Here is a 64,149-nt window from a genome sequence, read left to right as displayed (position 1 = left end):
ACAGTTCAGTGTTAAGCTGTGCCAAGAGTTTGATTGGTGCTGGTTTGGGGTTGGATGCACAGCAACTGGCAGAGATGGTTGCCCATATGACTTGGTTGACTGGCTCATGGAGACACGATTGGTTTTTATTGATGGGTGACTCGATGGTTGCTTATGACTCTTTCTCTCTAAGATATTTTTTATTCTCTTATTTTGCCCATGCTTGATCATTACGAATGTTTCTATTCTCTCTCTTCTTCTTCATTTTATTTTCCTGCTACTTAAGCTTTAGAGCATCCAAGATTTCTCCAACAGCGAGCACTGTGTGTTTGGGGTTGTTGTTAGCATTAATCTGCTTCAGTTTCTCTAAGACAATATGTTGTATCTATCAGATTTATCTTTCTCACTATAGATCATTTTTTTCTTTTTATAGTTCCTTTATTACGGCAGCTATTTTGGTAATTAAATAAAGTTAATGTATTAAGTAAGCTAAAATGGACTAGTTTTTCAAGTTAGGTAGAAAGAGGCATACATACTACTCATGCAGCTGTATTGAGCATTGGGATGTCAATGATGCTCACACAAGTTTATTTTTTATTCATCTAGGGCTACACAGTGTCATAATAGTCAACATGAGATTATAATTTTAGATCGAAATATCATGTGATGCAGATTTCTTGCTTCCATGTTGCTTGTTGCTTTGCTATATAATTTTTCGATAGCGGTTATGACATCCTATTGCTTGTTTATAACTTCCTGTGTCATCATTATTGTTTTCTATTGCAATGATAAGTCAAACAAAGTTCAGAATGCCATAAAAATATAATAAGATATCATAACAGCCAGCAGGAGATTATAAATGTTGATAAGAATGTCATAGGATGCAGAGGAAGATTTCTGTGTTGCTTTCTGCTGGTCTATATGACTTTCCGATAGTGGTTATGACATACTATTACCTATTTTTGACTTTCTATATCTTCGTTATTACTTTGTATTGCAATGATAAGACAAACAAAGTTCAGGATGTCATAAAACTATAATAGGATGTCATAATAGTATATAAGAGGTCAAAAATGTTGATCAGGATGACCTAGGATGCAAATGAAGGCATCTCAATTACTTATTGCAGTCCTATATGATTTTTCGATAGCGGTTATGATATCCTGTTATCCGTTTATGATTTTGTATGTTGTCATTATTACTTTCCATTACACAAACCAAAGGAAACAACTCCATTTCGACGTACTATCCTAAGGTATGTCTTATGATTAGTAAGAATAGGTCATAGCTACTATTTATGCAATTGTACTGAGCATCAGGACTCAATTCATCCCAAGTGACATATGCCTCTAAAGATGTCATGCAATGGAACAGGATGTCATAGAAGGCTACACGATATCATAACAAGGAACAAGAGGTCATAAATGTTGATCAAGATGTTATAGGATGTAGAGGAAGGATTCAGTGTTACTTGTTGCTGGCCTATATTGCTTTTCAATAGCAGTTATGACTTCTGGATAGCAGTTATGACCTCCTGTATCATCGTTATTAATTTTAATTACATTAATTTGAAAAAAATAGTCCATTTTAGTCTACCTAATGCATTAACTTCGTTTAACTATCAAAGTAATTGCTATAATAAAAAAATTATAAAAAAAAAATCTACAGACGACATATTGTCTTAGAAAAATTGAAGTAGGTTAATGCTAGCAAAATAATCTCGAATGTACAATGCTCGCTGCTAGAAAAATCTTGAATGCCTCGAAGCTCAGGTAGTAGGAGAACAAAATGAGAAAGAAGAGAGAGAATAGAAGCATTTGTAATGGCTAAGCATGAGCAAAATAGGAAAAACGAGGGCATCTTGGAGGGAAAGGATATTTTTATTAATTTAAAGTTTCAAAAAATTGATATGATATACATTACCTCTTTACGATGTTCACCCTCAATATATCTTATCTTATTAAATATGACGTTAGATGATCGATTTGATGGCTAAGGGGCACATTATCTTCGTGCTACGTGGATCAATCGGCTTTCACGGTGTGCTCCACATCATTTTTTTTTGGTAAGCAAGAGGAGCTAAGAGTTGAAATTAAAATATAACTATGATAGTTACATACTATAAAATTAACACCCTAATGATCAGGAGGGTATTGTCCAAAGGCTCATAGTACTGTCCTGACAACTCAAAAACATACAATCCTTTCTATTTACAACAACCAGCAAACATATAGCTAGATAACATAAAACAACTTCCAATATAGAGGATGGGGAGGCACTATAAGTTATAACAACAGTAGCATTAGCCTGTCCCTTCTACCAAAAGGTAACCACACGAACCAGAATCTTAACACATCCTTGCAGCAAATTAAAATAATGTGAATATTACAGCAAGCTTCTTGGGAGGTTAAATTGTTCATTACCTCCTCTTTTAAAAAGAACACACTGCTGTGCCATTCAACCTCATAGCAAAGTTGCTTAGTTATAAAATTAAAGCCAATCATAATGGCTTGTTTGGCAATAGCATCATCATAGTTCAACCATAAATCTCAAAAGACAGCAGATCCAACAAATATAAGCATAATAGTTACAAACTATAAAACCAACTCCCCAATATTCAGGAAGATGTTGTCTCAGACCTCATAGTACCTCACTGACAACTCAAAAACATATGGCCCTTCTCTATTTATGCCAACCAGCAGAAATATACTTAAAAAGAATAAAACATCTTCCAACATAAAGGATAGGAAGGCACTACAAATTACACTCTGAGCTAATAAAATGATTAACACTGCCCTGCCACTTCGATCAAAAGGCAATCACAGAAATCAGAGCATATAGGCAACCCCACGGTAGATTAAATTAGCATGACTATTGCTACGAACTGCTTAGGAGATAAGATTATTTATAGCATTCTCTATATCAATGAACTCAGTATTGTAACATTCAACCTTATAGCAAAATTGGACAGTCACGAAAATAAGGCCAATCATAATAGCTAATTTAGCAACAACATCATTCTAGTTCAAGTACAAATTCCAAGATATGGCAAATCCAATGAGGTACTCTGTAGACACAACAAGGCAGCATAATAATAACATGTTAACCTCTATTTTGCCCCCCATTTAGCAGGTGCACAGCAACTTCCTTATCGAAAGAATGTCCCAACAGATATACATATATAAGAAAGAACAATAATAGTAACATCAAGAAGAAAAGTCATGAGCCCATAGGTTACTGTAATCTTAGAGCTTCCATAATAGTATAAGGCAACCAAGATCATGACATCTCATAGCAGGTTTGACATATCAATACCCATTGCAAGATAGAAATCAAGCCATAGTTGATAGGCATCAAACTTTGTAAACAAGAATCCGCATATTAGGATGAGCATCATCATCATTCAATAATAACCCTATAAGTATCAGCCATCAGTAAAACATTAAGCTCAGGGCTGACTAAGTCATGAGATATAATAACAAAGTCCTCCTGTTGAGCAGTATTAGCCCACTAGTTGGCAACTCGATTCGCTTCCCTATAAGCATGACAAATTCTAAGAATTTTATTATTCTACTTCCATACCATTAAGTCCCTTAATAGAGGGTGCACTGATTGAATGTTGGAATAGTCCTTGGATAACCATTGGATTATAGTCATAGAATCTCCTTCTACTATAAGTTGCTGAATATTCATCTCATATAATGCTACTTTAACTCCAAACCATGTTGCAGTCGTTTCAGCAAGTACAATAGAACAAGATGGCAATTTCTTTCCTACGGTCCTTAAGCTGATGCCCCAAATGGTCTTGATAATATAAGCCACCGCCACCCCTTCCGAGGACACCGATGCATCAAAATTTAATTTGAGAACTCCCGTGGGAGGAGAAAACCATCTCACTTGCTCAAGCCTTGGCTAATAGTATATAATGGGAGTACTAGTTTTCTAGTGCTATGACTGTCTCTCAAACTAATATTTCAGCATAGCATAGCTATAGAAAGGCATCATATGAATGGCATTCCTAATTAATTGATGGGGTGTAATAGAGAGATTTTGGAATAACCTTTCATTATGAGCCCTCCAACGATACCACGGCAATAGAATAATAATAAATTTGAGCACCTTCTCTACCTTGGCTTTAAATATAAAATTCTCCACAGCTGGCAAAGAAGCAAATTGAAATTGAATACCAAACATCTCCTCCAATTTCCTCCAATAGGAGTCTGCAAAAGCACCCAAGAATTACATGATGACAGTCCTCAATCATATCTATACATATATCACAAAGAGAGAGTTCAGTTTGGATAATATTTCTTCGATATAGCAAATCCTTACATGATAATCTTTGCCACACCAACCTCCACCAAAAAATTTTGATACTCAACGGTATGTCTAATTTTTAAATCCAATGAAACTCTCAGTCCTCTTGCAATAAATTAGCTGTTCTAAACAACGGATAGATGTCTCTCAAGGTTATGTCATTAATCCCACCCTTACTCCATCGAATCTGGTCTTGTCATAAATCTTGAGATACAGGAATCTGACAAATTGATCCACCATCTCCATTGAAAATAGAGTCAACAGCCTATCTCTGTCCCAAGTTCTATTTTGTGAAATTACCTCCTGCATATTCATATTTGTGAGATTTTCTTCCATATTTAGATAAGTTGGCCACTTTACAAAGGATAATGGAGATAAGCATGGATTATAAATCAGCTTTATAGATTCATCATTGCCCACCAACCACTGAAACTGGAACTAAATTTTTGCACCATAGTCTACTATCTTTGCCCGACACATTGAGCACTTACTAAGCTTCTTGTAATCATGTTAAGACCTCGAAAATTTATATTTACAACAAACTATCTGAGCCCAAGTGATTGAGGCTTAAGAATTAGCTGAGCAGTCATCTTGCCAATTAAAGCTTGTCTTTTCTGATATAGAGAAATAATCCCCAGGCCCCTATCTTTCTTTGGAGCACAAATCTAATCCCATAAGATCAAATTGAAGGCTTCTATGTTCAACTGGATGTCTCCAAAGAAATGCTCTATATTTCTTCTTAGTTTTTGCCGCTATAGTTAATGGGACATGAGCAGAGAACATACAATATATTGGAATTATTGTTAGAATAGATTGTAACAAAGTAATCCTACCTACAAATGACAATGCCTTCCCTTTCTAATTATCTATTCTAGCTGTAACTGCCTCAACCAAATATGAAAAATCAGAAACACGTAATCTCCTTCCAGAAATTGGCACACCCAAATACTTCCAGCTAGACGTACATAACTCCATACTGAAACTAGCATAGATGCCATGCTTTTTGTCTCTAGGCAAGGCATGTTTAAAAGTAATATATGATTTATTGATATTAATTGTCTGTCCCAAAATGCTACAATAGTCTGTAAGATTGTTTTGAGACAGACTGTATTAGATAATGTAGCCCTAGCAACTTGTATCATATCATGAGCAAATAATATATGAAACAGCCATGGACCCTTCCTCCTCAGACTATACATTCTTAGGATCCGAGATTGAACAATAGTTTTTAAGAGTAAAGATAAAAGTTTAGAGCATAAGATAAATACATAGGGTGACAAAGGATATCTTTGTCGTAGCCCCCTTGAAGACTAGAACCATTCAATACAAGTTATTAATCAATATGTCAAGTTGATAGCCAGTAGCACACATTCTAAGTAGAGATAGTTCTTACCCCCCCCTCTCTCCCCTAAAAAAAAAATTAGGGATCCTGACCTCATATAATGAATTTCTCTTAGGAGCTGTTTGGTTGAGGATAATCTCGTGTATGAAAATGATTCCTATGTCAGATTATTATAGTTGGTATAAAAAAGAGAAAAAAATGATAAAAAAGTTGGTGGGCCCATGCTTATTTTTTGGAGAGAGAAGGTAAAACAAATACCATGAGGGGTTGGTATTTGATAAATTTCTGAGTAACAGTAATCCATACTTGACAAAAATATCTCCAATAAAGTTATGTATATAATTATTAAATTTATTTTGATATTTTTTTTAAAATCCATTCAATAAAAAAATTTTGTAAAAAAATTAAGACAGAGATGGTATTATGTAAAGGACTATGTAATTATAGTCGTTACATAAAAACTAATTAAAGATAACAATGCTCTCCTAGTATTAAAAAATTATTTTATATTCAAAGATATATTTACAAATTTGGCCATAATCTTACCTAGTTTTACCTCCAATCAAACGTAATAATTTTTTTTTAATATTATTTATAGGAGTAATTTTTTCACCAACCAAACAAAATAAAAATTATTCTCCTCCGTAATTATTTTTTTAGATAATAATTTTTAAAAATTATCAGATTATCCTGTAATCTAATATATCCCAATCAAATAGATCTCAACTCCTTACTGGCTACTACAGCTAAGGCTGTTCATTCGGTTTTAACTGATCCGATCTAATTCGAATCGATCTGATTTAAAAACTAAATAACAAAAAAATAAAAATTAAAAATTATTTCGAATAAGAAAGGAACCAAACCAAAATTGAACCAAGAATTTTGATCCGATCCGATTTAGTTAATTGATTTTTTCTTTTATAATTTTTTTCATTTGCAGTTATCTATTTTTGATACAATATATTTAAGTAATTATTATCGATTCATTGTAAATTTGTTACATTGCATTTAATTAAAAGTTTTCGGTTCGATTTGGTTAATCGATTTTTTTTTTATAATTTTTTTCATTTGTAATTATCTATTTTTGATATAATATATTCAAATAATTATGATCAATTTATTGTTACTTTGTTACATTGCATTTAATTAAACTCAAGACCTGTTGAATTTATTGTTTGATAATTTTTTATATTTAAAATTAAAAATTAATAAATAAATATATTAATAATTGATAAATAATAAATCGATAATAAATAAAATGTAACGTATCAAAATTATATTATCTACAATACAAACAAGTAACCAAGCATCATAGAAAATTATAATAATAGATAAAATTTAATATCCAATCATCTGTCTATATAATCAATAAGTTTTTAAAATAATAAATAATATAAATATAAATTATAATTTTAATTTTTAATTCAATTTTTAAATTTTTAATTAAATTAAATTTTTTAAAAATAAAAATAAAAAAATGAACCGAACTATCGATTCGATTTTGATTTGATTTTTCGATTCAGTACCTATCGACTTCGGTCTGAAATTCAATTGCGAACAGTCTTGACTACAGCAATCAACGTTCTTCTCACGTTTATCGCACGTGACCAAACTAGTTTCCGTCGGTTGAAGTCGCCACCGGCCGTGCCTTTCACCACTCCGCGTCGCTTCCGTCGCCTCTCCACCTCCGATTCCCAGATCCAAATCCAAGCCCTAACCCTAACCCGAGAATCCTCTCTCGTGGCTAAAGATTTCCTAAAACCCTAACCCTAGAAGGAAAGAAATTCTAGGGAACTCGCGCATCCATGGCGCTTAATCTCCGGCAGAAGCAAATGAGTAAGTCGCCTCCTCCCCCCGATCTCGATCTGTTCCCCCGCTGCTCAATCTCCCAATTCTGATCCATTTTCCCCTCAGGCCTCATTGTCCGGATGCTGAATCTGAACCAGCCTTCGAACCGTGGCGGCGGAATCTCCTCCGACACCGCCGTTGCCGCCGAGGAGGTCTACAAGATCCTGATAATGGACGCCTTCTGCCTCGGAATCCTCTCCCCCCTAATCCATGTTAATGACCTCCGCAAGCACGGCATCACCCTCTTCTTCCCCATCGACAAGAGCCGCCAGACCGTCCCTGACGTCCCCGCCATCTACTTCGTCCGCCCCACGCCAGAAAACGTCGATCGGATCGCCGCCGACGCTGACCGCGGCCTCTACGAGTCCTTCCACCTCAATTTCTCCGCTTCCCTCCCCCGCCCCCTCCTCGAGACCCTCGCCTTCAAGACCCTCGAGAAGGACGCTGTGCACCGGATCTCCAAGATCCACGATCAGTATCTCGAGTTCGTCACCCTAGAGGACACCCTCTTCTCACTGGCCCAGCCCAAGGCCTACGTCCAGATCAACGACCCCTCGGCCGGGGACCGCGAGATCGAGGAGATCGTGGAGAAGATCGTTAGTGGCTTGTTTTGTGTCCTATCTACCCTCGGGGTTGTGCCGGTAATCCGGTGTGCGCGCGGCGGCCCGGCGGAGATGGTGGCGTCGGCTCTGGATTCGCGCATCCGTGACCATTTGGTGATAAAAAACAATCTTTTCTCAGAAAGTGGTGTTCTTGCGAGCTCCTTCCAGCGCCCGCTCCTCTGCATATTTGATCGGAATTTTGAGCTCGCAGTTGGGATCCAGCATGACTGGAGCTACCGGCCACTGGTCCATGACGTGCTCGGAATGAAGCTGAACAGAGTGACCATGCCTGCAGAGAAGGCTGCCGCCAAATCTTATGAATTGGACGTCTCCGACTCGTTCTGGGATTCGAATAGTTGGTCTCCCTTTCAGAAGGTTGCAGAAGAAATCGAGACCCAGCTGAGCAAGTACAAGCAGGATGTCGATGAGGTTAACAAGCGGACTGGCGGCAAGGACGGAGTTGAATTTGATGGTACTGATCTGATTGGGAACACGAAGCATCTGATGAATGCTGTGAACTCGCTCCCAGAGCTCACTGAACGTAAGAAGATGATCGACAAGCATACCAACATCGCCACCGTGCTCTTGGGTGAGATCAAGGAGAGATCTTTGGATGGTTACTGCACTCTCGAGAATGACTTGTTGACAAAAGGAAGTGTAGATAAGAGTCAATTGCTTAGTCTGCTCAAAGGGAAGGGCACAAAGGTGGATAAGATTCGGCTTGCGATAACATATCTTCTTTCTCTTGAGACGACACCGCAATCTGAAGTCGAGCCGATAGAAGCAGCATTGAGGGAGTCTGATGTGGATACTTGTGCCTTTCAGTATGTGAAGAAGATAAAGTCTTTGAATGCATCATTGGCAGCTTCTGCAAGCTCGGCAAGCAGAAGCAACATTGTGGATTGGGCTGAGAAGCTTTATGGGCAGTCTATCAGTGCTGTGACTGCAGGTATGAAAAATCTTTTATCGGGTGGGAGACAACTGGCACTAACGAGGACGGTTGAAGCATTGATGGAAGGGAAGCCGAACCCGGAGGTGGATTCTTACCTTGTGTTTGATCCACGAGCCCCTAGGTCAGGATCTGGGGCTCAATTGAGGGGACCATTCAAAGAAGCAATTGTCTTCATGATAGGTGGTGGGAACTATGTTGAGTATCGGAGTTTGATGGAGCTGGCACAACGTTCACAGCCCGTCAAGCATGTCATATATGGTACCACGGAGGTTCTTAATGGGGCAGAGTTTATTGAGCAGCTCACAGAGTTGGGGCAGAAGATGGGTCTAGGAAGCAGTGGAATGGGTCCATCCCAGTAAGGAGTTTTCCACCATGTGCTGTTTCTGGTTGAGAGTTGTGGCAGATGACTGTTACTCAGACTTAAGGAGTTCATAGAGAGTTGTCTTGGCAATCTTAGATGAAAAAAGAAATGTACGAACATTCTTTCTGACAGGAGATCTGCCATCTGTATTCAAGTGAGTCATATGTCTGCGACATTGCACCTTTTCTGTTTTATTTTCATTTTTTGGATTGAAAAAAAAAAGGCATTCAGCCTAGTTTTGATGCTGTTCATATGTTAAATTCTGAATCTGTTGACAAAAGAAATGAGTTGAAACCTAGTCTATTATCAAGGCAAGGATGAACCATGCTTTGTGATTATGTGCTTTTAAGTTTTGGTGACTAAGAGCTTGCATATGCATATAAGAAGGGTGAAATTACTCTGCCTAAAGAGAACATCTTTTTAATATGCATGCATGTACATCTATATTTTTCTGGTTGTGTGAATGTGCCATGTATGGATGCACATATGCTTGTGTTTGATACTTCATCTTTGTTTTGCAATTGATGGCGTGATGATATGCTTCTAATACTACTGCTTTTTATCAAATATTTTTGATACATAATAAAGTTTTAAACAATTTTATGATCCTCTCTATTATCCATTTGAGAAGTGAAGCAAGCACATGGGCATCATATGGTCATGAAGGAGATGGCAACATGGTTATGTCAACATGAATGCTTAATAAAACTATGGAGGCAGTCAGTTCTTGTGAAATGCTGAGAGATGTGTTTTGAAAGGACCAGCTGATGAAAATCTTGTTTTTGATGGTCTGACCATGTTTCCCTTAGATCATACAATTTATGCAAGGGTTCCTATTTTAAATTTGGATAACGAAAAGAAAAGAAGCCAAGGAAGATTTGAACATAGTTTGGAAGAAGGGGTTTTTGGTGACAGTTTACATTTTCATGGGCTAGAAATTGAAGTAAATGCAGTGTCTAAAGTGGATGAAAAGTGGTATGTTCGTTGTGCTGGCATTTTAACATGTTACATCTTTATGATGGAATTCCTTTCATAGCTTATTTGGTTGGAACTTATGTTCAGCAAATACATTGAAATGGTATTTTTGTGTCCATTCAAACAGATAGCCTGAAGTCTTTAAAGGTTGATACTCTGGTTAGCTCAATGTGTGACATATGCCTAGATGAACCAAGTTATAGGTTTATCTTGGTTTGAGATGGAAAGCCATAAAAGTTGTGACAAAGAAAAATATGCTATTCTTTGGCCAATATATAATGATGGATGTATTGACTGATTATATTGAAAAACAAGATAAACTACAATCTTTTAGACATGGATTTTAATTTTTTATATTGAAAAGATTCATTGAAGATGGTAAAATAAAGATCAGAACATTGATAGTGGATCAGCTGATATATTGGAATATACTGGTTTAGATTGCCTGAAGTAACGAGGTTATGTGAGGCCATGGTTGGTCTTTATGAGTTTCAGAACTAAACTAGATTTAAATTGACTGGTAATCCTGAAATCAAGTTTTTGGGGGTCAATTTTGGCTTGATTCTAGTTATGGATCAGTTTCAAAAGAAGCTTCAAAAATCATGCTTGATCAAGGTTTCAGCTGAGATGAAAACCATGCAAATAGCTAGTGTGGAATTGCCTTTCTTCTCAGCTTTCCATATATCTTCTTTTACTTATGTGGGCAATAAAAAACGTGCAATGATGTTTGGTTTTTACGGAACAAGTTACACTGGAGATCTTTTTGATGCTCCATACCCTAAATGATTCAAAATGCAATACATTAATAATTCTGCTTTACTTATGGTATACGTAGAACCTGAAAATTTGAGCAGAAAACCAAGAGGCAAAGGTAGCATGCCAGGTGATTCTTCAATGTGATGTTTGTGTTCAGTATTTGTTGATGTTTGTGTACAGTATGCGTTGATGAGAACACTGAAAGGCTGAATGAAGAATAAACTTGGAATGACTTGGTTCCTTAGGTTTGGTTGTACCTTCAAAAACATAAAAACCTAAATAAAGGTTATCATAGAAAGAGGAGTTGGTAGCTTCAAACAACTTCTTTTTTTTGGGTAACTTCAAACAAATTATGTATTAACTGCATGATAAGTGGCCAACTTTTTTGTTTCAACCGTCGAGCTATGATTATAAGAAATCATGAGCATTGGGAAATATCAATGTAATCCATGAATAGAGGCTATGAAGGTTTGATGCTAGTGACAGTGTTCATCAGTCATTAGTTGTCAAGCTAAGATGAAACTGGAAGGGGCTACTGGGGCATGATTATTAACCATATACATTGCTTTGATGCCAGGAATCGTTGCAAAGTGACCAACCTCTGCATAAAGTCTCAGATGAAAATGTTGATGGGTGAGTGAACAATTGAAACAGTGATATGCGGACAAAAGTGGGAATAAGGGGAGAAACAAGATGTAGACCTGTCGAAGTTTTTGTCAGTGTCTGGCAATAAAGTAGGATATTTGGCATATGCCAGCATACGAGCAGACTCATGGGTGCGATGCTATGTGTAAAAGTGAAGCCATGCAGTGATGCAGTGGCGGAGCCTGACATTAAATTGGGGAGGTCACTATATATATAAATAAGATTTTTGCATGTATATTCTTCGAAACATCCAAATTTGTATGGATATCCTTTCAAAATTGATATTTATATATATATTTTTATAAATATTTGATTTACATTTATATCTTTTTTTTTCTTTATTTTTTGTATATATACCCACGTCATCTAACGTCGTTAAAAAATTAATGGTTTAAAATTTAAATAACTGATTACCCTTATGGGTATATATGCAAAAAAAAAATAAAATTATAAAGGTATATATGTAATTAGTAATTTATGAGAATATATAAATAAATATTAATTTTGAAATGGTATTTATGCAAATTTTGACGTTTAAGAGGGTATACAGGTAAAAATTTTTAATTTAATTTTTTTCTATTGTATGTTATTTTAACGAGATGGAAAGAATTTAAACATATTAATTAATGTCATAGCAAGGGTGATTCAAGTACATTAATTTTTATCTATTGCTTCTTTGTTGGATATAATTTTTATTTTTATATCATATTAATTTTTATTTCGTATATGATTTATCATGAATAGTTGCTTATTCCATGTCCAGACTTATTAAAATGAAGCAACCGCTTTTCAAGTTGAAGATGAAATTTGGAAGTTATTTTAAGAAGATTAAGAATTCTACAAAAATAAAATATTATTTTAGGAGATAAAAAAATTAGTTAGTTGATGTTGACCGCTATTCTTACATAGATCCATATGATGATATAGTGCATATATTCAATTTGAAGCTTAAAGAGACCATAAAGCTTTGGTCTGTCGTTAGATATTTATCACTTAAGTCTTATATGATTCTAGATACAGATTATAAATTAATGAGTTTGTTTGAAGAATATAAAGATTTGATGGAGTGCTTCTTATTTGTCACAAAAGAGGCTAATAATATACAGTTTTCTCAATCAACACTAGGTAGCCAAGACCAAAGTAAAGGTGAAGTAGCTGCAATAGGGGAGGTTCGAGTAGATGATCAAAAAGAGAATCAAAGATAGAATGAAATTGAGCGTCTAGCTGCATTAGGGACTGATATCTCAGCTATTGCTATTAAGAATAATGACAATAGATGAACAAAATCTTTAAACAAGTGAACCATCCTACTATAAACACCAACAAATAAACAATAGATAAAAATTAATGTACTTGAATCACCCTTACTATGACATTAATTAATATGTTTAAATTCTTTCCATCTCGTTAAAATAACATATAATAGAAAAAAATTAAATTAAAAATTTTTGCCTGTATATCCTCTTAAATATCAAAATTTACATGAATATTCTTTCAAAATTAATATTTATTTATATACCCTCATAAATTGCTAATTGCATATATACCATTATAATTTTTTTTTGCATATATACCCGTAAGGGTATTTCAGTCATTTAAATTTTAAACCGTTAATTTTTTAATAGCGTTAGATGACGTGGGTATATATACAAAAAATAAAAAAAAGAAGGGTATACATGTAAATTAAGTATTTTATAAAGATATACATGCAAATATCAATTTTGAAAGGGTATCCACATGAATTTGGATGTTTAGAAGGGTATACATGCAAAAAATTTTATATAAATATATGGGTAATAAGTATTTAATATTTTTTTAGTGGGGGGTAATGGCCCCCTCTGGTCCCTCTTGCGCTCTGCCACTGCAGTGATGATTATAGGATTCTCAAAGAGGCTACATGGATTGGCGATTAGTCATTAATATTTGTCATATATTGTTGAAATTACAACCGAGATGGCAAGAATATCAAGACCATGAAGTATGAAGATATCTAAGACTCGTTTGGTTGACGGGAAGTGGAGGGAGGAAGAGGCACTTCCTGAGAAGTGAAAAAAGTACCTCTTGTTTGGTTGGAGTTTTAAGAAGAGAGAGAGTGAAAAAAGTATTTTTTATGGAAAGTCACTTCCCACATTTCATGAAAAGTGAAAATTCATGAAGAAGGTGGGTTTTGGCACTTTTTGTGATATGGGAAGTAGTAGTATTTTTTTCTTTTCTAAAATGCCCTTTTAAGATCCATAATTTAGATGATTATAATGAAATACTGAATAGTAATATAATCTTATATTAATATTATCTTAATATTTATATAAATATAATATTAATATTAATTATATTTTAATATTATTTTAATATTTATATTAATATAATATTTTTTTATTAATATTCATATAATATTTATACTAATATAATATCATATTTATATCTATATTAATAAATTTATTATATTAAAATATTCATATTATGTTAATATAATATTAATATATTAGTATTATATTAATACAATAAATTATTATGGTCAATATCATATTATAATATTATAATATTATATTTATATTAATATAAATATAATATTAATATTTATATAAAGTTTATGAGTAAAAATGTATGATTTTATATCTACTAAGGGTATAATAGGTATTTTACATAGTTTTCTCAAAAAAATAGGTGTTCATCCAAACATAAGCTACTTTATAATAAGTCATCTTCTCATGATCAACCAAATATATCAAAATCCTATTCCCAAGAAAATTATTTTCTGAGAAGAAAAGTTCTTCTCGTGAACCAAATGAGTCTCTAAGGTGCTAGAAGATTATCGAGAGGAAGCGGCCAGTTTGTAAGTTCTATGAATCTCAAAGCAACACTGAAGAAGGTTCTTGGTTTCATCACCTAGTTTTTATGGGTTTAATGAATGGATAAATGAGTAGGGGTGCTTGAGTTCTACTCTATGTTGGGGATATGTGTGCCAAGTCAATATAAGCTTCTGAAGTATCCGATCACCAAAAGCAACATAGAGGCAGTAATCGATATTTTAAGCAAGAGATCTCTACTTAAATGCCTCATCAAGATGAACAGTAACAAATAAAATAAATGGCTGAATTCAAAATTGTAGAGGCAATGGGAGGATAAATTTTGTGGAGTAGTAGGTCGCTACAGTCATGGGGGAAGGGACAACCAAGAGGCCTGCAGACTGCGGTTTGTCTTTTTGATGAGATGCAGTTCAACAGCAAAATTAAAAAACAAGAGGTGAGGTCAAGAAGCCTACAACAGACTTAACAAACTAATAGGACTTTTACCCGCTAATTAAGTTGGAGTGCACAAAGATAATACAGGACTTGATTAAGAATATAAAAATATTTCTATACTAATCTTAATTTGATTTCTCTAATATATATATATATATATATTTATTTATTTATTTTATAATCCCTAATCAGACCATTGAAGACATAAACTATTTCTGTAGTAACTCTAATTAGATTTTTCTTTTTGGAAGGATTGAAACATTGTAGACTTTTATAGAAGGGATTCTAATATTGCTGTCCTTTGCAAATAAGTAGGGGTAGTATTGATCCACTCATGCCGATGAAGAAGCATGGTGCCGGAGCATAGCTTCTTCCAATTAATGGCTTCTTGTTTGGTTGCAATACTGCCAGAAAGTTTTATGATAGAGTGGAAGGAGGGAGCATTGTCCTAAGGGCATCCAAATCCTTTAGCTTATGTAAGTACTGGGTGATCATCAAAGGTTTAGGGATTGATATACTTATCTTCGCCACTGGATTCAAGGGTGATCAGAAACTCAGGGACATCTTTAGGTCACCTTTCAAAAATTGTAGCCAGTTCATCAACTACAACGGTTCCTTTCTTTAGGCCTTTATATTTCCTTTCAAACTTGTGTAGATGTGGATTAAAATCGAGTGTTACTAAATTGAACGTATGCTGGAACTAGTTTGAGCTGGTGGACTTGTTCGAATGTCTCCCAGAAGACATGAAATAGCATGTTGTATTTAACTCTTTCAATCTTAAATCAAGTTATGGTTATGCTCTATAAGCAAACCCCATTTGGGATGGAGCATCCCAATTGGTTGAGTTGGTGAAATCACTTGATATTAGATTCTAGCAAGCTGGGTTTCAATGGATCCCTTCCCTGATTTTAGCCTGTTAAAATGAAAAAGAGGGAAAAAATTGGACTTGTGGAAGACTTGAACTAGGATGGTAACATTGACCTTGTTTGATGTACTCAAGTGCATGTAAGTTTCTTTTTTTTTGGTATGTGCATGTAAGTTTGATGAAAGTTATTTTAACTTTGACAGGGAGTGCATCCACCCTCGGATTCCACAAGTGGCCTTCCCTGGCTACCCAGGGAGTTTTACAAACCTATATACATCAAAGTTGAGATCGAATCAGCTGTTTCATTTCCTTGATGCCAGTTTCCAATTGCCTGGAATAAGAGCAATAGAAAAGAATCTGGTCAAATGGAAAAAAGTTTATAAAGCAATATTTTCTACGGTGTTATAGGAGATCATGCATCAAAATTCTCCGCATTTGATATAATGATCAGTTGTGCTGATACATGGTATATGTTGGGGTAAATCCTCGACCCTTATCTGACTAACCTTCTTCCTCGCCTCCTGACCGATCAAGTGCGCTGCATTGATCAAGTTGCTGTAGTCTAGCCCGACTTGGATCAATGTGTTTTACCCCAATCGGTGGAACCACCGATTGAGATCGACGATACTTGATCGACTAAGGGCAACACACTTAACCAAATCAGTACTAAGCCGATCCGATTCGACGTGCCACCTGCAATGAGATGCAATATTCCGCATACGGTTGACTACTTGGCGCCTTACCGACTATCGGAATCGATGATTGGGTGGCACCATTCGACGAGCGCCAGCCGAGCAATTGAACGTTAGGTGTGACCGCCATGCTACCCTATTGGATCACGTCAAGTCATGTCACCCAGAAGCCATATCCTGGGCGGCTGGCTGCACGCCATGATGGGAAGCCATGAGGTCATTAATTGCATTACACTCATGGTAAGGCCCGTCGCCACGGCCACCTGCGCGCCAAACAAAAGGCACGCCTACCATCAGGGCCATTTAAAGATGTCCCATGCAGCTCCGTATGATGGGACACGATCGGAATGACCTTCCGTCCTTGACCTTGCTCCTTTATAAATAGAGGTAAGAAGGGACCTCCGATAGATACACATAAAAATACAGAGCCAAAACTCTGCCTCTCTTGCTCCTTTATTTGTTGAGCTAGAAACTGATTTGAGTGTCGAAGAATCCTCGCTGGAGCAATCTTCGGCGAGGGCTTACCTTACAGATCCTGCTGCCGCTTCTGGACGCCATCGATCGATCTTTTCGTCCGATCCCTATTGATCCGACCTCCGTCCAGTTTTTAGTTCAACAGATCGCGAGCCCTTGCTCTCATCTTCGGCCTTTTTGACTGTGCTCTTTCACCGGCAAGCAAGCATCCTCTCTCGACTTCCCATCACTCGGTGTTCAAACATGACGATTCCATTCTTGACCGACTATTCCACTGGAGATAGGTTGCAATTGCAACCCGAAGAGGTCCTCGGTCATCTTATTCCTTGTGAATTTACAGTAGTCATAGATTTCACTGCACAAAATAAATGTTTTCTGTCATGATATGCCTTCATGAAAGATTTCAATCAATATTTTGCAAACTCGTCCATTGTGTAGAGCTTATATCGACAAAAAAATACCTCTCTTCTTCTCCATAACAAAAAATATGCCTAACAATAAGCGTCTCATTTAAAGGAAATGGTATAGCTTATTATTGGGAAAATTGTGGAATCGGTCCTACTGTTATAATGTTTTTGGTCCATTTAACAATCTAGATATTCTGGTTAGGCTTTGGACACCGTCTAATTTCTAATTCTAGAACATCATCAATGAACAATAATGAACGTTAGAGGTATATGTGCATGTAATATCTATGTAACATCATAATGTTCAATTATTTGAGACTCTCTTTGTACATGAGATCTTTTTAAGAGGTAAGAGTAAACATACTTGACAACTGAATGCATATTTTCTAATTAATTTCCTAAGCAAGCATTTCATCACCTGAATCGTCGATAAAGTTGTTGAAATATTTTTTTGAGAAGGAAAAGGACTATTCCCGGCCCTCTATCTCATACCTATTCTATCCTCATCTAAAGTTCAGATTTTTGGAGAGCTCGAGTCATTGCTCAATGCTCGGAGTAGTAATTATACATATCAACATTGAAAAGAGAATTGACATTGTCTAGGATCGGATCATGTTTTCTTGCTGAGGGTGTAATCTATCCACATTAAGTTGAGCGTTTGAGCTCAAAATAATTAAAATAAAATATAACATAATATTTATATTTTTTAAATATTAAATTAATAATATTTATTATTATTTTAATATAATATTAATATATATATGATTAGATTAACGAGCCTTTAAGGCGAGTATTTTGTTACTCAAATTTGTGAGTTGTTTCTGGTTCATTTGCATCTAAGGCTAGTAAAATATGATCCGATCTAATAGTCGAACATGTATTTGATTCGGTATAAATAGATTTGGATTTATACTAAAATGAGTTCGGATCATAAATATATCGATCCATTTAATTTGTTTAATATTTAGGTCAGATTTAGATTTTAGATATCTGATCTGTTTAATATTCAGATCAGATTAAGTCAGATAATTCGTTTAACTTATTTAACCCATTTAATTCGTTTAAGACCTATTTAATCAGTTTAAAATCTATTTAATCTATTTTTGATCCGTTTAATCTGATATATTTAACCTGTTTAACTTAGTTAATCTGTTAAAAACTCATTTAACCTGTTAAAGATCCATCTAATCTGTTTAATCTATCTAATCTAATTTGATCTATTTAAAAAATAAATTAAATAGATTGGATCGAATTATTTATTTAATAAATATATTAAATTTAAATTTAAATTTTTAATATATTTAATAAATAAATTAAATTTAGATTGATAATTTTTAATTTAATTTATTTCGATCCAATCCGACTCAATTGTTACTCTTATAATCGCATCCTTACTCGGGCTCACGAGGCTGTGAGTCAAGTCGAGATCAGGTGGTCCGTGAGTGCTCGGTTCATTTGCACCATGATTCCCTCTCAGCTCCAATGAAAAAAAAAAAAAAATTATGGACTTCTAATTTCCTGTGGTTCGTTGATGATCTACCCGGCTCTGTTCACCCAAAAAAAAAAAACTGAAAGAAAGCCAAGTTGGATAAGTGCATGATCCTTTCCGGATCGACGTGGCAGAATTGAGATCGACTGCTTCGCTTCCCCCCAATTCCATCTCCACCTCCTATCCCACTCCCTCCCTCCCTCCCTCCCTCTTCTAATTTCTACTCGAAATTTCAGCCGGATGCCGGACAGCAAAGCAACCAGCCTCCATCCATTTCCATTTCGCGCAGCAATTCAAAAGAAAACATAACCCCAAAACCCAAAAAAAAAAAAAAAAAAAAAGAGAGTTGCCGCTTCCAAATGGCTTCGAGGCTCGGCTCTCTCCCTCCCCAACTCACCTCCCCTCGCCTCCTCCTCCTCCACCGCCGCCGTCCCAACCTCCCCTCCTTCTCCTGGAGGCGCACGTTAGCACCAGCCCACGCCGACCGCCTCCCCACATCCTCCTCTCCAGGCGAGTACCCCTTTCCCATAAAAAGTTCTGCTCCCTCGCATGGAATTTTTTTCCCCCCTCTTAATTTGGTTTCATTGAAATTCTGACCATGAAAGTCTGTTTATTTGAATCGTCGATGAATTCGCCTTGCATTTTATTGGGCACAAACCATCTGTTTTCAAGCGAATCATGTCAATTTTGGATCCTTTTTAGGTCACCAAATGGAGGATCTTTTGAGAGGGCATGTATGCGTTAATCCTGCTTATGCAAGTATTTCTGGTGTTTATGGGCCTGAAACATAGTAAACATCCACGTAATGTGTTCATAAGATTGCAATGCCCAACGGCACAATGAGGACATGACTTTAATTGTGAAACATGGTAAACGTGGTCGATTAGCCAAGTGTTAGGCCTTTCAAATCTTGATTTGCTATTCTGTCTTGTTAGGGGTAATATGATCCTTTTGGCAGCCTCTGTAAATATGCACTTGTCAATAAAAGTTGGGTGGCATTCGCCTCCCTGTTCATCAAAAAAATGCTTCTTTTGGCACTTTTTTTTGATAAATCTTACTAAGTTTACCTATACATGTACTTTTACTGGGGTTGTCTTTGTTCTTTTTTTTACAAGACCATATTGTCCAGACTGGTTAACTATTACTTGATTTTTTTTTTTTTTGGCAACTTCTATCTTGTTTTCAATTGGTCATGTTCTTTTACCAAAACCTCTGGCTAAAGGTTGTGGCTTATGATTGTGGTACTTGTTCTGCCTCTGTCTTTTCATATATAAAGAGACAGACGAGAGTGGATATACGAATGATGAGATGTCTTTAAGAAAAAAATAAATAAAGGAATTTTTGTTTCTCTTCATTTGGTTTCTTTGTGCTTTGTGCATGATGACACTTTGTCTTGTGCAGAGAATGCTAGCTTCATGATACTTAAAGATTCCTCCTTTCGTGTCTCCATCATGAAATTTCACTTTTTGGGATCTCCTTCATTTGTATGCGCAGAATTTTTCATCTGCGGAGTTTTTCTTTTAACTTTGAGATCCATTCAAACATTAACTGCACTTGACTCTTTTGTGCCACATTGCTTTTCAGGCAATCACTATATGCCATTACAGGTTTCATGTAATGCACAAACAGTAGTTGCAACAAGCATGTCACAAGGCACTCCTGTTAGGCCAACAAGTGTACTTGTCGTTGGTGCTACTGGAACTCTGGGTAGGCAGGTTGTTAGGAGGGCACTAGATGAAGGCTATGATGTTCGATGTCTAGTGAGGCCTCGGCCAGCTCCTGCTGACTTCCTTCGGGACTGGGGTGCTACAGTTGTCAATGTAGGTTTCAAATTTCAGATGTTTTCTGCTGCAACTCAGAATGATTTCTTATCTTTGTTTTAGACAATGATAGTAGAGTAATACCGTCTCAACATTCTGGAAGCTTGTTATGACATTGTCTATAAGGGGAAATGTACCTGTAATGCATATTTATATTTATAAAAAAATTAACAACATTTGCAACTTTAATATGTGTTATGCTTGTTGTGTGAACTTAAGTATCCAGAAGTATGTTTTGCTTTTTACCGACAAAATACAGAATAGGCAAATGAATAACCTATCATGGTTCAACTTTTGCTCGATTTTATGTATGGTCAATCTCAGGTGCACTATTACAGCAATGTTGCTTATTTGTTTATACATATATTAGTCAAATTAATAGTCTCAGTGAGAAAAGAATCATTTAAATCACAGTTCAAAAGGTAAAGATTACCTAAAAACTTAGCTGGTTATATATACCAGTGTGCATTATATATATATATATATATATATATATATATATATATATATATATATGAAGAGTAAATTAGTTCTTAGTTGCTAGTTTGTCAGCTGTGCTGTTAACTATTTAACATTTTCCACTTAAATTTGTTACCAAAAAAATGTTCTCCTTAAATTCATGCAGAGTTCTGCAATTAGTTTTTTATCCCTTAAACTAATGCTGAAGTGAGTGGCTTCATACTATTTGAACAGGGCGATCTCAGCAAACCAGAGACCATACCTGCAACTCTTGTTGGTGTTCATACAGTAATTGATTGTGCAACAGGACGGCCAGAAGAGCCTATCCGCACGGTACTTTGTCTGTTAGGTTTATATCTATTTTTTTGATTCTTCCTAGAAGCATTTGAAAAGAACTTGCTTATAAAGATATTATTATATCTGAATGCATGTGCAATATCACTTATATAAATAATGTCTTTTAAGTACCTTGATAGTCCCTTTAATTTCCTGGTCAGCTGTGATGGAGGTCCTTTCTGTTGATGAGTACATGGCTGTGTAAGCTAGTTCTTTGATATCGCCATCTTATCGATGGGAAAAAAGAGCGTCTTAATTGATGAATTTAAAAGAAAATATAGTTTAAAAAATTTTATTAGGATGTGATAATGAGCCAGAGCCTTTAGTTCTGATAAAAAAGCAGAGAATATGCAAAGTTTGAACTTTGGAATATAAGCCTCTTGATGTGTTCTATTTCTCTCTCTACCTTGTTTTATTTACTTATCTGGTTGTTTACCCACAAAGAAGATGCTACTGTTTCTCATTGGTCAATAAAATATGTCTTGTACTTCTCAGACCTTATGTCACAGGAAATTATACAAGTGAATCAGAACATTTGTTCTTTCAAGCTTTTCAACCCAAACTATGCTCACAGCCTTGTAATTAGACTGGTCAAACCTAAGCTGCTAAGACATTATTTGGACCAAATTTGTACAGCAAATGCATCCAATTTCTGTTAATTTGAAAAAAGATCTAGGCAGGTTTTGAATGTTTAGAGATACAGTAATTTTAGTTTCTAAGCTGCCAATATTTTATATTTCATTAACTTATGGGGCCTTGAAATATGGCTAGCATATGGAGGCTTGTGTGTGCTCTAATGTTTATTCATATTCTTACTCAAACTAATCTACTTATAGAAGTGATGGATAAGTGCAAATTTTGTCATGAATCAAAGTCACTGCATATCTTTTTCAGGGTATGCATAGAAATAAATTTAGGGATTGGTCATGTAAGAGTTGGGTTTGACTTCTGCTCCTGCTTTATTTCTAGATATGGTTTTCCACAAATTCCGAGAATAATACTTTAAGAAAATTATATCACTAATATGATTTACAATTTAAAAGATCAAAGTTTACTGAGAATATGGGCGAAGCATCATTTGCACACTTCCTTTGAGAAGTTTGTGTAAGAGAAACTACCCAATACTCCTGAGGCACTAATTCAATAATCATACTTTCTTATTCTGACTCCCTTTGGCTAACCAGCTAACTAGTATTAAGCCATTTATTAATTGACCAATTTCTACTGTAATTCTTTTCAATCTTTCAATTGCTGTCTCCTTTTGAGTGCTTTATTATGACATACTGGATTTGCTTTCATGCTTGGATTCACCCAAGGTTTTAAATCTTATGGGACAAAGCTGTCCCAGTATCTTCATGGAACAAGATGCCCCCTATTCCATCCCATCCCGATAGTCGTCCTGGTCATGCATCCTTGTAGATATCTTCCATCTCTCTCCCCTTCTTCTTTCGTTGCTTGCTTTTTTTTTTTCTTTCTTTTTTTCCTTCCTTCCTTCCTTTCTTTTTCTTCCTTCTTTTCTTCCTTTCTTTTTCTTCTCCTCTCCTTTCTTTCTTTCTGTTTTTCTTCTTTTCTTTCACTTTTTCCCTTTATTCATCTTCCTTTCTTTATTTCCTTTTTCTTCTTCTTTCCTTGCATGCTGTTCCGATCTCGTTTTCTTATAAGAATGGGATGGGACGGTTAGGATGCCTCCTATCCTGCTAGGATGTAAAACCTTGGAATCACCTATAAGCACTTATTCCATGTCTACATCGGGGTATTCTACGTACTAGCAATACAGGTATCTTTGTTTTTACTTTTATTAGTTATCTTTTATTGACTTCACTAAGAATTGAATAGCACTTGTTTGGGCATGCCCTATTTTGATCAAATTTTATATTTAGGTAGATTGGGAAGGAAAAGTCGCTCTCATACAGTGCGCAAAAGCCATGGGCATCCAGAAGTATCTATTCTATTCGATCCACAATTGTGATCAGCATCCTGAAGTTCCTTTGATGGAAATCAAGCGCTGCACTGAGAAATTTCTTCAAGACTCTGGTCTTAACCACATCATTATTCGACTATGTGGTTTCATGCAGGTATTTGACATCCCACATATATATTTGAACATGGTCTTGAGTGAGGTTTACATGACTGTATAAGTTGAAAATAATCTATCAGTAGACAATTGAATCTTGTCAATTTAATCTTGTGTTAATTCACTAAAATCCATAAAGTATGGAAGGATAATTATAGAAAAATTAGTGGATACATAAGAATCTAAACTAAAGCTTGGTCACAAGGATAATTATAAGAATCTTGATATGATGTCATATCTGTTGTAGCATCAGTAGATGGTTAGGTGAAAACATAAGAATATACAAAAATTTGCTTCACTTAAATGAACTATTTCTTAAATTTTTTGTGACCATGCAATTCTTGATGGATGTCCTGCCTGATTTGTGGCATATGGACTGCAACAAGACTTGGCACTTGGTTTTTATCTTTGCTGATATTTTGGCTGACAAGCTGGCAAGTATCAGCAGCGGACACCTACCAATACATTAAAAAGTTAGAAAATTCAGCACTTTTCCCCTTGGTCCGTGTAAACTATAAATTGATATATCGAAGATATTGGTTGATATAGTATTGGCTGAGGAAATGTAATATCTCTTTACTATCCTTTTCTAGTCACTAAGTATTAGCATTAGTGCTTACCAAACTAGAATTACTGCTTAAACTCATGGTTAATGGATTTATGTGTCTTTTGTATCAATATTCTATCTAAATTTGTCATTTTGTTTATTTTTTATCACTTCAACAAAATGCAATAGGGCTTGATCGGGCAATATGCTGTGCCGATACTGGAAGAGAAGTCTGTGTGGGGAACTGATGCCCCAACTCGAATAGCTTACATGGATACCCAGGTTTTATTTACTTATTTGTTAATTGAATTCTTGTTGCATTGTTTGTAGGAATAAATGGGCTGTTATTCTGAAGATTTTTTTTCCTATGTGGTAGTTAATAATTCTGTTTATTTATTCCAGGATATAGCTCGACTGACATTTATAGCTATGCGTAATGAGAAAATTGACAAGAAGCTTCTAACGTTTGCTGGACCTCGTGCATGGACAACTCAGGAGGTAATGAAGGATTTGTTACATTTTCCAGGGCCTTAGTCATTGAAAATATGATGGTAATATATACCAATTGGTCTATGATATGCTTTGGTACTCTCCTCTTTTTTATAGTTAAGTTGTCTACCTTCATCAAACCAATATAGAAGCAGGACTCAAAAAAGTTCTAGATTCGAGAAATAGGTATATAATAAGTATATCACTAAATCATAGGGGTGTTAGGGGTCCAGGCTGTCCAGATGATAACTTTTATGCTCAGGCTGAAGAATTATGTTGGAGGACTAGGGAGGAGGAGAGCATTAAATAAAATGGAATGGGGTGTTTGGGAGTTGAGTTTGGTTCAGGGCTGGTGGTTCTAATCCTGTTTGGACCTGGCCTAACAATACCAACAACACTAATAATCTAGGATTACATAAACAGAGAACATGCGCCTATAGCCAGACAAAAAGAAAATGGAAAAAAATGTTCTTTCAGTGATCATTTAGCCTTGGTGCTGAATTCAGTACATATGTGTCTCAGTGTGTATTGCAGACACATATCAAGAGAATGACTGAAATTTCCATGAAATCTTGCACAGAAAAGTATTTGTGAACAATAATACAATTTAATATGTTATATGCAGAATAATTGATGTGATGTTACAGCAATCACAATATTTCATGTATTAGCACCAACATCATAATGCAAACTTAGTCAATAAATTTCATATTTCATCAAGTTGAATTTGGATCTGATCCTTCTTTCATGTTGGCTATTGAGCCTCATCCAACAAATGTCAACATTTATTTCTTGCTACACCCATAAAGCTTATGTGCATCATTGTTGATTAATTGAGGGGAGATATGCATTCTTTTATAAGTTTGATGGGTGTCCATGGAGCATGAAGGTTCTCAAATTTTTTCTTTGAGTGATAGTGAGCAGAGAACTGAATCTGTGTAGAAGTTTGAACTGAAAGATATATTTCATCTTTGAATTGTCTAAAGAATGTTCTTGTGTTTTCAGGTGATTACTTTGTGTGAAAGACTAGCAGGGCAAGATGCAAATGTAACCACTGTCCCTGTTTCAATCTTGAAATTTACTCGCCAGCTAACTCGGTTTTTTCAGTGGACAAATGATGTTGCTGATCGTTTAGCATTTTCAGAGGTAAATCTCCATACGTCTTTCATTTATTGGTAACATTGACGGCAACAGCACCTGCAATCGCAAGTAACTAATATAGAATCCTGTGAACAAGACGAACATAGTTCTTGAGAATAAGCTGATCTTATCTTTCATTTTGAGGTGATGGAATTTTCTTCTTTCTGCACCACTGAAGAGGGCTTAGTTGCGACTATTTCCTTTCAATTAATATATGTGTGGCTTATCACTAAGCTTAATGCCTTGAATCTCTCAATTGATGGGATTTCAGGTCCTCTCAAGCGACACTGTTTTCTCAACTCCCATGACAGAAACATATACTCTGCTTGGGGTGGATCAGAAAGACATTGTGACCTTAGAAAAGTATTTGCAGGACTACTACACCAATATCTTGAAGAAACTGAAAGATATAAAAGCACAATCAAAGCAAACAGATATTTTTCTATGAGAGATTCAAGTTCACACTACAACAATGGGGTCAAAGAGCAAGCATCTCAAAGTTGCATGCACTGCACTTCCAAACCATTTAAAAAGACATGATGATGCAAGTGATTTGTTCTTTCTTCCTGCATTTTGCATGCAAATTAAAATTGTAAAAAAAAAAAATTAAGGTCTTCTGACATGAAGCTTAACTTGTTTATAAGTATCAACTGTGTTTTAAATTAGTTTGTATTGGAAGGATTGAACTTAATTGGAAAACTATCCAATTAAAGGTCCAGGGATTTATTCCTTAGCATATTCTTGATTATTCTCTGGCATATTCTTGTTATTTCCTATCTATATTTGGGTCTCTGGCATATTCTTGTTATTCCCTATCTATATTTGGGTCTACATATTTGTATTTATAGATCCTTGTACGCACTCTTGATTGTAAGAAGAAAAAATAAAAAACAAATAGCTCCTTCTCTTTTTCATCATAGTATCAGAGCACTCAGGTTCTGATCCATTTTTTTCTTTCCCTTCTTAAAATCCTTCTCTTCCATTTTTTTTCCTTCTTAAAACTTTTCTCTTCCCTCCACAGTTGATACCGCCTCTACCGTCGCCACCGCTCCTTCTTCCTCCTGATTCATAGCGAATCGCTGCCACCGCAGCCACCGCAGCCATCGCAGCTCCCTTCTTCCCTGGCCGCCTTCGCCGAGCCCATCATCCCCACCATCGACCCATCGATCTCATCCGCGCCGTCTCCCACGACTGGGGTTTCTTCCAGATCACCAACCACGGCATCTCGCTCCTGGTGCTCTACCGGACCATCACCGCCATCTGATCCTTCCACGAGCTGCCCTCCGTCGAGTCATCCGCAACCCCCTTCTTCCCAGTCACCGCAGCCCCCTTTCTTCCCGACCGAAATTCCTTCGAAGCCTCCGCTTCCGTCGAGTCCATCCGCAGCTCGCCACTGCAGCCCCGAAATTCCTCCAACGCCTCCACCAAAACCTCTTCACGGCCGAATTCCCGACACCAGCCATCGTCTTCCTTACCGACGGCGTCACCGGCGACGGCATTACCCTCGACAATCCCGTGCTTCACGGGATACATAGTTGGTAACAAATAAAACCACAGTTCTTTCTTTTAACCTTTTATTTATTTCAAAAAAAAAATAAAAAAATAAAAAAAAATAAAAAAGAAAAAAGAGAAACTTTTATGGCTAGATACTTAAGAAGCCTGCAGTTATAGTGTGTCTGGTGATTCGTGTGTTTGGTGATTCATTGATAATGTGTCTCCAGTGATTCGTGTGTGTTGTGATTCATTGATAGTGTGCCAGTGAGATTATCATTCGTATTTTGTCTGTATGGCCAATCCAATTACTATGCAAGATCTTGAAGGTCTACTGGATCGGCTTATTACAGTTGCCACTCGATCAGGGGGTTCTTCAAGAGATAGTGGATCGCTGAATGCTCTTCAAGTGGCTGTAAAACTTGATGGCCCAGCGACATATTTACAATGGGAGAGGAGCACTCGTCTACTTGTACAAGGACGAGGTTTGGAGGGATATCTCACCGGCACAAAGAGGAAACCTGCTAATAATGAGTAGGATATGGCTCAATGGAGAATGGAGAACTCTGCTGTTCTGGCGTTTCTTCTAAACACCATGACATCGAATGTGGCCAGAAGTGTGCAACTGCTGGAGACTGCACAGGAAGTCTGGGAGATAGTGGCCCAAATGTTCTCACAAAAGCAGAATTCTGCTCAAGCATTTGAGATCCGTTCTCAATTACGTCAGCTTCATCAGGGAGATTTATTTATCACTGAATATGCCATCGAGTTGAAATGTCTCTGGTCTGAAGCTGATCATTATAGAACTTTTGTTCCACAATGCTCCATCGATGTTGATGGATTTCAGAAATATTTAGAAGAAGAACGGGTTCAGGACTTTCTATATGGTCTGAATCCGGAATATGAATCTGTCAGAGTTCAGCTTCTCGCCAGAGATATTTTACCTAGTTTAGGTCAAGTCTTATCTACTGTTTTAAGCGAGGAGACACGGCGACGAGTGACTTCTGACTCCAATAGTTCTGTAAGATCAGCTCTTACTGTACAGCCACAGCAGGTAGGTGAGAAGGTATGTTTTCATTGTAAAAAGCCTGGGCACACTAAGGCATTTTGCTGGGATCTCCATGGCCGCCCAAATCAGCCTGAGCGTAGTAGTCGGGGCCGTGGTGGTCGTCGTAGTGGTGGAAGAACTGGAGGACAGAATCATGTTCGTGGACCTGTCCAAGCCAATCTCTCTGAAGAGACCGAGAGTGCTGTACACAGCTTATCTGCAGAAGAGTATCAGACCTTCCGACGAATGATGAAAAAGTATGAATCATCTTTTAACACCACACCTACTCTGGAACAGTCTAGCCACCAGGACGGATATCTTGACTCCTCTCTTTTTGCACACTCAGGTACTCCATATAAATTATCACATGCATTTACTTGCAGAATATCCAACTCCTGGGTAATAGACTTAGGAGCATCCAGTCACATGACAGGGGCATCTAATAGTTTTATTTCCTATTCACCATGTTCAGGACATGACAAAGTCTGAATAGCTGATGGATCCTTTACCCCTGTCTCAGAAAAAGGATCCATTGACTGTACTCCTAGTTTAAGATTATCATCAGTATTGCATGTTCCATCATTTTCTACAAATTTACTCTCTATCAGCTCTGTTACTAGAGATTTGAATTACTCTGTCACTTTTTGGTCTTCTCATTGTCTATTTCAAGAGCTGAAAACGGGGAAGATACTTGGAGGTGGTAGATTACACAATGGACTCTATTATCTATCAACTGATGAGAAAAATATGAATTCTTCTTTGATGGGGTATGCATTGTCTGTTGAAGGTGCCACTTCAGAACTTATGTTACATCATCGTAGGCTGGGTCACATTCTTTTTTCTATTCTTAGTCGCTTATTTCCGTCTTTATCAACTAAATGCAATAAAAATTTGTTAGTTTGTGATCATTGTGAGTTGGCTAAACACACCAGAGCAGTATTTCCTATATCTGGAATTAGAAGTTCTAAACCTTTTGTTTTAATTCACTCTGATGTATGGGGACCATGTAGTACTAATACTCTCATGGGCCATAGGTGGTTTGTTACCTTCATTGATTGTTTTAGTCGAGTGACTTGGGTCTATTTATTGAAGAAAAAGATGGGAGTTTTAAACTGCTTTAAAGAGTTTCATAAACTTGTAGGTACTCAGTTTGGTGTCAAAATTAAAATTCTACGTTCTGACAATGGCACAGAATATATTAATCAGGAGTTCCGTGCGTATCTTCACACTCACGGAATTATTCATCAAACTACTTGTGTTGATACTCCTGCTCAAAATGGAGTTGCCGAAAGAAAAAATCGGCACTTATTGGAAGTAGCCCGATCCTTACTTTTTACCATGCAAGTTCCTAAATTTTTGTGGGGTGAGGCTGTCTTGACTGCGGCTTACTTGATCAATCGTATGCCTCTAAGAACACTCGGGTTTAAGTCCCCCATACAATGTTTGAAAGGGTCTACTGATTATGTAGTCACTCCTAGGGTCTTTGGATGTGTTTGTTTTACTCGCGATCATAGACCTTCAGTAGGAAAACTAGATCCACGAGCATTAAAATGTGTCTTTGTCGGTTACCCTGCTACTCAAAAGGGATACAAGTGCTATTATCCCCCTGAGCGGCGAATGTTTGTTACTATGGATGTTACTTTTCGAGAAACTGAAGCTTATTATGAAAGTCGTCTATCTGATAATAAGACACCAGAATTACTTCTTCCGGGTGACTTTCTATACACACCAAAAAATTCTGATGCCCAGGAGGAGTATCATAGTAATGATGCTCAGAGGGAGCCTAGTATTGAGAAAGAAGAAGAGTCCAGTGAAGAAGAGTCCAGTGTGCATTCACCACCAACTGCCCAAGTGTCTCCACCGCTTGAAGCTTCTTCTCCAGAGTCTCCTAATGGTAACAATATCTCTACTACTCCTTCCATTTCTAATCTTAATATTCCTATTACAAAGCGGAAGGGTACTCGCTCAATTGTTCCTCCTGCTCGTTGATAGCCTATTTCGCAAGTGCACGAAATCGCTCAAGTAATATAATGATAAATAAGAGATCGTTTCCACGAGGACTGAGTTTAATTACCAAAAATGAATGCTAATTTTACTAATATCTAAACGATTGAAACTGAATGACAGTGAAAAATAAAATTAACTCTAAAGAACTCAATGAAAGCTGAATCAAAATTCGATTGATAAAGCACTAGGGTATATCTGATTTCACTTGGACCAATTATCAATTCCAGCTATTCCGATTAATAATCCAAATTTAATTATTAATGCAAGGATAAATAATCCTAAATTATTTAATAATCTCTCCCGAGTTTTATTAAATATACTAATTAAAACCTATAATCTATCTTCCAATAGTAAAATAGATTTCAATTAGTTCAATAAGCACAGTGATTATTTCCAAGATCCCACAGGTCAAATCTTCTGCTCCTGTTCCAATTATTATTCCGATGATGTTTGTTATTAACTCCAATTTATAATCTTCCTTTTCAGTACCAATTATAAATCGAAATCAATCAAGTACCAAAGATAATAATACTTAAAAGCATTAAGTGCAAATAACAAATAATTGCATTAACAAAGAAAATTAATACAAGATTCTGGAATTGAAATTAAATCCAAGCTACATCAGGTACCCTAACTAGAAATTTAGCTTTTCATCATATCAAAATCAAACTCAAGTTTACTTGAATAAAACTCCAAAATCATCCTAACAATGAGTTCTAGAAAATAAATGCAAAGTAAACAAGAGAAAGAATTAAAAACTCTGAAGGAATTGCAGAGCCGAATGAATCCTCTCTTCAAATCTTCCAGATACTCTAAACTCTCCTTGCTTGATCTCTAGCTTTCAAAGATGATTCTCCTCTCCTTCCTGCTGGTGTTTTAGGATCCTTAAATAGGGCTAGGGTTAAGGTGGTATTTTTCCCATGATTTTATTCTATATATCATTCTTTTTATTTGGTATAGAATCTCTCCTCCTTTGGATAGGCTTTAAGCAACCACCAGCCATCTACTCCTTATGCTGTCCAAATTTTCTGATTTTATTATGATTTCCATAGTAAAAGAAGGAAAGGAGGCATGGTTAATTAGAGGAGAAGAATTTTTTCCTTTCTGGGTCCACAAAATCTGCAAAACAAGGTAAGATTTCGGCTGCCCAAATCAAGTTTTCCAAGAATTAGTTTCAATTCTTTCTCAGTTTGCTCCTCATGCAAAATTAGTTTGGACTCTGATTTTCTTCCATTTAATTCTTTCCAAGATAGCTCTTTGCCACCCAAAATTAGTTGCCATATCAGATCTTTGTGCCAAGAAACACTAAGAAGAATCTGGGTGTATCGGGTGTTTCTTGTTGTGTCCAACATTGTTACCAACTTCAACCTACTGTAGCCACCTCATCTGGAATCCAAATTTAATTCTGTAAATTATGTTCCTTTTTTGCTTCTCTCAAAATTCTGTAGGATCTAATCTTGTTCAATTTGAGATCCTGTAGCTTGCCTTTTAGGGGTCCTCACACCAAAATATCCAGAATTTAGATTGGTTGACTAGATGGGAGAGATTAACTGCTTGATTTATTTTCTGCATCTCTAATTTCTTTTCTGGCTGATGATGCCAAAAAGGATAAGGTGTGGGGTCCATTGATATCTTGATTTGGTTATTCTGCTTTGAGGTGGACTCTGATTTTGATGCAAGACCTGATAACTCCGGATGACAAACCCTGCTGAATCGGACTCAACCAATTTCACTTAATTTGACCTTTAAAATATGGTTAAGCCCAATTAGGTGTGACCTGGCTCAATTACCTACAATTGACATAAAACATATCAGGTTCTTACATTTATTTAGTTAATTATTATACCAATTTCATCAAAATCATTAAAAACTAATAATAATAATTACTATAAAAATGCAATACATCACTCGTTACCGTTATGATATCGCTAATTATGTTTCATATAAAAATATGTCTCCATCTTATCAAAGCTTTGTAGCTGCATTAGACTCTGTCTGTATTCCTAGTACCTGGCAAAAGGCTATGGCAGAACCTAAGTGGAAGGAAGCAATGTTAGAAGAGATGACTGCTTTATCCAAAAATCAGACGTGGGATCTGGTCACTCTACCAGCTGGTAAGCATCCTGTAGGGTGTAAGTGGGTGTACACTATAAAGCAGACTCCAGAAGGCAAGGTGGAGAGATACAAAGCTCGGCTAGTAGCAAAGGGCTACACTCAAATATATGGAGTAGACTATGATGAAACCTTTGCTCCAGTGGTCAAGATGAACTCTGTTCGAACACTGATATCATGTGCTGCTAATTTTGGCTGGGAATTACATCAGTTAGATGTGAAGAATGCATTTCTTCATGGAGATCTTTAAGAGGAAGTATACATGCAAATACCACCAGGATTTGAGACCAGAGCAACTATTGAAAAAGTCTGCAAACTAAAACGCTCACTTTATGGCCTTAAACAGTCTCCTCGAACATGGTTTGATCGATTCAGTCGGACTGTAAAAGGAATGGGATATAAACAGAGTAATGCAGATAATACTCTATTCTATAGGCATCTCAAGGGAAAGAAAACTATACTTTTGGTTTATGTTGATGATATTGTAATAACAGGAGATGACCATCATGAGATTAAACAACTTAAAGAAAAACTAAAGCAAGCATTTGAGGTAAAAGATCTGGGTCCACTAAGATATTTTTTGGGCATAGAAGTTGGACGATCATCCAAAGGTATTTTCCTGTCACAACGAAAATATGTACTAGATTTGCTTTCTGAGACTGGGATGTTGGAGTGTAAGCCTGCTACTACTCTAATAAATCAGAATCATCGAACAGTGACAGATGGTGGAGCTCCTGTTGATCGAGAAAGGTACCAGCGGTTGGTTGGAAGGTTGATATATCTTTCACATACAAGACCAGATATAGCCTATGCTGTCAGTGTCATCAGTCAATACATGCATGATCCACGAGAATCACACATGGAGAGAGCTTTCAGAGTATTATGCTACCTGAAAGGATATCCTGGTCGTGGTTTGTTGTTCTCACAACACAACACCTTCCAGGTAGAGGGATTCACTGATGCAGATTGGGCTGGATCATTGGATGATAGGCGATCTACTTCTGGATATTGTACATATGTAGGGGGTAATTTAGTTACCTGAAGAAGTAAGAAACAGTCAGTGGTGGCTAGATCATCAGCAGAAGCTGAATATAGAGCAATGGCTCTAGGCATATGTGAACTTCTTTGGCTTCAGAAGTTGCTTAAGGAATTACAACTTCTAAACAAATTTCCTCTTCGGTTGTATTGTGACAACAAAGTAGCAATTGAGATAGTAAGCAATCCAATACAGCATGATCGTACTAAACACATCGAGATTGACCGTCATTTTATCAAGGAAAAGATTAATCAGGGTCAGATCTGCATTACCTATATTCGGTCTTCTGATCAGGTGGCAGATATTCTAACCAAAGGGCTTAGCTCAGTGTCTTTTTCTGGATTGATTGACAAGATGGGACTTCGAGATATCTTCGCCTCATCTTGAGGGGGAGTATTGGAAGGATTGAACTTAATTGGAAAACTATCCAATTAAAGATCCAGAGATTTATTCCTTAGCATATTCTTGATTATTCTCTGGCATATTCTTGTTATTCCCTATCTATATTTGGGTCTCTGGCATATTCTTGTTATTCCCTATCTATATTTGGGTCTACATATTTGTATTTATAGATTCTTGTACGCACTCTTGATTGTAAGAAGAAAAAATAAAAAACAAATAGCTCCTTCTCTTTTTCATCAGTTTGAGTTTCTATTCAGGCTGATTAAGATGCAAAGTTTGCACCGAGATATCAATCAACACTCAGCTCTATGCCAAAGACTTCTCTGGAAGAAATTCAAAAGTAAAAGCCACTGGGGGCTCATCACATCCTTTTCCAACAGTGAATGATATGGTTCTGAATTGATAGGAGAGGTAGTAGAAAGGATCCAATGCTGATTTTTAATTTGGTTGTCATTTTCTAGTTTAGATTCTTCGGTGACCAATCAGTCAGATCACCTGATACAGAAAACATGGAATCAAAGTTTTAAATTCCGTGGTGCATCTCACCATCCTGAGTGGACAGATGGTTTGGTTGGTGGACCAGAATGGGAGACGACAACAACCATGCTAACTGTTGGGAAATGAGGCATCCTGTTCCAGGGGAAAACTAGGATACCTCTATCTTATTGTATTTAGGACCTTGCATAGAAGACAAGGTGAAGGTTTTGCTGTTTGAGCATCAGTAAATCCTTCTGTAACTGGGAGTCAAACATTTCTGCTAAAAACTCAATCTCTCGGCAGATTATCAAAAATAAAAAAGGCAAAAACAAAAAGACAGAAAAAATATGTGTCGTCCAACACCATTACATTGTAAAAAGATGCGCACCAAGGACTGTCAAACTAATGGACTGCTTGTGAGCTTGAATTAGACTTGCATTTAGTAAATTAGCTGAGCTAAAGCTTGGCTTCACGAGCTTGAGCTTAGATAGAGTCAGCTCAAAAAATAGACAAATCAATAATTGATATCCTAAACACATTATTTCAATATGATATATAACTAAAAATTTATTTAAATTCATTAAAGACTAAATCCTTTTATGAAAAAAGAATATGTAAAAGAATGTATAATTATAAGATTGACATATGAACACGAAATTATCTCGAAATGCATGTAAGAAAGTCTTGAAGGATCTCCAGCTGTCACCAATCTTTTAAGAGCTGTTCTAAATAGTTTGAGTTTGTCGTAGGCTCCAGGATTTTCAATTTGGGACAAGGATGCATCCCACTGTATAAGAATTACCCGAGCTGAATTCTGAAGGATACACCACTAAAGATTCAAACCCAATATCTTTGAAATGTGAGCGGAGGTATCACCACTGAAATGACCGCGTAGTAGCATAGAGAGGTAAAGCATCGAGTGACAATATTAGTGGCGTATCAGGCTGCAAGTAGAGCTATTAATTTGGGTTGGATTTATCGGGTTAGCCCGCCCCTTCATATAAATGGGACGGATTGGGTTATATTTTAGCAATCCATTTAAAAGCAGGTTAAATGATCCGTTCCGTTTGGATTGACGGGTCGGGATAGATCAAGACAGACTGATCCATCTCTTTTTATTTACACACACACACACACACACACACACACACACACACACATATATATATATATATATATATATATATATATATATATATATATATATATTTCAAAAGAAGGTTCTGATATTATTGAAGAGATAATTGATGAAGAAGAGGAATAAGATGAAGAATTGAATGACGAGGACCACAATAATAATATGGAGGATAATTTTTTGAAACTTTAATTTACCTCTAAATTAGTTTGAAAATTGAAACTTACAGTCTTTTAAGTTTAGATTGTATTAAATATTTAATTTAAGTTTAACAATTTTATTTTATGACTCTAAGAATTGAGATGTGAGACTTTGATAGGTTGATTTGAACTCAACTTGAATATGAAATTCAGTTTATACTACTGTTTACAGATTTTTTTTTTTTTTTTTTGAATTTTGGCAAGTTAGTCCATTTAACCTACGGCCCATAACGAGTTGGATCAGGTTGGGGTTTTTCCAACCCATCAATTAAATGGGCCAGCTTGCCCCAACCCATTTAGAAACAAGTCAGGGCGGACCGGTTCGTCTTGACAGCTCTAACTACAGATACTCACAGTTTAATCTACTATGGTAGCTTTTGAACACCTATAGTTGGAATATGCATGTAGTTGGGGTTATGTGAAGTTGTAGTTGCCGTATTTATGACCATATTTTCATTGTTTAGTTTAGCAGGTTCATAGTAACAAACAAACTCTTTATATTTTTTGGCCAATGAATGAGAACTGTGACTGTATTTTGTTGTAGCACCAACTACTATCTTTATTTGATTTGAAGTCACAAAAGATAGCCTATCTAGATAACGGGGTCCAAAGAATTACAACAATGAGGTGCTATGACATTGAAATGATGTCATTTGTTGTTATAGTAAAATATCATAATTAATAGTAACAAAATAAAACTGTTGTTTGCTTGAATCACTATTAATTGAATAAAATATACTTTTATCAAATTTGATTTTTTTTTTGGAATGAATATGCAAAAGATGAATATCAATTATTACAATAAAATAAAAGTCCAATAATGACTCCTATTCTTGATACCTATTATTAATCTATATAACATAACAATCTCCTCTGAAGCCTTTATAATGCCTGATATAATTTTACCACAGCCCCTGTGGATTCTAGGGAGAAGACATTTGGCAACAATTAAATCATGATTGGGAGGTGAGTGTTACCATTGTTGGAATGCTGGAGCCATGGAAGAGCTGTGAAAGATATGATTTCTTTAAAATTTGTTTCAGGATCGAGGCTTATGCTAACTGCCTTAGTAATGGAGCTTACACACTGAATCTACTGCCCTTTTTTCAGCAACTAGTAAAATTTGTTTGTGCCAATCTCCTTCATATCCTTCTCCATTTTATTCCAAAGTCCACATTAAACCATGTTCAAGTTAATTATTTAAATCACTATTACTCACTCTCTAATAAGCAACCAAAGAAGAATATATCAATTAAAATATAAACTATATTTTGTCAAATTTACAAATCAAGAAGTATACTAATTAAATTTGGATTGACTAACATTATAGACATCTACCAGTGCTTCCACCTTTTTTTTCAGATTCCACGTCCCAATCGAAGATTTTCTAGTGGAACTGCATGCTTTCAAATCATTCCATGGACTCTTTGTCAAAAAATAAAAAAAAAATCATTCCACGGACCAGACACCGCCTACCCCAATTCTTCCAACCACTTATGTGCACTACCAAACACGTAGCTGGGTCCATGCAGAGTTTGGACCACCCTAGCCTCTATTTCCATACTTTGCCACCAACCCAACCGCCCAACCTACGTTGTCTCTGTCTAAGTTTTCACTACCCTAATTTCTTTCGGTTTTGTAGGGTAGTCCCATGTCAAACTTCCTAGGTCTATGGAGAAACTGAGGAGCTGATTTGTTGTGCATCCATTGGTTCCTAATTAAAATGTCAGAGGCTTGCTGACTTGGATTTCATAGATTGATACATAAAAAAATGTTTTACCAAATAACGTTTAAAACAAAAAAAAGATAGATATTAAATGAAAAATTGAAGACATGGAAGACTACAAGAACAACATGACATTACAAACTTGACATAAATATGGATATACTTACAAAGTTTTGAAAACTTGACCTAGTTGGTTCACTGATTCACTTAAAAGCTTTGCGAAATTTCTGAATTGAAACACAAAGCGCTCGATGTAAATCATTGACACATGAAGGATTTTTTTTTTTTTTTTTTTTTTTGATAAAAGGGGAGGTATTACCACCCATGTTTATCAATTTAGGAAGCGATTTGGTTGACCAAGGTCAACCAGATGAGAGGTAGTTTTAGGCTTGCAGATTTACAGGTCTGCAGGTTTACAGGTTTGCAGTTTGGTTTTCAGGTGCTGTTTACAGGTTTTCAGCTTTCAGAATCAGGTTGGCCTTTCAGATTTACAGGTTTATTTATCCAGTACTTAGGTGATGAGGCATACATTCTAGATATGCTGAACCTTGAATTCGATCTATTGTCTTAAAGCAATGAATTGTTTCAAAAAGTTTTTAATTATCTTATCACGACAATTAGTGTTTTCGCTTCTCATTGAGATCTTAGCAGTCATAATCATCCATACCGCTGTCCTCTTGAACAAATCACATGCCAGATACTAGTCAAGATAAGTAATTATAAAAAGACCAGAGACAAAAAGATCTAAAATGACAGACAATTAGTTTGGTAAGGGAATATGAAAGTTAGGTTGGCAGGGGAAACAATAGTTCCAAAAGAAGGCCCTAGGTTCACCAAATAGGGATGTGGAAGAATTTCGAAGGTACAGCTGACAGCAACTGAATGACATGAGAGGTCCATATTTGTCCACATATTCGGCTCTAAATATCTCAAGCTATAGAGTGTTGTGTAGCGCTCGATAATCATCATTAGGAGATAGATGGCCATCAACCATGATAACTTTGTATGTCATATATGATACACTTTATTTGATGCCCATCTTTCTTTTGATAACAACCATTGAGCACTGCACAGTACTCTACGGTGCAAACAATGCACTACAAAAGATTCTGGGTCCAACCATGACAAACAAGAACAAGGATGCCACTGGACTGGCCTTCAGAATTATGTTGGATTAGATCAAGATGAATTAGTTATGTAAACTTATTTTATGTGTAGGATTTATTTATTTATTTATTTTCACTCATAACATAACAGGTGCTGGTCGCTTGGAGACGTAAAGGATCAATCTTTTTCATGAGAAGAAGAACAAAGTCATCACATAGGAGAGAACAAGGTCCCAAAATCAAATTATTAAATCTATGCCTGCTTCAGTTACATTCTTTTCCCCCCATAAGTGCAATTCCAGCATTGACATTCTTATTATAGTTGTGGAAAAATCACTATCAACAAGCTAGTCTTCTTTTCAGTACAAGCTTTACATCTCGTAATATATTCACTAGGCATTATTCAACAAAAAGACCGGTTCTTCGATCTTTTTTCCTCTCTCCCTTTTCCCTTTTTTAAAGAAAAGGAAAAAAACTAAAACAGATAGTATCACCTTTTCAACTCAAACTTAGAACCTCTTCAAGAGCAAGCATTCGGGAGAGATCTTTGCTCTTGCATGCTTTAATTGTCGGAAGCTCAAGCTAGTGTGCCACTTCTTAAGGACTGCATAAATGAAACATTTGCAGAGGGGGCAAAAAGAAAATCCTAGAAGCATATGAGCAGTTTCTGAGAATATCCTCAAAAGCGAAAAGGCTTATAGTTTCATTGAATTCGGACTTCATAAATCCTCCTGTCTGTTAACCTAGTGTCCGTAGTAGGCTCTCAAGTCTTAACAGAGTGCAGAGGTCCCTTCACTTGTAACATACCATTCTAAGCATCACAAACCACCATCACACTAACAAATAATACAATCTTGTACCTCTATTTTATAGTTTTATAACATTGGTAGGCATAAATCCTGAAAAATCACTTCAAAAATTTTTATTGTTGCATGATGGAGTACGGTTGTGGGCTCTCAAGTCTGCTGTATTTGGTTCCTTTTTTGCAATTTCAAAGTGTAGGGGCCAACCTGCAAACCTGAAGAATCTGGCAACTACTTTTAGTGAGAATAGGTAGTGAATTAAAATTGTTAATAGCAGGATTGGCTGGCTATTAGGTGGCGGGGGGTGGAGGAGAGAGGGGGGGGAGAGAGAGAGAGCTTGGTTTTGGAATGAACAGTGAAGCTAGCACTGAATGACAAGCACTCAGAACAATCCCCAACTCCCATGGTACATCAATGTCTCACCAATTTGGGGAAAGAAAAGCTTGCCGTAAGTACTGGGAAACATTTGCCCACCCTTTCAAGTCAGTCCCTTGGAAAGGTTAAAACTACAGGAGGAGATCACATAGCAACAAAACCGATCACATAAAGCCTCTTCAATGCAGTTAAAAAGGCCCTTCTGGTAATGGTAAAAAGTTTGTCTCAAGAAAGGAGTACATGCTAGGCTCATTATTTTCCTATCTCTAATCATTGATCAACATCAATCAGAGGCTCACAGGATCACAAAAGAGGTCATGACCTTGAAACAACAATGATTGCAATACCTCTTTATCAGAAGAAGAAAGTTTGGTATCCAACATTAACCCAGTTGCATATATCACACCATGCCATGACTTGCATCAATCATCCAATATCTATCCATCAGTCAAATATAAATAATTTATACAAAATGCAGGATTTGTATGTATTTTTACTGATCTAAATTCCAAACCAAACAAAGAGAGCCACAAACACAATACAAGGATGGCAAGTGTTTCCAAAGTCCAGACGACAGTGGATGATTGGATTGGACTCTCCAGTTCAGTACTTTGACGTAACGGTAATCTAAAAGCCATCACTGTTTTTGAGCAAGCTGAAAGACATTACTGCTAACAGACACAAGAAAACAAGCCCAACTTTTTTCTGAGGCGACTGAAGGAGCTTTCAGAACCCAATCCCACGGTTTGTTGGGTTGCCATGATTGCAAATGGGAACATCATTACAAGCTGAAACCCATTTCTCAGGCCCTGAAACATAAAGAGAGAGAGAGAGAGAAGGAGGACTCACGGCTAGGAGCCCAGATAATATAAACACCAGAGAGGCACACAACTGATGGCACGCGCAACAGTGAGAAAGGCACAAATAGATGAGTCAATAGCTGCATGCTTTTGATTCTGGCTTTGTAGTATGGTCACGTAGAGGCAGTATTATAGTACATATACACTTGCAAGCATCACATCAAAAAGAGAAGAGAACAGGGATGAGGGGTACATGCAGCATTGAGTAATTAGTACCAGTGGGCTGCCATCCCAAGCCTCGGGACAAAATAACTAAAGAACAAAACCCACCAAGAAAAGCCCCTTCATTGAAGTTTGTGCCGATAGGTAGCTCCTGCTGCTACCGCTACCGCTACCGCTGCCGCTGCTGCTGCTACCTAGCAATATCGGTCTGCGGAGAGAAATTATATCCGACCATCTCCCACCTCAGCCGAGACACAACTGCGTCTTGGACGGGCACGTATTCCTGCGTCACATGTTGAACAATAGCTCTCTTATTACAAAACAACAAAGAATTAGCAAGCCATATTGAGCACGTAAAATAAGAAGAACAAAGACCCATGGCCCACCTAGAGAAAGATCACGAGAATATAAGCTAGAAAAAAAGTGTGAAACAAGAGGCATTATAATAGAGATGGACAATGCTCATGCTATATATATATATATATTTACACACACACACAAGACTGAGTGTTAGAATAGCAGTATAAGACTGAGACCAAGTCATGGAGGATTCTTTTGTGATTTAACCTCTAGCTTTTGGACAAGGTCCCTGGCACTGGGGGAGGAAACTATGATGTGGCGCTGGAAAGGCTGGATGAAGCCATCGTCCACAGCCTTGTCTACGAAGGCAAGCAGTGAGTTGTAATACCCATCCACATTCAGCAAACCAACCTACCATCACATGCAAAAGAAGAAGAAGAAGAAGAAGAAGAAGAAGAAGAAGAAGAGAGAGAGAGAGAGAGAGAGAGAGAAAGTCTCAGTTTGGTCTTCTTTGTGCAGTTGGATAGGGGATAAATAATATTGACAGATTGGATTCGATTGGAAGGGATTACAGGTTTGCTGTGGATGCCGAGCTGGGCCCAACTTATCACCTCCAGCAGCTCCTCCAACGTGCCATACCCACCTAAAATGAGAAAATATAAACATATACCTAGTTCTAGAATCTAGGAAGGAGGAAACAAAGACACTAAGAAATAACTGGAAGGCAGGATAAAACCAGGCAAGGCAATGAAAGCGTCAGAGTGTTGAGCCATCTCTGCCTTCCTTTGATGCATGCTTGCAACTGCTTTAACCTCTCCTACCGTCTCCCCAGTGATCTGCTGATCAAATATAGTTAATCTTAGCTAAAAAATAGATGGCATTTAGATGGAAAGCAAAAAAGGATCCAGAATCAGACCTCTTTGTGCATTAGAGTTCGGGGAATGATGCTGAAATGAAGAAAAGGTTTATAAGAGAGAATTCAAAAGGGAAGAAGAATGAACAAATAGGAGACATACTGAAGTTAGATCATGAGGGGAAAAAACTTGGGTAACTCCTCACCCAATAACGTGGCCACCTCCACTGTGGACGGCTCCAGAGACGAGTCCCATGAGACCCGCGTTCCCACCTCCATAGACTAAATCCACCTTTCTAGCTACCTGCACGCCGCCAGGCTTATTTGATCAACATATAATCTACCAGATAAATAAAAGACGGCCACCAAAAGAGAGACAAAAAATACAAGAGGAAAAGATCGAACCAAAATAATGCCTACCAGCTCTTTGCCAAGCTCCACAGCAGCGTCTTGGTAGCAGCTCCTCTTCCCGGTGCTGCTGCCGCAGAAGACACACACCCTCTTAAACTTAGATGATCTACCCAACTTGGCTTCCTCCATCTGTAAAAAATAAAAGGAATGGGAATGAAATATGTTATTCACATCACAATATATTGTGGTATATATAAAGAGAGAGAGAGAGAGAGTACAAAGCAATTACATGATTTCATAATTGATGAAAATGAGTATGGTATGTTATCCCTGCTAGACATGGTATATAGTTTTATAATATTCCATGATGGGCGGGATGTGTGTGATGATCGATCTCGCAAAGTTGAGTAATAGGTATACATGGTAAATAATCCCATGGCTATTAACATGATTGATAAAATTATAATATTATAGATATATAATATTTATAAAAAAAATATATTATGCTTTTCGTGCACATGAAATAACTCTGGTGGGCTTTTACATATTTGAGCTCTAATATGTACCTCTATATTAGGGAGCAGTGGAAGCATCAAAGTTCCAATATCACTCTTAACTGATATGGTGGGAGAGAATAGGAGAGAGTAGATAGATTGTAACAGTCTAATATTATTTCATAATTGTTCTTATCTGTTGGACGAGCCGTTTCATAAGTATAGTTATATAGTGATGCTTGACATACCGCTTATGTAAACATACTAGAACATCCAAGAGACAATTATTATTAACATTTTCGTGGAAGGTAACTCATATGACTCTGTACTTACCATGTTATTTGACTTACACTATTGATTTGTTGACTCTTTGGCCACGTCACTTAAAATCTCTTGTAGAATAATATGTAGGTTGACTGGAATGAGATGATTATTAAATTTGATGTAATGTTCAACATCTATTGAATTCCCCAAAAAAAAAAATGCTAGAAAAGAAGCATTCACAAATTTGTAGAAGAGAACCGTACGCAAATAACCTTCTTCCCAGCTCTAATTGCTTCCTCTCTAAGTTTTACCCCTCCCTTTCTCTCGCCCACCAGCTAACTTCCCCTTATCTTTGCCTCAGAAGTTGGAACAGCAGTTCTCGCTCTCGCCATCCAAAAAGTGGTCGAAAAAGAAGCTAGCCGTGTCATATAGCACCCTTTCTCTGTCCAGCTGCACCTCGAGACAAAAACTAGAGAGAGAGAGAGAGAGAGGGGAGGAGGAGGAGCTTCTGGGGAAAAGAGTTTAATCCGCCTACGTAAATACTTTCTTATGTAGTACTTATGAAATTTCAAAAGCAAAGCAAAAGAATATTAAAGAACAACTTAAAGGCAAGAAAAGATACCTGAGAAGGACATTCCCTTCCACTCTCCCCCATGCTTTGAAATCCCACCACCGTTTCTCCGAGCTCATCCCTTGGGCTTAGCACGCAAGCAATCATGCTTTCACTCGTGTCGGCAGTTCATTTCTCTTGCAAACTCCCGCACTTAGTGTTTCAGACTACTTCACGGTCCTAATGTCGCCTTGTCTGACTCCCTTTACCTCATAATCTTAGCTAAAACATTGCCTATGGAAGCTACGTCCTCGGGCAAGTAACCTGCCGCCACGTAAACACCAGCAGCCCTGTTGGTCGATAGGGAAAGGGTCCCTGTTGACAGATACCAGGAAGAAAGTGGTATCATTCATATGCCTCACTGTGGCATGGGAATAGAGAAAAAGGTGTGCATGGATGGCTCGTTCTATCTCCTGCGTGTAGGCCATGTTTAATGCTGGGGATGCTGGGCTGATCAAGGGATGGTATCATCTGATTAGCTGCAGCTCTTTTTCTTCTTGCAGTGGGCCAAAAGCACCGTCAGGATTCCCTTGCATTTATGGTTCAAAAAATCATTGATTAGAATAATTCTATCATATATATCTTGCACCATCCAATAACAAACTAGCATATCATTCAAAAAAAATAATTTTTTTCTCATTTAAAATAATAAAAATATTTTTTTTTCATTTAAATGTTCAAACAAGTATGGATAGCAGTGCATCTTTTTATTTTTTTAGATGATGTGTTGGTTTATTATTGGGCGGTGCAATTAGAACTGTTCTGACTAATAAATTTTTATTTGATTCTGGTTTGGTTTGTTGTCTAGTTTTGTTTATATTTACCACGGTTACGTAAGGTTACATAAGGTTATTCTGAGGAGAGGTATTGCTCTTGCGAGCTATAGCACCACCCAGGCAAAGCGACACAATTCCAGTGCTGTGAACCAGAATTCGGATGGGCATCAGAGTTGTGGTCATAAAGGGATGCAAAAGTTTGCCTGGCCTGTCTCAGTCCATTATCGTTGTTTGTTACAGTGCCAAAATGTGGCAGGCAATGAGTAGCATGTGGCAAGTTAAGTTATGTATTTATTCGTTTCTTATTCTATAAAATAATAAAATATAATTTTGGAAGTATTCTGATTCTTTATGAAATATTTATTCACTTCAATGCTTGATGATATGATTAAAATAAATTGAAATATCATTGATTGGTTGAATTGTAACCTGGTAATCTGCTAGTTTTGATCTCATGCACGCATCTAAGATTTAAGGAAGGGCAGGTTATAATTTCTTATTACGTTATATCCTGGATATCTTACAACTTATTTCTATAACCTTGTGGTTTAGATATGCTTTTGTATCCATTTTTTTTTTTATCTGTTTAAATATATGATTAATGATAGATGAGCTAGGCATCAATTTAGTGGCCATAATCATCCTGAAGATTCTAGTTTCCAGTTTTGTGGTGTATCTCGAAATGATTATGCTTAGTTAAATTATGAAGTGAGCCATCGCCTTCTGTTAACAGACAAATGGCATACTTAAGCTTGGGTAATTGTTTCGTATGGTTAATGTGGGTTTGGCTTGTATTTTTTGTGCCAAAGAATAATTGATCCTTTTTGAAAGTATCAACCATTAGATCATGTCTTACGTAACACGCAAAGCGCTTTGAAATTTTTTTTTTTTTTTCATTTTTCTCCATGGATCTTGTAATAGCTATTGCACGATCCAATAATGCACATTAAGAAAAAAAGGTGAATTATTATTTCATACGAAAGATCCAGTCTGAACCCAGTTAATGTGGTAGAGATAACTAGAACAATTGATGACCAAAAATGTTTCTCATGCTAATTAATCACCATCACAAGTCCACACTTCAAAACCAATCTTGCCAGTTGATATACACACTTAGAACGGTTGGGATGAAACTGATAGAATACATTTTTACCAGAAAAAAAAAAAAAAAAACTGATAGAATACACAGATGAAGGGAGACATCACTTTTAGATCAATAACATCATGATTAAAACTTCAAAAAAAAATTGTTGTTTTTGGATCTCGTCATGTTCTTTGGTACCAAACTTCAGGTTGGCAGTTCAGCACTTAGTAGTCAGATTCATGCACCCATGACTTCTGGTGCTCGTTAAACAGCACGAGACATCTTGCCGTGATCATCCCTGTCAGAACCGCACGTCATCACATCCGAAACTGTCGGGTTCTGCCACGTCAGCCATGGTAAATTTCACGAGATTATACTGACGGCTCTTAAGATGCCCGAAGTAGCATCAAAACTTGTTCCCTTTACGATGACTCATCAACATGGCCATTGCCTAAATTATCCATTAATATTTGGATGAATGCAGCTGTTGCCGCTCCAAATCCAACCAGGATGAACAGATAGATATTCGTTGCTAGAATAGATTTGTAATTATAGAAAACAATCAGAGATTTGTTAGATGGACCCGACGAAGATCCTCCAATACTTATAAGACTGAAATCTGATGATCACAGATTGGATAACGGTATTATCCATATCTATATTTATTTTGTTTGAAAGAATATATGTATGAATATCGATGTTAATCAAATGTAAAGATCCATATCTATTAAAAAAATATGAATATAAATCAGAAATCGAAATATGGATGTAATTTGGATAATTAAACTTTATTATCATAAAATCAAAAATATTATCAAGTGGATAGCCATTTATTTTACTTAAATTTTTTTGAGTATTATATAAAAATTAAATAAAATTAAAAATAAATTTATATATTCGGATCCACATCAAAAAGTTGTCTATCCATATCCATTTATTTGATTGATATGGATGGAGATAGTAGTTGGATGCTAGAATTTTTATTCATATCCAAATAGATTTGAATTCGAAAATAGATTCGAATAGATACTTTCACTCTAAATATTTAAGTCAGAAAGAATTTTAAGAGAAAATAGAAAATATAAAAAAAAAAAATGATATAAGGGGTTTCTTTCGCCCTATCTTAGAATTCTTTATACCTAGTATTTATAGGTCACAAGATTATCAGACAAGCAACTGAAATTTTTCCTCATCTGCTAATTGGAAATGATAAAAATATGTCTTATTAGATGCATTATAATTTGAATACTTGCATTATCTGTTGATCGGTTACGATATATCATTTTAGATGGGTTGAAATCATATCATATTATAATTATTGAGTGATTATTAAGAGATTTATTTAGTAGTTGATTTCGTTAGATACGTATTGTCGTTTGATTCGCCGAGCTGAGAGGATGAAAATTTTAGAAAGATGATCTGACCTATATAAATCCCACTACTAGTTTTAGTTAAAAAAATTATTAATTTGCTGGCGGGATGGTTATGGGTCCTGGTAGTCTCGGCCTTTAGCAGGTCAAGTCTGAGGCCGAGTGGCGTCTGGGTCCGGCTGGTAACGCGGCGTGGGCTCCCATTGCGGGAAATTATGGCGGGGAATCGGGAGAACAGCCTCAGATATTGACACGTCGCTCTTTCTTGCATTGGTATCGACCTTGGTGTGTCTCTTCCATGTACCTTCTTTAATTCGTCACGGAATGCACTTAGTTTGGGTACATTGAATGCAATATGGGCAGGGTCTGAGTACTCCTTCAGAGATCTCAGAGACGGTGTTGGACGTGGAACCTTTTTTTTTTTTTTTTTCTCTTTTGGAAGGGAATCTTATGAGCAAATTTATTTAGAAAATCATGCGGATGTATTTAGAAACTGGAGAGAGTTGCTTTTCTTCACTGTAGTTTGGATATGTTCATAGGTTTTTTATGTATAAAATTAGTTGTTGGATATCAGTGAGTTAAGTTTGATAGTGCTCTCATCCTGGTTTCAACCAGACTTCCTCCGCTTTTAATTAAGAAGAGAGGATAAAAGCTTTTAACAGAACAAAATTTTGGGAAATATTGACTATATTCTCTAATCATGTCTATCAAAACCCTCCTTAAAGATTTAGCTCTGTGGTTTTCAGTGGGCATGCAGCACATATTTGAAATTGATCATAAACCATGTATCAAGACTCCTTATCTGAATTAGCAAACCCTACCACCACTTATGCCCTAGTTTCATGTAAGAAATCATCCATGATTCTAATATATTCACATGGTACATAAAACATTGACAAGTTGACTTAGACCTAATCTACATAAAACATGAGCACTACACCCCTTGCATGGCACCTCATACTAAGATCCTACGATGAATCGTATCAACTTGCCATGTCACATACCCATAATGTATAGAATTTTTATCTTTTATAACAATAGAGTGGGATCCATTGATAAGTTATGAGTTGCATCGATCCTGCGATCTTTTCTGTCTACCAATAAACTATAGTCCAAACCATAGTAGTCCTATATGATTAATCATATATATCACCTTTCAATTTGCACTATTAACTTTTCGGTAGATATATCAGTTGAATAGATAATCATCAGTGTCCGGCAATCTTGCCACATTAGCCCATCTTTTTTTGCTGCAATTTTTTTCTTATTCCCGTGGCTCCAATCGATTCCTGCCTCCCATCCCACATATGCCTCCTCTATTCCCGTCCTATTCCGAGGTGGTCGGGTTCTCACCAAAAATAGCTGAAGCGAATAAACACTGGACCCATTATCCCAGCATTGAATAGGGATCAGACACTGACCCTAAAATTTGGCATGTGAACTAGCACCCAGCCCGGGGTCTCACCAAACTCCACAAAGAACTAGAGAGAGAAGGGTACCGAGGGAGAGAGAGGGGCAAATGATGGAGGGACCAACAGCGAGGAACGAGGCAATGATTAAGGAACGCCGCCAGGAATATCAGGGTCCCTCGTGAGGGTTTCCAATGTAGTGTAGGTACCATCGTTGTTTTTGGTTATTCGGGATAACTACTGTTCCTCGAGTTAAACAAAATGAGATGGGATGACGTTGAAGTGATTCGACGATTTAATACCATCTCTATCCATCTCGATTTCTCTCACTGCCCATTCCCGATAGGTAAGATTTATTCTCTCTCCTGAATCTATATTCGAATGTCATTAAGGGGATGTCTGTTTGGGAGAAACGAAGGTCTGATATAGGAATCGAATCCATAACTCTTATGTCAATCCATTTAGTTGAGAAAAATTTTATTCAGATTTTAATTTTAAAATAAAATGAAAATAATTTAATCTATCTAAAATTATTCAATCCTCACTCTCTTTTATAGATTCAAATTTTTATTTCGACTCCGATTTTGATCGTGAACCAACATTTAAAAAAGTGCTTGGTTCGTAACTGAAATGAAAATCGAAATGAATTAGAATAGAAATCGGAATGACAAAGTATCCTGAAGCAGCTGGAATGAGAGTCACTCATTTCGATTTCTATTGCAGATCTCCATTCCTCTCCCAATCAAGCACCTTTTAAAATTTTTATTGTTACTGATAAATATTTTTTATGCAGGATGGAATAAACGGTAACATCAGCATTTAATCCTTGTTCTATCTTCTGATGTAGAATTTCTCTTCACATATCCACGATTAGTGTGGGCTATGTCATCATTATTTTCGGTTATGACAAAAATAAGTGCATAACGTTCATTAATGATGAACTTATATCAACAATTATGATAGCTATTTAACTTACTAAACCTCGTCAAAAGTAATGGATTATGATAGAACAATAACAGTATAGTTTATTCAAACTATCATTCATAAGATAAAAAATTTTCAGCTAAAATGAATGAAAGAAATTATTAAACATGATTATTTTCTGCCCTATAATAGCCATTTATATATATATATATATATATATATATATATATATATATATATATATATATATATATATATATATATATATATATATATATATATATATATATGATAATGGCTTTAATTTTTTTGATTAATATATATTGAGAAAATGAATTGACCATCTCTTGTTTTTAGTATTTACTTATATATAAATGCCGTAACAATCAATCCTTCATGATTGGATATTAACGCCGATGGCAATATAAATAAAAAAAAGAGAAAAAAAAAAATGCCAAAATCGCTTTGGATTCCCTTGCACTCAAGGTTGATCTACAATGCTCCTTGATAATAAAGTCAATTCATGGTGACTTGTGACCCTCAATAGCTAACAAATACAGATAGCTAAATAGTCGATGCAATAGTATAGATGGTTGTACTTTGTTTGGAATCAAATCAATACTAACACACCAAATTTTATTAGAACTCTGTAATTAAGTATGCTTGAATAAAAATAGTACTATTGAAATTGGGGACCTTCTGATAAATCCTTGTATTATACATTTTTGTATTTTTTTTTCAATAAAACAATACCTGCTTCCACTTCAAATTTATGAAAAAGGTCCTATTTGGATTTCTCTCTTTTTTTTTTTCTTTTTTTTTTTTTGACTGATGGTAGTCATTGAGTTAGGATAAAAGAAAAAAAAAATTAATGAAAGAGGAATTATTGTTCTGCAATTAGGATGGTCCAGCATTGTCCAATGGTGTATATATAAACAAAAACTAAATCATAAAGTGTACATGAATAAAGCAAAGCTTGGGAACGGAGTAATTGGAACAAAACGTAGAGTGGAGAAACTTGCCTTCCGGTACAATCCCAACACGACCTGTGTTCGGAGTTTGGCCACAAGGCTCACCTTTCCACCATCCACACGGCATCGAGCACGGTTCTTTGGTCCATCCCCAAGACCGCAGCTTAAGATTGGGACCACCCACTAACCTTTCCACCCTAAGTCCAAGGACTCGACCTAGGTCGACTCCTTCCAAATTCCAATACCCTCTTGTTGACCAAGTCTGCTCTAACCTGCCAGCCAAAATGAAGCCGCAAGGTAGCATCATTTGATTGAGACACACATATATAAAATAGACACCCATAGAAATCAAGAGATACCATATGCCCATAACTAGTTAAGATGTACTCATAAGTGATAGATGGAAAAGGAACTCGCAGGCATTAAGAATAGCAACATCTAGTATAGAGATAGAGATGGATAGATAGATAGATAGATAGAGAAAGAGATGAAAATAGAATAAGCAAGTTATTTAATGATTGATTGAATTAGAAAATAATTGATTATTTTCTATGATGAATAATTTTTAGAAAAAAATTGCTACATGATCAGGTATATCCTACAAGGAGGGGAATAATGCTGTCGATTAGGTAGCATTCTTTGTGGTTGAGCACACTGCTAGCGTAGCTTAGAGGTTGTTGGTTGCTGAAATTTTTTGTCATTTAAATGAGTTGATTTTGATGCTCATAATTATATTTACTAGGCTATGGCTTCTTAATAGAGTCGGATTCAATAAAAAAAAAATCATCAAATTTAAATACAAGGCATATGATATATAAATTTAAAATATTTGACTCATATTTATCTAATATGATGTGATGGTCATATAACATTATTCTATTAACGGAGATAGACTATTGGATCACATTGGAATATGTCGATAACTAGAAGGACTAGTTTGATACTTTTTAAAATATAAAAGATATAAGTAAAATTAGACTAAAATTGAGAAAATATTTTTATAATTTTTTTTAAATTTAAATATCATAACAATCTATCCTTCATGATTGGATATTAACTCCAATGGTGATATAAATGTGGTGATTGCATAAGATCATAGAAAAAAGAGGAGAGGAGGAAAACAAGAATGCCGACAATCGCTTTGGATACCTTAGCACTCAAGGTTGATTTACATTGCTCCTTGATAGCAAAGTCAATTCATAATGACTTGTGACCTCAATAAGTGACAGATACAAACAGCTAAATTGTCAATGCAATAATATAGATTGTTGTACTTTGATTGGGATAGATCGCCCCATCACTAACACCCCGAATCCCATTAAAACCCTACAGTTTAGTATGCTTGAATAAAAATGTCAATGAAATGGATGACTTTCTGATAAATCCTTGTGTTACCCCTTTTTAATTTTTTTTTGATAAAACAATACCTGCTTTTGCTTCCAAATTTACAAATAAGGTCCTATTTAGATCTTTCTCTCTCTCTCTCTCTTTTTTTTTTTTGACTGATGGTTGTCACTGAGATAGGATAAAAGAAAAAAAAAAAAAAATTAATGTAAGAGGGATTATTGTTCTGCTTTTAGGATAATCCAGCAATATTGTCCAATTGTGTATATAAACAAAAACTGGATCATAAAGCGCACATGAATAAAGCAAAGCGTGGGAATGAAGTAATCGGAACAAAACCTTGAGTGGTAAAGCATGCCTTCCAATACAATCCCAACACGACGAGTGTTCGGAGTTTGGCCACAAGACCACCTTTCCACCATCCGCACGGCATTGAGCACAGTTCTTGGTCCATCGCCAACACCGCAACTTAAGATTTGGACCACCCACTAATCTTTCCATTCCAAGTCCAAGGACTGGACCTAGGTCGACTCCTTCCAAATTCCAATTCCCTGTTGTTGACCAAGTCTGCTCGAACCTGCCAGCCAAAATGAAGCCGCAAGGTAGCATCATTTGATTGAGACACACATAAAATAGACACCTATGGAAATCAAGAGAAACCATATGCCCATGACTGGTTAAGATGTACCCATAAGTGATAGATGGAAAAGGAACTTGTAGGCATCAAGAATAGCAACATCTAGTGTGTGTGTGTATAGAGAGAGAGAGAGAGAGAGAGAGATGAAAATAGAATAAGTAAGTTATCTAATGATTGATTGTATTATAAAATAATTGATTGTTTTCCATGATAAATAATTTTTAGAAAATAATTACTACCCAATCAGATATATCCTACGAGGATACGAACAATGCAGTTGATTAGGTAGCATTCTTTGTGGCCGAGTATAATGCCAGTGCGGTTTGGAGATTGATTGCTGAAATTTTTTATCATTTAAATGAGTTGATTTTGATGCTTATAATTATATTTAATAAGCTATGGCATCTTAGTGGAGTCGGATTCAACAAAAAAACATAAATTTAAATATAAATACAATAATACGATGCATAAATTTAAAATATTTGATTCATATTTATCTAATATCTTATATATTTTGATTCATTTAGACTACAATCTCTCACATTTAGATTTAAAAATAAAATTACTAGAAAATTTTAAATATATCATTTGAGTATATGAAAATCCTGGGATGTATATTTAGCTCCAGATTGATTATTCGTTAAAAAATTTTGTATACTTATACGAAGCTAGCTACTCATTTAGATGAAATTTGATACAATATAAGTATTTAAAAAATATTTTTTCTGACCAAGTCAATAATTATATATTTTTTATACAAAATCATCATATCATTCAGCGAACCCCAAGCAGCAACGTGGCCATATGTCTGTGCAGAACGAGAGGGATAGCCAGCTGTTACGTGTACTACTTTTCGCTGAAAGCTCTATCAGTGAAGAGTAGATAAGGATGCTACGTAGTTGGTTGTCAGGGTGAAGGACAGAGAGTTGAGTGGATTAGGTTCAAGGGAAGGCCCGGCCGCCCAGATGTCCCAAGTTTTCTTCCAACTTTGCTTTCCTGAAGGTGTGGAAGGTGTCACAAATCCCACAGAAGTATGCGAAGAAAAACGAAGCCAGTCAATGTGCTTCCGTAGTTCTATTGGCCATAGTACGTTACCTTTCCAAGAGGGCTCAACCCCGTTGGGGTGTTCCTTGTGGAAACGGCAACTTGCTTTGGCGACCAACAAAGAGAGAACGTTCTTGGCACTAGTTCCCAAGTCCTAAAAGATTCTGAGGCCTTTGGGATATGGAGGCAGTTTTTTTTTTTTTTTTTTAATAAGCAATGGAGGCAGAACTTTGACTTCTTAGAATAAGATTGTGTTGGTAATATCTTCATCTCAACTTCATAGAAATTCATTTGTTATTTCTCTTGTATATTGTCAATCATATACATATGATGGTGATGACGATGATTATCTCACAATATTAAAGTAAAATTTTTTTTTATAATATTCTTTTTCTATATATATTTTTCTTTTCTATAGACTGAATTTTGATCGGGTATATGCATGATCCAAAGCAATGTATTCAAATGCTTATCATTTTAACGGATAATTCGTGCCAACATGAATTGATATCTTTTCCTGTCTCGATGGAGATGGTAGATCAAGAAAAATAAAAGTCAAGAGATTTGGAGATGATATGTAAGAACGAAGACATTGATCTTAAGTGATTTCAATTTTGGGAGATTGCGCTCTATCTAGTTGATCTAACTGGTTAATGGAGCTTTGTATAAATAAGCTATCAACAATGATGGTATGAAACTCACTATGCCAGTCTAAAATTGCCGATCTAAAATTTAGAAGGTAGTGTCAAACCATGAAAAGGTTCAGATAATATATTGATGCTATATTAATCAATATTACAAAATGCATCAAGAGTGTCAACTGGTTCCGTTGGTGGTGAGTGAGAACATAACCGAGCCCCACGGGGACTCGATTTTGATGAATGGGGTCCGAGTAGAGTCCGGCCCAGCATGATACAATACTGCCCAAATAAGTTGGATCAGATTTGGGCTTGGGCTTCTGGATCAGAGACACTGACCGCATATTTTATTGAATGTGTATGACTTAATATTTATATTTGTGTCAGCCACCTCACCAATCTACTCTCGAGGAGGCAAGCAGGGCATCCATCAACTGGCTATCCAAGAGGCATGGAGGATTTCTTGGAGTCAATAGCATGAAGTTTTAATAGAGGTCATGGTTTTCCCTTTTGTTACTCGGACATAAGCCTACAAAATGGGCTAAGTTAGTGGTTAATGGGCTTTCTTCTGCCAACAACTTACGTTGTCATGCGTTGAGGCGTATAAAATGAGTAAATCCCCAAGTTTTACCTCGCTGTTATTTTGTCCGTTTTCATATTAAATAAATTATAAAAGTATGAGCTACATGCCGTGGAACAACGAAATACTTCATCTTTTCACTAGTAACTCATTCGAACAATGCAATTTTGATGATAAATTAAAAGATTTATTGGAAGTCTAAAATATTTTCTTTGGGCGTTCACGTAGCAAATTTTACATGCAACTAATGTGATTCATGCAATTTTGATGACCAATTATTAGGTTTTCTAGTGACAGTACTTGTTATGCTTTGTTATCTAAATTATTTAGCTGCAACTGTAACATTATGTGTAATATTATTAACAATTGTGTTATGTTCCAACATTGAGATGTTGGAAGAAATCAATATCTTTCTTTTCCCAAAATTTTTAAAGAGGTTTAAGACAGAAATTTTCTTTTCCTTCGGTTCATGTTCAAAATAAAAGTTGAATCATGATTTATTATAAGAGACTATATTGATATTAAATGACAAGAAGTAATAAATGATTAAAGAGTTAAAAATTTGTTTGTTTCAATGCATTCTTTTTACGTGGTACAAAAACTAAATTTTCAATTTGAAGAAATTAGATGGATGAGTGAATCCTAATGATGGAATCTTTTATTAATCTCCTAGTTAAAAATAGATAAAATATAAAATAAATACTTAGACAGGCAAGCAATGACAACATATGGATTTTAGATGGTTAAAAAAAAAAGTTTGAGGCCCGAAAAAAATTGGAAATATACGGTGACTCTATGTTCAGATAAAATAATGACGGTCGGCTGTTATTGTATTAATTATTTAATTAAATCGATATATGCATCGATAGTAATTGTGTCATCAAGTGATAAATTTTTTTTTTTACTGATATGATTGTATTTTACTTAAAATAAGTTGGTGATTGACTGTTTTTTTCTGGTAAGGAGAAAATTTTGTTTTTAATCTTGCCAATTACAACTATTGAAGGAGTTAAAAAAATAGAAAAGAAATGATAAAATATATTTATTATAAATTTTGAGATATTTTTGAGGTATACATTTGAAAAATCTTTACACAGAATAAAATTAAATAATCAAACATTTTATTGATATGCATGTTCATGCAGACTACATAGACACCGTAATTGATTACATTATTACTCATTAGTATCATCTTCTCACAAGCCACACTAAAGGAGGAGTACGACTGTAATCATAGAATAAAAGCTGCTTTCGAGGTGCCCTCCACCTCCTCACACTTTATTGCTTTTATGATAGCTGGCATGATGGTTTTTACCATATTCCCCTCTGTCCGTCTCACTTTGCTTTCGTTTCTTCGACTTCCATAGTTTTCTCTGGTGCTACTGGTGATGTGTCTTTCCCACTCCCTTCACCAGTCTCTGCCCGAGTCTTCTCCTGTAGTTCCTTTTTCTTCTTTGCCTTAGATTTAGACTCCCCATCCTTGTTTGATTTTATTAAAAAATATTTCAATAGAACAGGAGTAATAAAAGCATTGCAAGTGTCCTAACTACATAAGCATTAATATATAGAGCGCAGATCCTCTTCAATGTATTATAAGGCACTGACCGTAGAATAGACGGCTTGCAAACAATATGAGCACAGATATAACTATGCAAATAATATGGTGTACATTATTTGTTAGCCATGCATTTTATGATGAATGGTCAGTGCGATGCACCACAAACATCATGCACATCTCTAATATATATTGTTGCCATTAGATTTTTTGGGTAAAATTAATTAATCATTAGCCATCCGACTACTCTACTCATCATCAATCCCAAAGATATAAAGGATTTAGTTGCTCTTTTAATTATATCTTTGATGGCTGTTGCCATCTTTTACATCAAAATGAAAAAGAAAAGAAAAGGTATCATTTGCATAATTAAAATAATCATCTACAATAGTCTTGTGTTCCAAAGATAAAATATGCGGTGACCAGAAATATGGCAATAATGTTGTCCCATTTTTATAGGCCTGAACACTTGAGGCCAAAATTGACCGAGCCTGTAAAATTAATCAAACATTAACCTTCTTTTTTATATTTTAAAAAGGAAAACTCACAGCAATAGATTAAATACTTCGCAAACAGGGTTGTAGCTTAGTGTGGAATGAGGTTTGATGCATCTCAAACTTAAATGACATGTGAAATTGATTTTTTTTTTTTTTTTTATGGTTGTAATATGAAAACTTTTTGTTTATTTCTCGCTATACAAATTACACAAGCAAGGGAAAATCATGGTGTGTCATCAAAAAAGATGCCAATGTAAATTCATGGGAAAAAAAGTGAATGAGTTTTTGCATTTCATTTGTGAATAAATACTACCTGACCAGATTTAGAATCATCGCCGGAGTCAGCATCAGATTTAGAGTCACCGCCGGACTCCGACCCGGAGGCAGAGTCATTGCTCTTACATTCCAGCTTGTCAAGACTTTTTTTGGGAACCTCCACTCCTTCCTTGTTTTTCTTGCTAAGCTTCTCTTTAATCTGATTCATTAACCCCTTCTTCTTCTTCTTCTTCTTATCCTTCTTCACTGCTTTGCTGCTTGACTGTGTTCAAGAAAAGAATGCCGATTAAGCAGTCCAAATTAATTTTATTAATGGTGTAAGAACTTTAAGAGCTTGATTGAATAACTTAATGGCTCAACTATTTCTGTTGTTTATTCAGTTCAAAATGATAAATTAAGCCCTATCTTCTGAATCTTTCATTTCTGTAGTACTTAATGATGGCTATAACTCTAGATCAATTTACTGGTTTTTATTATTATTGAAAGAAAGAAAAAATGAAACAAATAAAAGGTCAAATAGGTTCTTTTAATGGTCATAATTACTTATCTCTCTGAGAATAGGATTTTAAAAAATTAAGACAATGTACTTGGCTATCCTACTTCTTTCATGTCTAGGTAGTATAGAAGTAGTGGTTTAAACATTCTCAGTGTTGCATCATCAAAAGAGAAGGCAAAAATATACAATCTATACTATGGCTTGAAGTTTTGTTTCCTTGTTATTATAAGTAAATCTTACTTTGCCGGAATCGGAATCAGAATCGGAGGCAGAGTCTGAGACGGAGTCATCAGCAGAGTCAGAGGCAGAGTCATCAGCGGAGACAGAGTCGTCAGCAGAGGCGGAGTCGTCGTCGGAGGCTGAGGCCGAGGCAGAGTCCGAGCTATCACCTAGGAGTTTTTTTTCCTTCTTCTCCCCACCTGCTGCCTTCTTATCCTCCTTTTCTCCATCCAACTTATTACCACCACTTGCCTGTATCCAAGCAGAATGGCAGTAGCCACCAATTCATAGTAGCTTCAACTGTGATAATTGCAGTAGGACAACAAATTCCAACCACATTCCTAGAAAGAATAAAGGAATATAATGCATATGTTTTAACGAGCGAATCTTACCGAGTCTTTTTCAGGACTAGAACCAGAGCCAGGGACGTCAGCCTTGAGCTTTTCAGGAGCACTATTCTTCTTATCCTGAGCTTGTTCAGTAGGAGAATTCTGCATGATATCCTTCGCCTTTCCATCAACTGGCTCTACTGGGCTGCTACCAGTGATGATGGGCATCTGCTCTGCCATTGAAGTTTCTTGCTTCCCAAATCACTAGTAACAAGGTGGTGGAATGAAGCACTCCTTAGAACTCGAGGTATTTTATGGGTTTCAAAGCAATAGTCTTGGGTATATATCGGCTAGCTTGGGGTCCAAATGTGGACTAACTCCATGTGAAGACACGTTGCTTCTAAGTAGGCATGATTATCGAGTCCAAGGAAATGAACTAATAATGGAGATACTAAGAGAATAGATCAAAACGATGAAGCAAAATATGTAAACAAAAAAAAAAAACAATGAAGCAAAGGATGGTTTGGATAACCAACCATAGGAGAATCACTAACGAAGAAAAAATAGAGACATTAATGTGATGGGGTCAAGCAAAACTCTGGGAGATCAACAAAATATTTGGACGTTCAAGATTCATGCAATGATCGATCGTTTACAGACCAGCATGTATTCAAGATTCGTGTTGGTCCTACCAGGATAACATTGTTAAAGCATCTCTTTAACATGAGTGCACTGGGATGCCACCACCATTGTACCAAGTAGATAACGACAACTCGTTCAAAGTGTTGGTTTTTGGTACATGAAGAATGATTGCTCAAAAAGTGGATAAAATATTGCAATATATAATGGAATGCTCGACTTCCTTATGAATTAGTCTGTCCGTAAGTGTCGGATAGCTAACAAATGAGTAGAATTCTAGCTTTGGATGCCACAAATAATGAAATTGCCATATGCACTCCGTAGATCTAGTTATCTTTGGAATAATCATGAAATATGCACATGAAAAGGGTGAGCTTCTTGCCTTGAGATGTAGGCTACTTAGGTCTTCTGTGCAGTCAAAACATTCTTTGCTCTAATGAGGCTGCAGACCGATGCAAATTAATGTTTGGGTGTCGTAACATTTGAATTCCTTGGTGAAGAAACATCTTTAGGGCAGGGAGTAGAGTGAGTTAGATTGAGTCTCGACATGAGATGGGTTTGATCCATGTTTGAATTGGATCAATATATTTAATCCACGTTTTGATCTACCAAATGATATGAAAAATTTATTATAGAGTAAATTATAGAAACACCCCTCATCTTTAGTATAATTTTACTTACATCCTGTCGATTTTAAAAATATCAAACTAATCCTTCAGTTTTTTTTAGATATTCTAATATCGTCCTACTATTTATTTTCATTAACAGAATGATATCACATGATTATTACATGATACTATTAATTTTATAAAATGATCAAACTACTCTTATCTCATCTCCTCCCTCCTCCTTTCTCTGTGATTGCTCCCTTTCTTCATTTTCGGCATCAATGTCTCTCATTCTTCCTCCTTCCCCATCCTCTTCTTCCTCTATTAGGAACTTGAGTTCGGCCCTATACGCAGCAAGATGTGAACAATAGCGGGAGGAAGAAAGAAAGAACAACCAATTACATCACACAAGAATATAGAGACTTATGTGGTTTGGAGTCTCTTGCTCCTACGTCGATGGGCGCATAGAAAATTTTCACTATATAATTAGAAAGTTTATAAGAGTACAAGAGATGGGGAAGCAACTCTCTCTCACACGCCCTCTTTTCTACACAGCACAGCCACCGGCTCTTATACATTTAATACCCAATGATTATCTATTTATACGAAGGATTAGGGTTAACAACTGGCAGGAATATTTGAATCCACGACTATCAACCGTAACGCACAAATAAGACTCGGATTAAGAGGATGGATCATGCTCCACAATCCGAACGTGCATCCTCCTTGTCCCTTTCTTTTTCTCATCATCTTTCTCCTCCAAACTGACCCATGAAGCCTCTTCCTCCATGGCGACTCTCTCTATCTTCGTCCATTCCTCACTGATGTCCCTTTCTTTTTTCTCATTTCCTTTTTTCTTATGTACTTTTTCTTCTCCTCCTCCAAGCTGCCCCACGAGCCCTCCTCTTCACAGTGACTCCTGACACCTCCACCCACCTTGTTGGTGACCCCTCCTCCCACTCTTTCTTTCCCACTCCTCCTCCTCGTCCAAACCTGCCCATGTCCCTCTCCATGTTAGCTCTCTCCACCTCCATACTTTCCTCATCGATGACTTCTCTTTCCCCCTCCCCTTCCTCATCACCTACTTCTCCCCTGTTGCCCAGCTATGCAACCCAAGAGGGGGGGGGATGAATTGAATTTTTAAAATTTTAAAGTTAATTTAGAACCACAAGGATTAAGTAATACTAAGCAAGGTATATGTAGTGAGTGATTTAAGCAAGGTGTAGCAATAAGATGCAAGAATGCAAGAAAGTAAATAAATTTAGGAAGAGAGCAAATAAGCACGCCACAAACAATCAAGATTTATAGTGGTTCGGTGCCAACTTTGCACCTACATCCACTTCCCAAGCTTTTACTTGGGAATTCAAATCCACTAAACCGTATTCAACAAGAATACAACATCGGTACCTCCGACTCTAGCTATCTCAAGTTAGAACACTTATTCTCGGGTACAAGCCAGTCCAATACAATCTGATTCAAGGTGCAGACCAACCTTTTCAAGTTTTGAAACCCTTTCAAAACTAAAAAAATAAGACAAAACAGAGTATATGAGTTAATCATACGAAAATATAAATTTAGCTTCTTTAATGAGCAAATAAAATTTTAAATACACTTTACACAATATGAAGGAAGCTTTTCTGATTTTTCTCAAGGTGGTTAAAGACTTGAATGAGCTTTTGAGGGGTTGGTGAACTTGAATTGAAAGCTTTTTTTGCTTAAAGAAGTCTTTTTGCTTAGGGCTGAAATGAATGCTTGAAAAATCTTTTTTTTTCCTTCTTTTAGTACCTTTTTATCTTCAATAGATGCTAGAGATAAATTTGGACTGAAAATAGAGCCGTTGGAGATCATTAAAAGAGCATTAAATGCTGTCAAAAAGAGTTGAAAACTAGCCGTTACGAAAGTTTTTCTCATCACAAAGGGTCAACTCATGGGGTCGACCTCTGTGGTACAGAACAGAAACTGATTATTCTGCAACTTTGACTTGCACAGCAACAGAGATCGACTCATGGGGTCATCCCCTTTGGGTGTGCCAGCCAGAAATGACGTGCCGTTCAGCCTCTTTTGACAGGAGTCGACCTAGAGGGTCGATCCGATTCTTTAAACTTGAATTTCTCTCAACATATCCATCAAAAAAGTATGAAATCGCCTCTAATAGATCACAAATATTCTGTTCTTGCTCTTGAAACTTTCGAATCAGAACTTGATAAAATTACGATTTTATCTCTGAAATATAATAAATCTTTTTTCAAATCAAAATCATTAGTAATCCCCTCAAATATTTTGTAATCATCAAAATCAATTCAAGGAGCAACAATCTCTCCCTTTTTGATGATGACAAAATATTTGAGTAAAAGCAAAATATAACATATAACATATATAAAGCATTGATTAAGAATTTCAAATTTATGAAGATGCATCACTTAAATATTATAGTCAATTATTGAATAGTAAGCATCATGAGTAGTTTGAAGATTAGTTTTAAGATAGCTTATAAGATTATTTTTTTTTGATAAATTTGCTTTGATAATTTTGCTTATTGCTCAATTTTAGATAATTTTACTTATTGCTCGATTTTATTTCTCTACTCTCCCTTTTTGACAACATCAATTAAGATCAGTTCTTCCACTTTTTAAGGAAAAAAAATAAAAGAGGCTCCCCCTCACTATAGCAATCATAAAGGACATTTCAATTTGCTCATATGGAAGATATTGCCATTCATAATAAGCATTCTTCATATCACAAAATTGAGACATTTTAATTGAGATCATTAAAAAAAATAATAATAATAATCCAAAGACATTCATAGAAGATAAAAGCATATATATATATATCCAAAATGTGACATGTGTGTCACAATACATACGAGTCAAGTCAAAGTACATAGGTCATACAAAAGTCATGGATAACAAAAAAAAAAAAACTATCCATGAGTCAATCAGCTAACAATTACAAAGGTCATAAGCTAGAACCTAGACATAAAAAACTAACTATGCTAGATCTAATAGATCTCATGGCTAGAGGCATCAGAAGAGTCAGAGATATGATGAGGAGACTTAGGATCAAAGTCACGGGCACGTCCTCGACCTCATCTACCTCGATCACGGGTAGAAGTACTGGCACGAGCAGAAGGACGAGAAGATCCTGGAGCCTGAAAAGCTATGGACTGTGCTAGGAGAGAAAGTCTGATGGTGTCTAATTGTTTCACAGCTCTCGTCATGGACTGCATCAAAGCACCAATCTGAGTAGAGACAGTCTTACTGGAGCCCCTGATCTCTCTCCTCAAAAAATCAAATCCATTCTGCAAAACTCCTTGAAGCCTAGCCGCCTCTGCAGACAGGTGGGAGATCTTCATGATGTCCTCATGCGGCTGGAGATGGACTAAGGCTAATATCTGTCTCTGCAAATTTAAAACTCTGTCCGTCAGTCTCAGAACATATCCCTCAAGCTCCTCAAGTCGTACGGACTGAGCTGTAAGCATCTGAAAGATAGTAGAGATATGAGGAATCAAGGTCTGGTCTGAAACAGCCTAAGATGTCATCCTCTGAGCAAAGCTTGAGGTGGCGAACTGTTGAGATAAAATAGAAGCAACATGCTGGGATATCAACTCAATCTGATCATCTATAAGTCTGACCTCTGAAGGATCTATTCTACTCCCAAACTGTGGTACAGAAACATGCCTCCTCACAGACTCTGAGGGACCAGCCTCGTGATCAGACACGAACTGAATATTAGGAGATACCCTATGATCACAAGGAGGTGAAGATGGTCCTTCCTCCTCTGCTCTCTTTTCAGCTCTCTCCTCAACACCCTTCGACCAACCGCCATCAGTCTCTGAGAAACCCATACGGTGCAGTGTGTGGCAGTTGATTGTGTCAGAGTGTGATAACTTGGTGACTGCCTCCCCCTCAAAATAGATTTCGAACCTCCTAAAGATCAAGGTGAGTGCCATACCATAAGGCAGGTGAGTCTTAGACCTATTTAGAGTTTCTTTCATGGTCTCAAACATCAGAGTAGGAAGGTTCAGCAGGGTCTCGATGATCATATGGTACATGATGCATATGTCCCTACCAGATAAGAGGTTATGTCTGCCACTCTTAGGGACAAACAGTTTGGTTACCATGTGATATAAAAGTCTCATCTCAATCAAAAGAATTTTTGCTTCTAATTTATTCAAGTTTTCAGTAAATGCCATCTCTAAGATAGCACTTAATCCTTCTTTGATTGGGAGCTCCATATGAGTATAGCCTTGACAAGATAAGTGTAAGATTTGTCCCAAGTGCAATGGATCAAGAACTATGTTAGCTCCTTTCATCAAAAATTTTACTATTCCATTGCAGTAACTCAAATTTAAATAGAATTCTCTGACCAAATCAACATAAGTATTTTCTTTTAATAAACAGTAAAACTTCCATCATTGATTTTTAATCTTTGATCCAATAGAGAATCCTTCTTTTTCAAAAAACTTAAAGTCTATATTCTTTCTGGATTTTACTTTTCGATTAGAGAGAGGTACCTTGCTTGGGCTGAGTGGGGACTGTGTAGAAGTTGGAGCAGGACCTGGAGCAGGGGTTGGAGCAGAAGAGGGCTCGGCTACCATTTTTTTTCTACGCACATCTTCTTCTAACCCTCGAACAAATTTTCTTCTCTGTGGTAGCTTTGATTCGGGAGCCATTTTGGACGGGAGAGACTTGCAAACAGCTTGAAAGATTTGATGAGGGATAGAGTGGAAGGAATTTTAAGGAAAAGTAAAGATTTTGGAGAGATAGATGGTCGGTTTGGAAAAAAGGGTTTGAAGCTAGGATAAGCTCGAACCGCTCCAACGAAGAAGAAAGAGAAGAGAGATTTAAATCCTAAAAGGGGCGATTTAAAGGAGAAAATTCGATAGGAAGAGAGATTTTGAGATGAGAGTGAAGAGGGAGGTGATCTTGTTCGGTGAAATGGGGAAGACAAATGGTAAAGGGGTCGGCTCTTTGCAATCGAAGAAATCTCAATAAAACAGAGTCCGATGGGTTTTAATAAAAAATTACAAGTTTATCCTAGGGTCGACCCTGGAGGTCGACTCATGACAAGAAAAAATTAAAAAAAATGATGAAGAAATTTTGAAAAAGCTTAAAACTTGAAGGGTGTCTA

At 36.3% G+C, this 64,149-nt stretch overlaps 4 protein-coding genes across 9 annotated transcripts; 2 read left to right on the top strand and 2 right to left on the bottom strand.

Annotated features, from left to right (window-relative positions):
- The first annotated feature begins 7,263 nt into the window (after positions 1-7,263).
- On the top strand, positions 7,264-11,883 carry LOC105059696 (SEC1 family transport protein SLY1). Of its 2 annotated transcripts, XR_003802726.2 has the most exons (3): positions 7,264-7,474; positions 7,553-9,555; positions 11,710-11,883. XR_003802726.2 is itself a non-coding variant. In XM_010943108.3 (2 exons), the coding sequence occupies exons 1-2, from the start codon at positions 7,444-7,446 to the stop codon at positions 9,397-9,399; spliced, it is 1,878 nt and encodes a 625-aa protein (XP_010941410.1). In that variant the 5' UTR covers positions 7,264-7,443; the 3' UTR covers positions 9,400-9,739. The 2 variants fall into 2 exon arrangements, 1 of the variants encoding a protein (XP_010941410.1); XM_010943108.3 differs by lacking the exon at positions 11,710-11,883 and having other exon boundaries at positions 7,553-9,739.
- A 7,268-nt stretch (positions 11,884-19,151) lies between these two features.
- On the top strand, positions 19,152-38,888 carry LOC105059695 (protein HIGH CHLOROPHYLL FLUORESCENCE PHENOTYPE 244, chloroplastic). 4 transcript variants are annotated; one of them, XM_073250064.1, is made up of 8 exons: positions 19,152-19,456; positions 20,531-20,766; positions 21,460-21,574; positions 23,446-23,636; positions 24,372-24,464; positions 24,585-24,680; positions 25,677-25,817; positions 38,703-38,888. In XM_073250064.1, the coding sequence occupies exons 1-8, from the start codon at positions 19,306-19,308 to the stop codon at positions 38,871-38,873; spliced, it is 1,194 nt and encodes a 397-aa protein (XP_073106165.1). In that variant the 5' UTR covers positions 19,152-19,305; the 3' UTR covers positions 38,874-38,888. The 4 variants fall into 4 exon arrangements, with proteins under 4 accessions (XP_073106165.1, XP_073106166.1, XP_029124444.1 ...); XM_073250065.1 differs by lacking the exon at positions 38,703-38,888 and adding an exon at positions 34,165-34,578 and having other exon boundaries at positions 19,154-19,456; XM_029268611.2 differs by lacking the exon at positions 38,703-38,888 and adding an exon at positions 26,083-26,547 and having other exon boundaries at positions 19,157-19,456.
- Positions 38,889-40,656: 1,768 nt separating this feature from the next.
- LOC105059694 (cytokinin riboside 5'-monophosphate phosphoribohydrolase LOG1) lies at positions 40,657-42,504 on the bottom strand. Of its 2 annotated transcripts, none has more exons than XM_073250363.1 (7): positions 42,325-42,504; positions 42,111-42,208; positions 41,968-41,998; positions 41,788-41,890; positions 41,624-41,694; positions 41,319-41,462; positions 40,657-41,034 (listed from the first exon to the last, which is right to left on the bottom strand). In XM_073250363.1, the coding sequence occupies exons 1-7, from the start codon at positions 42,442-42,444 to the stop codon at positions 40,942-40,944; spliced, it is 660 nt and encodes a 219-aa protein (XP_073106464.1). In that variant the 5' UTR covers positions 42,445-42,504; the 3' UTR covers positions 40,657-40,941. The 2 variants fall into 2 exon arrangements, with proteins under 2 accessions (XP_073106464.1, XP_019710954.1); XM_019855395.2 differs by having other exon boundaries at positions 41,788-41,887; positions 42,325-42,496.
- Positions 42,505-55,467: 12,963 nt separating this feature from the next.
- LOC105059693 (uncharacterized) lies at positions 55,468-58,100 on the bottom strand. The gene is made up of 4 exons (XM_010943104.2): positions 57,836-58,100; positions 57,465-57,695; positions 56,766-56,990; positions 55,468-55,879 (listed from the first exon to the last, which is right to left on the bottom strand). The coding sequence occupies exons 1-4, from the start codon at positions 58,010-58,012 to the stop codon at positions 55,736-55,738; spliced, it is 777 nt and encodes a 258-aa protein (XP_010941406.1). The 5' UTR covers positions 58,013-58,100; the 3' UTR covers positions 55,468-55,735.
- Between the last annotated feature and the right edge of the window lie 6,049 nt (positions 58,101-64,149).

The sequence above is a fragment of the Elaeis guineensis genome, chromosome 16 (assembly GCF_000442705.2).
Source record: "Elaeis guineensis isolate ETL-2024a chromosome 16, EG11, whole genome shotgun sequence".
Taxonomy (NCBI): Eukaryota; Viridiplantae; Streptophyta; class Magnoliopsida; order Arecales; family Arecaceae; genus Elaeis; species Elaeis guineensis.
The sequence above is the reverse complement of the archived record's forward strand: the minus strand, read 5'-3'. Positions and strand labels throughout refer to the sequence as shown.

Coding starts and splice junctions, on each gene's coding strand:
- LOC105059695 (XM_029268611.2), top strand. CDS start 19,306: ATGGCTTCGAGGCTCGGCTCTCTCCCTCCCCAACTCACCTCCCCTCGC. Junction 21,575..23,445: donor CACGGTACTTTGTCTGTTAG/GTTTATATCTAT, acceptor ATATTTAGGTAG/ATTGGGAAGGAAAAGTCGCT. Junction 24,465..24,584: donor TAGCTTACATGGATACCCAG/GTTTTATTTACT, acceptor TATTTATTCCAG/GATATAGCTCGACTGACATT.
- LOC105059694 (XM_073250363.1), bottom strand. CDS start 42,444: ATGGAGGAAGCCAAGTTGGGTAGATCATCTAAGTTTAAGAGGGTGTGT. Junction 41,695..41,787: donor CGCTTTCATTGCCTTGCCTG/GTTTTATCCTGC, acceptor TTCTCATTTTAG/GTGGGTATGGCACGTTGGAG. Junction 41,035..41,318: donor ACCTTGTCCAAAAGCTAGAG/GTTAAATCACAA, acceptor CATGTGACGCAG/GAATACGTGCCCGTCCAAGA.
- LOC105059693 (XM_010943104.2), bottom strand. CDS start 58,012: ATGGCAGAGCAGATGCCCATCATCACTGGTAGCAGCCCAGTAGAGCCA. Junction 57,696..57,835: donor CTAGTCCTGAAAAAGACTCG/GTAAGATTCGCT, acceptor GCTTGGATACAG/GCAAGTGGTGGTAATAAGTT. Junction 56,991..57,464: donor CTGATTCCGATTCCGGCAAA/GTAAGATTTACT, acceptor TCTTGAACACAG/TCAAGCAGCAAAGCAGTGAA.
- LOC105059696 (XM_010943108.3), top strand. CDS start 7,444: ATGGCGCTTAATCTCCGGCAGAAGCAAATGA. Junction 7,475..7,552: donor TCTCCGGCAGAAGCAAATGA/GTAAGTCGCCTC, acceptor TTTTCCCCTCAG/GCCTCATTGTCCGGATGCTG.